We start from the raw sequence: 72,089 nt of genomic DNA, 5'->3' as shown, positions 1-72,089 counted from the left end.
ATGTTTTGGAAGCATAAGCTATGACATATGGGATCTTACCCTCGCGTTGTGCTAACGCGGCTCCTATCGCATAATTCGAAGCATCACACATGATTTCAAAGGGTTGAATCCAATTGGGTCCTCGTACAATAGGGGCTTGTGTCAATGCTACCTTGAGTGTGTCATATGCTTCCATACATTCCTTACTCATCTCAAATTCGGTGTCTTTTTGTAGTAATCGAGAGAGAGGTAAGGCCACCTTGCTAAAGTCCTTGATGAATCTCCGGTAGAATCCTGCATGTCCAAGAAAAGAACGGACTTCCCTCTCGGAGGAGGGGTAAGGTAAACTGGATATGACATTTATCTTTGCCGGATCTACGGAGATGCCTTCCTTTGATACTATGTGTCCCAAAACAATGCCTTGTTTGACCATGAAATGACATTTTTCAAAATTTAAGACAAGGTTTGTTTTGGTGCATCTTTCTAAGACTTTTTCAAGGTTACCTAAGCAATGCTCAAATGACTCACCATACACACTAAAATCATCCATGAAAACTTCCATCGATTGCTCTAGAAAGTCCGCAAATAGGCTCATCATGCATCTTTGAAACGTTGCCGGTGCATTGCATAGGCCAAATGGCATACGCTTGTAAGCATACGTTCCAAAGGGGCAAGTAAATGTGGTTTTTTTTTTGTCTTCTAGAGCAATATGAATTTGGAAGTATCCGGAGTAGCCATCAAGAAAACAATAATATGATTTACCGGCTAACCGATCAAGCATTTGATCAATAAATGGTAGTGGAAAGTGATCTTTTCTTGTGGCCGCATTCAATCTTCGGTAGTCTATGCATACTCTCCAAGAATTTTGCACTCTTGTTGCTATAAGTTCGCCACTTTCGTTCTTGATTGTTGTCACTCCGGACTTCTTTGGCACTACTTGGACCGGGCTTACCCATTCGCTATCCGAGATAGGATAGATGATGTCCGCTTCAAGTAGCTTAGTGACTTCTTTCTTCACCACCTCAAGAATGGTTGGGTTAAGTCTCCTTTGAGGTTGTCGGACCGGTCTTGCTCCTTCTTCAAGAAATATGCGGTGCTCGCATACTTGGGGGCTTATTCCCACTAGATCCGCCAAACTCCACCCAATTGCCCTTTTGTTTTTCCTTAATACATTCAGCAATTTTTCTTCTTGTTGAGGAGTTAACTCTTGTGCAATTATCACGGGTAGCTTTTGGGCTTCATCAAGGTATGAATACCTTAAGTGAGGTGGTAGTGGCTTCAATTCCATCTTCTTGTCATTCCTTGAAGTTTGAGTCTCCGGATGGCTTGTATGATGTGTGGTATTTAGTTCGCTTGACTCTTCATTTGCTTCTTTGACCATGCACTTCTCATCTAATCTTGCAAGATGCACTTCGGCTACTATGTTATCGATTGGGTCACACCGAAATAGAGAGTGGTTCTCCGGTGGATGCTTCATTGCTTCCTCTAGGCTAAAGCTTACAATTCTTCCATCAATTTCAAATGAGTAGTTCCCCGAGTAAGCATCAAGCTTAAATCTAGAAGTTCTCAAGAAGGGCCTTCCAAGTAGGATAGAGGATGCTCTCTCGGTTTCGCTTGACGGCATTTCAAGGACATAGAAGTCAATCGGAAACACCAACCCCTTTATATTCACCAATACATCTTCCGCAACACCTGCTACGGTTATTATGCTTTTATCCGCTAGGACAAATCTTGCCGTCGACCTTTTTAGTGGTGGCAACTTCAATACCCGGTAAACGGAGAGCGGCATGATGCTAACACATGCTCCGAGGTCACACATACAATCTCTAAATTGAACTCCATTGACGGTGCAAGTGACCATACAAGGGCCCGGGTCGTCACACTTCTCTGGCAATGTTCCCATTAAAGCGGAAATAGAACTCCCCAATGGGATGGTTTCCAATTCAAGAATTCTATCCTTGTTTATGCATAAATCTTTGAGGAATTTGGCATATCTAGGAACTTTATGGATGGCATCAAAGAGGGGGATGGTTACCTCAACTTTCTTGAACATTTCTACCATTTTGGGGTCGAGTTCTATGCGCTTTTTTGCTTTCTTTGCAAGTGTTGGAAATGGAAGTGGTTGAGCAATTTCTTCTTCCAAGGTTCTTTTGGCCTTGGTTGTCTCCCTTGTTGGTTGGGCTTCATCCTCAACTATGGCTTGTGGTGTCTCCTCTTCTACTACCTCTTCTATATCTATTCTCTCTTCCTCTTGGGTGGTTGTGATAGGACTTGGGTCCTTTGCTTCCTTTTCTTTTAATTGTGTACCGGATCTAAGGGTGATGGCATTGATGCCCCCTTTTGGGTTTGGTTGAGGTTGAGAGGGAATGACACTTTGGATTGGGGGTTGAGGAGTGGGGGTCGATGGTGTGTCCATGCGTGCAAGAAGAGCTTGTAGTTTAGAGGTGAGGCCGGTGAGGCCGGAAGCAAGTGTGTTCTGTAATTCCTTTTGGCCTTGGATGATGGTCCGGAGTGTTTCGTCTTGATTGGAGGGGGTGGTTGCATATGTGAGTTGAGGAGCTTGTGATTGGTTGGGTGGTGGTCTTTGATGTTGTGGTTGATATGTTTGGTAGTTTCTTTGTGGGTTTTGTTGATTGTATGGTTGATTTTGTAAGTTGTATGGTCGGTTTTGTGAGAAATTTTGCGAGTTGTTATTCCATCTTTGACCTCCTCCATTGTTGTTGTTGTCCCTATTCCCTTGTTGATGATTGTCTTTCCAATTTTGATTATTGTGTCCACTTCCTTGGTTGTAGCCTCCTCCTTGATAAGGGTGCCCTTGGTTAGGATTACCTCCTTGGTAGTACCCTTGATTAGGGCGGTCATAGAAATTATGGGTGGCCGCCAAGGTGTTGTCTTCTTGAAGGTTTGGGCACTCATCCGTGTAGTAAGAGTAGCAAGAGCAAATGCCACATACTCTTTGAGGGACCAATTGTTGTTGGTTGTTTTGTTGAGGTGGTGGAGGGTGTTGTTGATATGATTGAGGTTGTTGTGGTTGTTGTTGGTTCAATTGGAGTTGCCTCAAGACGGATGTCATCTCATTCAAGGATTGAGTTAGAGCGGTGGCTTCACTACTAGTTGATACCTCGTTCACGGTCCTTGGACGGTTGACTCTTCGCCTCATATGTTGATTGGATTCGGCTAAGTCAATAATAAGTTGCCATGCCTCCTCCGCGGTTTTATATTTGGACAAAGAACCATTGCTAGAAGTGTCCAAGAGGGTTCTATCTTGCTCTCGCATCCCTTGACATATGTATCCAAGCAATACTTGAGTGTCGATCATGTGATTAGGGCACGCATCTAGTAATTTGCGAAACCGTTCCCAATACTCATAGAGTGGTTCCGTCTCACCTTGCACAATACAAGACATTTCCTTTCTTAGCCTATCCATCTTTTCCGGGGGCAAGAATTTATCCAAGAACCCCCTTCTAAGTAGGTCCCAATCGGAGGTAACTTTACTAGAGAGAGTGTAGAACCATTCTTTGGCCTTGTCCTCAAGAGAGAAAGGGAAAGCAAACAACCATATAGCAACTTCATCGGACCCTTCCCGTCTAGTAGTCGAGCATATGCGATGGAAGTCCTTGAGATGTCGAATAGGGTCTTGTGCGGGAAGCCCGTGAAACTTGGGTAGGAGATTGATCAAAGCGGTCTTCAATTCAAAGTTCGCATTCAGATTGGGGTGAGTTACATGAAGGGGTTGAAGGACATAATCCGGTGCGCCCGCTTCCTTGATGGTAACTCTCCTTGGAGCGTCCATGGTATTAGTGCCTAAAACAAAAGAAGAATTGTTAGTGAGATTCATGGGAGTATGATTAATGCCTTCTTTGAGTGACGGTTCAATGTTCACTTCTAGTAAGGTGGTTGAGGTGGTGAAAACCTCTTCACCTTTTCCAAATCTTAGCCGCCTCCGAGCTTGTCTAATATGAAACAAAGTTCGTTCTATTTCCGGATCAAAAGGGGCTAAGCTCGGATTCGGTTGTGAACGCGTCATGCAATGAAGGGGAAATGGAATTCATTGTAACGATGAGGAGTTATTCAATTGAGCAATTTACAATGAAGTGCAACTATGTACATATATACACGCTTAATCCAAAACAATAACATGGCACACTAAGCAAAATCCCCGGCAACGGCGCCATTTTGACAAATGAATTTTTGCCGGTATAGAAATTATCAAATGATCAATCGTAGTATAGTCTAAACCGACGCAAAATCCTTCATCAAACAATTCTACAATCTATATCTGAGAGTACTAGTCTCCCGAGTCGTTCTCCCTTGGAATTGCCAAAGTGTGCATCTTATTAATTTAGTAAGCCTTGTTGGGATTCTTCGAAGGTTTTAGCAAAATAATGAGAAACAAACAATCAATTATCAAAAGACTTGGCTTAGGGTTGGCATTGGAAATTCTATCCTTATAGTCCATTCAATGTTGATACAATTAGGCCTTGCTTCATTTAGTTATCCCCTAGGTATAGAGGGAGGTCAAATGAAAGCAATCAACTTGAGTCACAAGTCCTAGCTTCACCTTATGGGAATCTAGCTTTAGTGCACTCCAAGCCAACTAGCAATCCCTAATTCCAAATCAACTATTGATACAACTATTCAACTTCTTCCAAGGACCAAACCCTATGCCAAGTGTGATAATTCTACTCCATAGCTAGTGTTGTCATTTTATCAAACATGTGATGAGCAAGAAGGAAAGTCATAGTAAAATGAGAAGAAAAGTCAAATTGAAAGTATTGCAACACAAAGATCTAACAACAAGTCATAGTAAAATGAGAAGAAAAGTCAAATTGAAAGTATTGCAACACAAAGATCTAACAACAAGTCTCAAAGAGTAGCAATGAAAATCCAAAATAGAAATGAAATCCAAAATTACAAAGTTGAATTCTAGATCTACGAGAATTGATCAATTGTATCTACTACTTGAAATTGGAGAAGAAAATCTATGACATGAACAAAGTGGAGTGAGAATTGTAATGGATCTCACCAAAAAGTCATTGAAAATTCAGAAATTAGATGAGGATGAACCCTAGTGAAGCTTGGAATCTCCCTCTTCTTCTTCCCCAAAAGTGTAACTAACTCTCCTCTCCCCAAAAAAATCTAGATCTAGAAAAATGAACTAACTAAGTGTCCTTAACCTTTGTTCCTTTGGTCTTCTTAAGCTTTTCCCGCCAAGGTGTTTCTCTAAGAGTGGGATCCTTAACTGCCTCCACGCCTAAGTCACGTGACTTCTTAAAAATCATATTCGCAAATCGGCGCGCACGCGCAAGGTACGCGCACGCGCCGTTGAGACGTCTTGAAATGTGCGCGGAGGCGTGATGTACGCGTGCGCGCCCATGAAGATCCTGGCTTAGCCGCTTCTCAAGCCGGCTCTTGGCTTTGGCTCCACGTTGCCCTATCCGCGCGGGCGCGCAAGGTGCGCGCACGCGCCCATGCGGAAATCTCCAAAGCTTAATCCTCATGCTTCCTTCCTTTGTACCCGTCTTCCTTCTCTCTTTCGGTCCATTCCTACTCTATATCCTGAAACCACTTAACACACAAGTCACGGCATCGAATGGCATCAAGAGAAGATTAGAAATGTATCTATTTTAGTGCGAAATAAGCATGTTTTCATTCATGAGGCGAAACTAGGAAAGGAATGCAAAATCTTGTATTTTCATATAGAAAGTGTGTGGAATCATTGATAAAACCCCTGAAATCATCACAAGATAAACCCTCAAATTGGGGTTTGTCAACCTCCCCACACTTAGATCCTAGCATGTCCTCATGCTTAGAGAAATGCAAAGAAACACAGAAGACCGAGGGATTGCAAAAGTATAAGACTCATGAAGTGCAACCTACTTATATGCATGCAACTATGACTAGTGCCACTATCCACTTGGTTGGGAGCAAATTAGCCTTCTTAGGACATATGCGAGCACATGGGGTACAATGATGGTCAAAGCATAGGACTTGCCACTTTCTAAGCATCAAATGCAATATGTGCAACCTTGCATGAGGAATGCTCGCGAGAGCCGGGAATCAAAGGATTGAGCATCGAACCCTCGGCGGAAGTGTTTGCACTCTAATCACTCGGTGTTTGGGGTTTATTCTCTCAATTCTCCCCTAATCATGCTTTCCAAGGTTTGTTTTTCATCTAACAGTCAACAATTATTCAATGCATGCATACAATTATCATGAGGTCTTTTCCTAGGTCATAATGGGGTTAGGGTCAAGGTAGGGTCATATATGGCTAGTGGACTTAGGATTTGAATCTTTGATTAACTTAAACTTTTCCCACCTAACCTATATAATGACCTATACAATTAAGTACTAACCTAACTACCCATTCCTCACTTTTCCACATACTTATGCATTTTCTTTTCGTTTCACAATACTCATGCATTGATTCCTCTTGAGCTTCACTTCGGGGCATTTTGTCCCCTTTTTATTATTTTTCTTCTCTCTCTTTTTTTTTTCTTTTCTTTCTTTTCCTATTTTTTTTCTTTTCCATATTGTTTTTTTTTCTTTTCTTTTTCTTTTTTGTTCTTTTGTTTTTTCTCATTCTCTTTTTTTTTTATATACAAGAGTGTCAATGCATAAGGTTTTACATTTGATCAATACATGAGTATGTACCCAATTCCCAATATTTTCAATAATAATACAAAATACCCTTTTATCCACCCAATGCCCCAAGGTTCCCACACTTGAATGATACTCACACACACTAGCCTAAGCTAATCAAAGATCCAAATAAGGACTTTTATTGTTTTCCGCTTTAAGGCTTGTAATGTGCTAAATTAAGAACAAAGTGGGTTAATCGTAGGCTCAAATTTGGCTAACAAAGGAAGATAGAAGGTAAGGCCGTTTGGGTGAGTGAGCTAATAAAATGATGGCCTCAATCATATAAATGCATGAATACACCAAATAATGGACATAAAGAGTCAAACAAATCAAAGATCACAATCATAGAAGGAGAATAATGCACACAAGAAGGAAAAATAAGTGGTTATAAGATGTAACCATACCATTAGGCTCAAATCTCACAAGCTTGTGTTCTTAGCTCAAAACCATGTTCCAAAATATAATTCTTCATGCAACTTTGGCATCAAAGCATTTAAAATTTGCAATGCCATGGTTGCCCCAAAGTGTTGGTTTCCTAAGAGAGAATTTCATTGTTCCAACCAAGCAGGCTTATCATGCGAATGGTGCCAACTAAGACCTAATCATGCAACCTATCCTACTAAAACCTAATCATGCAACCTATCCTAATTTCTTCAGATTTATTCAGATGTTACCTACGGAGATCGGTCGGCCGACCTCCCCACACTTAAAACTTAGCACGGTCCTCCGTGCTAGAGGTTAGGCGCGCTGGTTGATTGAGCTCCGAGTGTGCCACATCTCCAATGCCATTGCTATCACCGCTTGAAGTTGCGGTGGAGGTGGAGATATCGGGTTCCTCCATAGGTGGGGTGATTATGCTTAGAAGCCTCTTCACATGAGCATAGCGGCGTTGGTTACGCCTCTCATAACGGTCTAATTTGTTGTGAAGGTCCTCAAGGCGTTGGGCGGCCGATTTTTGTGATGTAGATGAAGTGGTAGCGTGGCCAGTTGGTGTGGGCAGTTCAATGTCCTTGGTGACTTCCGGAGGCTTGAGGCATCTCTTGGTTGGGATGATATCACCATCAACCGGTATTGAGGTTCGCCTATCTTTAGTCTCCCGGTTGACGCCGGCTTTCGCAACTAATGCCGTCACTAAAGCCGGGAATGGTAGATTTCCCTTGGCATGAATGCGCCCCATGGATTGGCGGATGACATGCGGAACGTTGACCGGTTTCTCGGTCAAGATGCACCATATCAATAAGGTAAGCTCGGCGGTGATGGATGACCCATGTGTGCTCGGGAGCACGTAGTGAGCTAGAATTTGGGCCCATGCCGTGGCTTCTTGAGTAAGGTGGCGAACATCTAAACCCTTGGGTCTTCGCTTTATGGTCCCCCGAATCCAATATGCGTCGGGTAAAGCAATGACGCGAAGGATCGCGCCCCAATCGAATGCGCGGTCAACGCATGTAGCCAAGACTTCTTGGTAGGCGTCATATGCATCCGTTGACGGTGCAATCCCAAGGACTTCTCGGATGGTTTCCACTGTGACCGACACTTGTTTTCGGTGCACAAATATTGATGTGAGATGAGGTGAGTGGAAGTTGGAGTAGAATTCTACCACCCAAGAGAGATTGGCCTCCGTTGATTGCCTCAAGAGGAACCTCCAATGCCTCCGGTCAATGTGTGGCATCACAATCGGACTGAGGTGAGCCGGTAAGACTAGGAGGGGTTCCGGATGGTAATTCCTTTCAATCATTCTGGAATAGACAAGTTTGCAGTAACGGTTGGGAAACTTGTTTGAATCCTTAGGAGGGTTGTCCTTCTCTAGAACGTCAACGGGGCCCTTGGTCTTCTTCAGGAGGGGCCTGGCCGTTAGTTCTTGGCGCACTTTATTGGAAGCGGGCTTCTTGGGGCCTTTCCCGTTGTCCTTTTTGATGACCATCCTGTGGAAGCAAGAAGGGAAAAATATCAAACCCAAAGAAGTAGAGATACATGAGCTCTATGTAATGAAAGTTATGCCATAGAATATGGGTATCTTCGTTACATGATAGCTGCAACATGTAACTAGGATAATGTGTGAAGAGCAAGGCAAATAATTTTCATGTGGTGCAAGGGTAGTTTAAGCATGCAAGGAAGAGGCATGAGAAGCACACACCCTTAGGGACCATAAATGGAAGGCAAGCTAAGAAAATGGGAATGAATGGTTTGTGGAAAGTGGGGATGCACTCAAAAGTGATTGGCTGAGAGGCAAGGTAGTCACAATGAGTCCAAAATTCAAGTGTGCCTTTCATCGAACACTTGGCATGCATCCTTGAAGTAGTATGTGATTATGTGAAAATGAGAGTAATGTAGCATTCCACAAACCATTATTAATGATTATAGTGCATATTGATTGCAAGAAAATTTAGCAACACCATTCATCTATTCATGTAAGTGAGTTCGAAACCCAAATGCCCATGAAGAATTGGATTGAAAGAGAGGAGAGAGCAAAGACATCCCAAGGAAGTAACTAGAGAAAGAAGGAAGAGAAAAAAAAGAAAAAAGAAGCTACCTAAAAGATGGTGCAACTAAATGAATTAAGAATCACAAGAGATTATTGGACTAAGAGGGAGCTTAGTATAATACCTTGTGAGATGGAGAAGGATATGGGAGAAGAAGAGAAGTGGAATGAGAATGAAGGGGTAAGTGTGCTCTTTTTTAAATGATGGCGTCGATCACCGGCGCGTGCGCACACGGTGCGCGCTCGCGCAGGGAGCGGGGTGGACTAGGGACGCGCGCGCGCACATTCCGCGTGCGCGTCCATGCGCTTGGGCTGGCGGCACAAGAGAGGCATAGGGGTGGCATGAGTCTCTGGACGAAGTACCAGAGATTTCTTCAGCGCTTTTTGGCGCACGCGCGCACAGTGCGCGCGCGTGTCCTCGTGGTTGTGCCTCAGGCATGAGAGGGGCCTGGAGGGGGCTCAACTCTCTGTCAATTGGCCCAGAGAGGGGTGTAGAGTAAAAGGGTGCGTGCGCGGCTGCGGCGCGCGCGCATTTCGTGCTTGCCTTATATGGACGCGTGCGCGCCAGGTGCGCGCACGCGGCAAAGGTGCTGGGCTGGTGGCTTAGTGTAGGCTTGAGAGTGGCTTAACTCTCTGGAGGATGTACTAGGAGGGCAGCAAGGCAATCGGCGCGGACGCGCACAGTGCGCTTGCGCGTCGATTGGCAGATTTCGCCCATGTGCGCGGACGCGCCAAGTGCGCGCACGCGCAGAGGGGTGGGTTTTTCTAAATTTGCAAGTGTTTACAGCATTTTTTTTTTTTGACATTTCCAACCCCCCCTCCATACAGCCACTTAAGCACTATAGCAAATGAAGTCAACAAATGAAGGGGAGTTGTCATAAAAATCTAGCTAACAAACATGAAGTCAAGTGTCTATGTACAAGTCTCAAAGGAAGATCTTACCATGGTGGGGTGTCTCCCACCTAGCACTTTTGTTTAACGTCCTTAAGTTGGACTTTCAGTAGCTTATAGTGTTTATTCAAGAGTTGCATCCCTCAAGAGGAACACTTCAATTTCCTTGGCGTTCTTTCTTTGCTCACCATGATACAATTTGAGACGGTGCCCGTTTACCTTGAAGATGTTCGGGCTCGATGGGTGGCGCAAGTGGTAGACTCCATAAGGTTCTACTTTCTCCACTTGGTAGGGCCCATCCCACCTTGATCTGAGCTTTCCGGGTAGTAATCTCAACCTTGAATTGTAGAGAAGGACTAGGTCACCGGGTCCGAATTCCCTTCTCCTAATGTTCTTGTCATGGATGGCTTTCAACTTTTCCTTATAAAGTCTGGAGTTGTCGTAAGCTTCCAATCTCATACATTCTAATTCCGCCAATTGAAGCTTTCTCTCTACTCCGGCCCCACCCAAGCTCATATTACACTCCTTTACGGCCCAATAAGCTTTGTGTTCAATTTCCACCGGTAGGTGACATGCTTTGCCATATACAAGCCGGAAGGGGCTCATGCCAATGGGTGTCTTGTAAGCCGTTCGATAGGCCCATAGTGCATCGGGGAGTTTGATGCTCCAATCTTTCCTATTCGGCTTTACAATCCTTTCTAACACATGCTTGATTTCCCGGTTAGAGACTTCGGCTTGGCCGTTTGTCTGAGGGTGGTAAGCCGTGGCGACTTTGTGGATGATGCCATATTTTCTCATGAGGCCGTCTATTCTTTTGTTACAAAAGTGGGATCCTTGGTCACTTATGATTGCTCTTGGGGCGCCAAAGCGACAAATGATATTGTTCCTCACAAAAGAATACACAACATTAGCGTCATCCGTTCGGGTGGGGATTGCCTCCACCCATTTTGACACATAATCGACGGCTAACAAGATGTAGAGAAAGCCATTGGAGTTTGGAAATGGTCCCATGAAGTCGATTCCCCATACGTCAAAGATTTCGCAAAAAAGCATATTTTGTTGGGGAATTTCGTCCTTCTTGGAAATATCTCCAAACCTAATACATTGGGGGCAAGATTTGCAGTAGAGAGAAGCATCTTTGAGAAGAGTTGGCCACCAAAATCCGCAATCAAGGATTTTTCTTGCCGTTCTTTGGGGTCCGTAGTGACCACCTCCTTCGGAAGCATGGCAAGCGTCCAAGATTGCTTGGAATTCGGTTTGAGGTATGCATCTTCGCATTATTTGGTCCGCTCCACACCTCCACAAATAGGGATCATCCCAAATATAGTATTTGGATTCGCTTTTCAGCTTATCCTTTTTGTTTTTGTCGAGATTGGGAGGGAAAGTGCGTGAAACCAAATAGTTTGCTATTGGGGCATACCAAGGAACCACTTCCGAGATTGCATGCAAAGCATCTAAAGGAAAGGAATCATTGATAGGAGTGGTGTCGCCTTTTGTGTGTTCGAGGCGACTTAAATGGTCCGCCACTAGGTTTTGGGCACCGCTTCTATCTTTGATTTCCAAGTCAAATTCTTGTAATAAGAGCACCCAACGAATTAATCTCGGTTTGGATTCCTTTTTTGCCAATAAGTACTTTAGTGCCGCGTGATCCGAGTACACTACTACCTTGGAACCAAGAAGATAGGCTCGGAACTTGTCCAAAGCAAAAACAATAGCTAGGAGTTCCTTTTCGGTAGTAGTGTAGTTGGATTGGGCTCCGTCTAATGTTTTGGAAGCATAAGCTATGACATATGGGATCTTACCCTCGCGTTGTGCTAACGCGGCTCCTATCGCATAATTCGAAGCATCACACATGATTTCAAAGGGTTGAATCCAATTGGGTCCTCGTACAATAGGGGCTTGTGTCAATGCTACCTTGAGTGTGTCATATGCTTCCATACATTCCTTACTCATCTCAAATTCGGTGTCTTTTTGTAGTAATCGAGAGAGAGGTAAGGCCACCTTGCTAAAGTCCTTGATGAATCTCCGGTAGAATCCTGCATGTCCAAGAAAAGAACGGACTTCCCTCTCGGAGGAGGGGTAAGGTAAACTGGATATGACATTTATCTTTGCCGGATCTACGGAGATGCCTTCCTTTGATACTATGTGTCCCAAAACAATGCCTTGTTTGACCATGAAATGACATTTTTCAAAATTTAAGACAAGGTTTGTTTTGGTGCATCTTTCTAAGACTTTTTCAAGGTTACCTAAGCAATGCTCAAATGACTCACCATACACACTAAAATCATCCATGAAAACTTCCATCGATTGCTCTAGAAAGTCCGCAAATAGGCTCATCATGCATCTTTGAAACGTTGCCGGTGCATTGCATAGGCCAAATGGCATACGCTTGTAAGCATACGTTCCAAAGGGGCAAGTAAATGTGGTTTTTTTTTTGTCTTCTAGAGCAATATGAATTTGGAAGTATCCGGAGTAGCCATCAAGAAAACAATAATATGATTTACCGGCTAACCGATCAAGCATTTGATCAATAAATGGTAGTGGAAAGTGATCTTTTCTTGTGGCCGCATTCAATCTTCGGTAGTCTATGCATACTCTCCAAGAATTTTGCACTCTTGTTGCTATAAGTTCGCCACTTTCGTTCTTGATTGTTGTCACTCCGGACTTCTTTGGCACTACTTGGACCGGGCTTACCCATTCGCTATCCGAGATAGGATAGATGATGTCCGCTTCAAGTAGCTTAGTGACTTCTTTCTTCACCACCTCAAGAATGGTTGGGTTAAGTCTCCTTTGAGGTTGTCGGACCGGTCTTGCTCCTTCTTCAAGAAATATGTGGTGCTCGCATACTTGGGGGCTTATTCCCACTAGATCCGCCAAACTCCACCCAATTGCCCTTTTGTTTTTCCTTAATACATTCAGCAATTTTTCTTCTTGTTGAGGAGTTAACTCTTGTGCAATTATCACGGGTAGCTTTTGGGCTTCATCAAGGTATGAATACCTTAAGTGAGGTGGTAGTGGCTTCAATTCCATCTTCTTGTCATTCCTTGAAGTTTGAGTCTCCGGATGGCTTGTATGATGTGTGGTATTTAGTTCGCTTGACTCTTCATTTGCTTCTTTGACCATGCACTTCTCATCTAATCTTGCAAGATGCACTTCGGCTACTATGTTATCGATTGGGTCACACCGAAATAGAGAGTGGTTCTCCGGTGGATGCTTCATTGCTTCCTCTAGGCTAAAGCTTACAATTCTTCCATCAATTTCAAATGAGTAGTTCCCCGAGTAAGCATCAAGCTTAAATCTAGAAGTTCTCAAGAAGGGCCTTCCAAGTAGGATAGAGGATGCTCTCTCGGTTTCGCTTGACGGCATTTCAAGGACATAGAAGTCAATCGGAAACACCAACCCCTTTATATTCACCAATACATCTTCCGCAACACCTGCTACGGTTATTATGCTTTTATCCGCTAGGACAAATCTTGCCGTCGACCTTTTTAGTGGTGGCAACTTCAATACCCGGTAAACGGAGAGCGGCATGATGCTAACACATGCTCCGAGGTCACACATACAATCTCTAAATTGAACTCCATTGACGGTGCAAGTGACCATACAAGGGCCCGGGTCGTCACACTTCTCTGGTAATGTTCCCATTAAAGCGGAAATAGAACTCCCCAATGGGATGGTTTCCAATTCAAGAATTCTATCCTTGTTTATGCATAAATCTTTGAGGAATTTGGCATATCTAGGAACTTTATGGATGGCATCAAAGAGGGGGATGGTTACCTCAACTTTCTTGAACATTTCTACCATTTTGGGGTCGAGTTCTATGCGCTTTTTTGCTTTCTTTGCAAGTGTTGGAAATGGAAGTGGTTGAGCAATTTCTTCTTCCAAGGTTCTTTTGGCCTTGGTTGTCTCCCTTGTTGGTTGGGCTTCATCCTCAACTATGGCTTGTGGTGTCTCCTCTTCTACTACCTCTTCTATATCTATTCTCTCTTCCTCTTGGGTGGTTGTGATAGGACTTGGGTCCTTTGCTTCCTTTTCTTTTAATTGTGTACCGGATCTAAGGGTGATGGCATTGATGCCCCCTTTTGGGTTTGGTTGAGGTTGAGAGGGAATGACACTTTGGATTGGGGGTTGAGGAGTGGGGGTCGATGGTGTGTCCATGCGTGCAAGAAGAGCTTGTAGTTTAGAGGTGAGGCCGGTGAGGCCGGAAGCAAGTGTGTTCTGTAATTCCTTTTGGCCTTGGATGATGGTCCGGAGTGTTTCGTCTTGATTGGAGGGGGTGGTTGCATATGTGAGTTGAGGAGCTTGTGATTGGTTGGGTGGTGGTCTTTGATGTTGTGGTTGATATGTTTGGTAGTTTCTTTGTGGGTTTTGTTGATTGTATGGTTGATTTTGTAAGTTGTATGGTCGGTTTTGTGAGAAATTTTGCGAGTTGTTATTCCATCTTTGACCTCCTCCATTGTTGTTGTTGTCCCTATTCCCTTGTTGATGATTGTCTTTCCAATTTTGATTATTGTGTCCACTTCCTTGGTTGTAGCCTCCTCCTTGATAAGGGTGCCCTTGGTTAGGATTACCTCCTTGGTAGTACCCTTGATTAGGGCGGTCATAGAAATTATGGGTGGCCGCCAAGGTGTTGTCTTCTTGAAGGTTTGGGCACTCATCCGTGTAGTAAGAGTAGCAAGAGCAAATGCCACATACTCTTTGAGGGACCAATTGTTGTTGGTTGTTTTGTTGAGGTGGTGGAGGGTGTTGTTGATATGATTGAGGTTGTTGTGGTTGTTGTTGGTTCAATTGGAGTTGCCTCAAGACGGATGTCATCTCATTCAAGGATTGAGTTAGAGCGGTGGCTTCACTACTAGTTGATACCTCGTTCACGGTCCTTGGACGGTTGACTCTTCGCCTCATATGTTGATTGGATTCGGCTAAGTCAATAATAAGTTGCCATGCCTCCTCCGCGGTTTTATATTTGGACAAAGAACCATTGCTAGAAGTGTCCAAGAGGGTTCTATCTTGCTCTCGCATCCCTTGACATATGTATCCAAGCAATACTTGAGTGTCGATCATGTGATTAGGGCACGCATCTAGTAATTTGCGAAACCGTTCCCAATACTCATAGAGTGGTTCCGTCTCACCTTGCACAATACAAGACATTTCCTTTCTTAGCCTATCCATCTTTTCCGGGGGCAAGAATTTATCCAAGAACCCCCTTCTAAGTAGGTCCCAATCGGAGGTAACTTTACTAGAGAGAGTGTAGAACCATTCTTTGGCCTTGTCCTCAAGAGAGAAAGGGAAAGCAAACAACCATATAGCAACTTCATCGGACCCTTCCCGTCTAGTAGTCGAGCATATGCGATGGAAGTCCTTGAGATGTCGAATAGGGTCTTGTGCGGGAAGCCCGTGAAACTTGGGTAGGAGATTGATCAAAGCGGTCTTCAATTCAAAGTTCGCATTCAGATTGGGGTGAGTTACATGAAGGGGTTGAAGGACATAATCCGGTGCGCCCGCTTCCTTGATGGTAACTCTCCTTGGAGCGTCCATGGTATTAGTGCCTAAAACAAAAGAAGAATTGTTAGTGAGATTCATGGGAGTATGATTAATGCCTTCTTTGAGTGACGGTTCAATGTTCACTTCTAGTAAGGTGGTTGAGGTGGTGAAAACCTCTTCACCTTTTCCAAATCTTAGCCGCCTCCGAGCTTGTCTAATATGAAACAAAGTTCGTTCTATTTCCGGATCAAAAGGGGCTAAGCTCGGATTCGGTTGTGAACGCGTCATGCAATGAAGGGGAAATGGAATTCATTGTAACGATGAGGAGTTATTCAATTGAGCAATTTACAATGAAGTGCAACTATGTACATATATACACGCTTAATCCAAAACAATAACATGGCACACTAAGCAAAATCCCCGGCAACGGCGCCATTTTGACAAATGAATTTTTGCCGGTATAGAAATTATCAAATGATCAATCGTAGTATAGTCTAAATCGACGCAAAATCCTTCATCAAATAATTCTACAATCTATATCTGAGAGTACTAGTCTCCCGAGTCGTTCTCCCTTGGAATTGCCAAAGTGTGCATCTTATTAATTTAGTAAGCCTTGTTGGGATTCTTCGAAGGTTTTAGCAAAATAATGAGAAACAAACAATCAATTATCAAAAGACTTGGCTTAGGGTTGGCATTGGAAATTCTATCCTTATAGTCCATTCAATGTTGATACAATTAGGCCTTGCTTCATTTAGTTATCCCCTAGGTATAGAGGGAGGTCAAATGAAAGCAATCAACTTGAGTCACAAGTCCTAGCTTCACCTTATGGGAATCTAGCTTTAGTGCACTCCAAGCCAACTAGCAATCCCTAATTCCAAATCAACTATTGATACAACTATTCAACTTCTTCCAAGGACCAAACCCTATGCCAAGTGTGATAATTCTACTCCATAGCTAGTGTTGTCATTTTATCAAACATGTGATGAGCAAGAAGGAAAGTCATAGTAAAATGAGAAGAAAAGTCAAATTGAAAGTATTGCAACACAAAGATCTAACAACAAGTCATAGTAAAATGAGAAGAAAAGTCAAATTGAAAGTATTGCAACACAAAGATCTAACAACAAGTCTCAAAGAGTAGCAATGAAAATCCAAAATAGAAATGAAATCCAAAATTACAAAGTTGAATTCTAGATCTACGAGAATTGATCAATTGTATCTACTACTTGAAATTGGAGAAGAAAATCTATGACATGAACAAAGTGGAGTGAGAATTGTAATGGATCTCACCAAAAAGTCATTGAAAATTCAGAAATTAGATGAGGATGAACCCTAGTGAAGCTTGGAATCTCCCTCTTCTTCTTCCCCAAAAGTGTAACTAACTCTCCTCTCCCCAAAAAAATCTAGATCTAGAAAAATGAACTAACTAAGTGTCCTTAACCTTTGTTCCTTTGGTCTTCTTAAGCTTTTCCCGCCAAGGTGTTTCTCTAAGAGTGGGATCCTTAACTGCCTCCACGCCTAAGTCACGTGACTTCTTAAAAATCATATTCGCAAATCGGCGCGCACGCGCAAGGTACGCGCACGCGCCGTTGAGACGTCTTGAAATGTGCGCGGAGGCGTGATGTACGCGTGCGCGCCCATGAAGATCCTGGCTTAGCCGCTTCTCAAGCCGGCTCTTGGCTTTGGCTCCACGTTGCCCTATCCGCGCGGGCGCGCAAGGTGCGCGCACGCGCCCATGCGGAAATCTCCAAAGCTTAATCCTCATGCTTCCTTCCTTTGTACCCGTCTTCCTTCTCTCTTTCGGTCCATTCCTACTCTATATCCTGAAACCACTTAACACACAAGTCACGGCATCGAATGGCATCAAGAGAAGATTAGAAATGTATCTATTTTAGTGCGAAATAAGCATGTTTTCATTCATGAGGCGAAACTAGGAAAGGAATGCAAAATCTTGTATTTTCATATAGAAAGTGTGTGGAATCATTGATAAAACCCCTGAAATCATCACAAGATAAACCCTCAAATTGGGGTTTGTCACTAATCTAGCCTTGTTACGAACAACTTGTCCATCCTCACCAAGTTTATTTTTAAATACCCACTTAGTACCCGTTACCTTCTTACCATCCGGATAAGGTACTAATGTCCAAACCTCATTCTTGTCAAATTGAGCTAGCTCCTCTTGCATGGCCTTGACCCATGATGGATCTTCAAGAGCTTGTTTGACATTGTTGGGCTCCATTTGTGACAAGAAAGCAAAGTTGCTAGGTTCGGTTTGCCTTTTGGTGGAGGATCTTGTTGTTACACCATGAGAGGGATCACCAATGATGAAGTCATGAGGATAACCCCTCATAGACTTCCATTCTCTAGGCTTTCGAACAGATGTAGAGCTTTGATGAACTTCTGGTGGTCTCACTGTTTCAGTTGCTCGTGCCTGCTCAGGAGACAAAATGGAAGTGTCTCCTCCAATCTGACGAGACAGAACCGGGTTGACAGATTCTTCATTTTGCACAGATTTGGGATTTTTTTTATTTGTTCCAGCCTCTTCACAATCTGAATCAATATCCTTCACAATACTGGGAATTAAGTTAGAATCACAAAAAGTAACATGTATGGATTCCTCTATTGTCCTATGCTCCTTGAGATAAACTCTATAGGCCTTGCTTGTGGTGGAATATCCAACAAACATTCCTTCATATGATTTTGGATCAAATTTTCCAAGGTTTTCCTTATTGTTAAGCACAAAGCATTTGCATCCAAAAACATGAAAATACTTAAGATTTGGAGGGGTTCCTTTCCATAGCTCATAAGGTGTTTTCTTTAACCCTTTTCTAATGATTGTTCTATTCAAAATATAACATGCTGTGTTCACAGCCTCAGCCCATAAGAATTTAGGAATTTCACTCTCACATAACATAGCCCTAGTCATTTCTTGAAGGCTTCTATTCCTTCTTTCAACCACCCCATTTTGTTGGGGGGTTCTAGGGCATGAAAAATTATGAGAAATCCCTAAGTCATCACAGAATTTTTCAAAATCTTGATTTTCAAATTCTCTTCCATGATCACTTCTCAAATGGGCAATTTTCAAATCCTTTTCATTTTGAATTTTCTTACAAAGGGTGGAAAAAGCATGAAAGGCATCATTCTTATGAGCAAGGAAAAGTACCCAACCAAATCTAGAGTAATCATCTACCACCACAAGACCATAGTGTTTACCTCCTAAACTTTGAGTTCTAGTAGGACCAAAAAGATCAATATGTAACATCTCTAATGGCCTTTTGGTTGAGATTCCGTCTTTTGATTTAAAAGAGGATTTTACTTGTTTGCCCAATTGGCAAGCATCACAAGTAAGATCCTTATCAAACTTGATGTTTGGAATTCCTCTAACCAAATTTCTTTTGACTAGCTTAGAAATTTGATACATGCTAGCATGTACCAACTTTCTATGCCAAAGTCATTTTTCAGATTCAAAAGATGTGAAGCATGTTACATTTTGTTCCTTTAAATCTTCAAGAGTTAATCCATACACATTATTGCATCTTTTAGCTTCAAGGAGAACATTCCCAGTTTTCTCACAAACAACTAAACAAACAAACTTCTTAAAAATAACTTCAAAACCCAAATCACATAGTTGACTAACACTAAGTAAATTATGTTTCAAGCCATGTACAAGGAGAACATCATTTATACAAGATGAGAAATTTTTACCCACTTTCCCAACAGCCACAATTTTTCCTTTTGCATCATCACCGAAAGTGACAAGCCCTCCATCATATTCATCAAGCTTTATGAAGAAGGTTGTCTTTCTGGTCATATGCCTAGAGCATCCGCTGTCCATATACCACATATTTTCATTCCTTTTGGATGCTAGGCACACCTACAAAAACAAGCTTAAGTAACCTTAGGTATCCAAATCTTTTTGGATCCTTTTACGTTAAACCATCTTCTATGTCCTAAGCCATTGTAATAAAAAATAATTTTATAAACCTTGTCACCGACCATTCTTTCACCGAAAAAGCATTGAATGGGAAAGTGTCCATTCCGATTGCATAGTCTACAAAATCTTGGAGTTGATGTTTTGTTAAAGTAGGTGGGATCTTGAAATCTTGTATCATTAGAAGATGAAGCAATATTTTCAAAATGTGATTTTTCAGATTTATAGAACCCCAACCCAGCCTTATCATAAAGAGGTTTTTGACTAGCCAAGATGTGATTCAGACTTTCGGAACTTTGTGTGAACTTGGCTAAGTCTTCCTTAAGTCTTTTAACCTCTTTAAGCAACTCTTCATTTTGCTTAAAACAATCCACATATGCAAGAACAGAATGGTTACTTTCACAGCTTCTAATTTGGGCTCTTAACTGCTTATTTTCTTCAACAAGATCACAAGCAGTTTCAGCCTCTCTTACTTTTTCTTTTAGAAAACTATTTTCAGCCTTAAGAATGGTAATTTGTTGTTCAAGTTCTTGATTTTCTAGCAGAAAACATCTTATTTTTTCAGAAAGGTGGTCTATCAAAAGATGAAGATCTTCAGTATTAGGGTTATGAAAGAATACCTGATCTATGTGGTCTGTCATGAGACATGTTTGTGACTTGGTCTCGGTTTCTTCATCATCATCATCGGAGTCATTCTCCAAGTCTTCCCATGAGGCCATCAGTCCTTTCTTCTTTCCTCTTTTCGGCTTTTCCTCTTTCTTCAACTTGGGACAATCAGATTTGAAATGCCCCATTTCCTTGCAATTGTAGCAAGTTACTTTGCTGAGGTCTTTCTTCACTCTCCTTGAGCTGCTGCCTTTGCCTTTGAGCTTTGCCATTTTCCTAAATTTTTTTGCAAACAACACAAACTCATTTTCAGAAGAGTTATCACTGGATTCATCATCCAGAGGGTTAGTCATAGAAGAAAAAGCAATTCCTTTCTTTTTTGTATCCTTTTTCAAATAGGTATTTTCAAAAGCAAGAAGATTTCCTCTCAAATCATTAACTGTCATGGAATCTAAGCTACTACTCTCAGAAATAATTAAGGCTTTTGTTTCCCACTCTTTTGTGAGACATCTCAACACTCTTCTCACTAGCACAGATTCAGAATGTGTAATTCCCAGAGCATCTAAGCCAACAATGATGGCATTGAACCGTTCGAACAGTTCATTAATGGACTCTCCTTCCTTCATTGCAAACATTTCATACTCTCTATTCAACATGTCTGTCCGAGTCTTCTTTACAATGGTGGTTCCTTCATGGGTGATTTGCAATTTGTCCCAGATTTCCTTTGCCGTTGTGCATCTTGATACCCGTTGGTACTCCTCGAAGCTGATAGCACAATTGAGTAGGTTTACTGCCTTGGCATTTAACTCCACCTTCTTCCTATCTTCCTCAGTCCAGCTTGCTTCTGGTTTGAGAGAAACCACTCCTTCGGCACTTGTAACAGTTGGATATTGAGGTCCTTCCAAGATGATTTTCCACAGTCTGTAATCTACTGCTTGCATGAATATCTTCATCCTCTCCTTCCAATAGGTATAATTTTTCCCATTGAAAAGAGGTGGTCTGTTGCTTGATTGACCTTCAGTCAGATTATAGGATACCACATTTGCACCACTGTTTTCCACCATAAGGATCTTTACTCTAAGCTGCAAAGCTTGATCTCTTTGAGACCAAGCTCTGATACCAATTGATGGTTTCAGTGGCTAAGAGAAGGGGGGGTTGAATCTTAGCCCCTTTTTTTTGCTAACACTTGCTGAACTCAGAGGAGACTTTTCTGTTTTGGCTCGTCTCTGGACACGAGACTTTTTCTTTTATCTCGTCCCTAGCCACGAGACTTTTTGTTTTGTCTCGTCACTTGGCACGAGACATTTTAGTTTTTGCTCCTGTGCAGTAGAAAACAGAAATGGAGTAGGAGAGAAGAAAGATTACACACAGATATATCCTGGTTCAGCTGCTAAGTGCAGTGCAGCCTACATCCAGTCTCCATCACAACAATGATGGAATTTCACTATAATCAACCTGATTACAAACTGTAAAGTGCTAACCCAACTTACAAGGGGATTCCCACAGAATCATGAAACACAACATAGATGAACAAAGGAATTCTAAGACATCTATGGCTTTTTCTTTTAATTTTGCACTCTCTGCCTTTTTCCGCTCTATGGGTTTTTCATACAAACCTCATTGTTTGCCTTTTTCCATGAGACTCAAGACATGACAAAATTAAACAGAAAAATACAAAACAGAATACATTGAAGGAGAAGAGAAAACTGTTAGCTCAGGTAGCTCTGAGAACACTGTACCTTGCACTCTCAAATTTTCTCCTTGCTCCAAACAGTGGCTGTTCTCTCTTTTTAAAGAAGAGGGAAGCCTCCACACTTGAAGCCAACACCCAAACCAACTTCTTCCTCCTTCAACAAACAGAACCGGTTTGGCCACATAGAGAGAGAAGAGATAACCATACAAAACCCAACATACAATTACCTCTGGTCCTTTCTTGATCATCACCCTTCATCAATCCGAGCTCTCCATCCTTGGCTTGCTCTCCAAGATGGATTTCTGGCCCTTGATGCTTCATGATGAAAATGACTTCATCTGCTTCAATCTCTGCCTCAACCATCACTTCGCCACTCTAGTTACTTCCTGTGGTGGTTGAGCAGAATCAAAGACAAGCCATCCTTCAAGAATCTCCCTTGCTGGCCGAATCTTCATCTTCCCTTTTTGAGCATGAAGAGCTCAAGATAACCTCACCAAATCTAACCACATTTGGCGAGTATCTTAGCCACAGCTCATTTTTATTTTAGTATGTTTCTTGTCATCATTAGCTTGATGGTCTTGATGCATGCAACTTCTTCTTTTTCTTTGTAGATGAACATAGCTTCCATTGTTTCCTGGACAATGACCGAAAAGAAGAGAAGCAAATAGAGAGAAGAAAGAGAAAAGAAAAGCTATGAGTGTTATGATAGATAAATTAATTTAGGTGCATTTCTCCATGCTTGTGTAGTAGCGTGTAAGCTACCATTAATTGCCATCATATCACTTGACTTTTTCTCTTTCATATTCCCAAAGACTGCATTAACTTTTCTTTATAAAATTTGAATTCCATAATAAGTTAATGTGTGAAGTCCGTTGGAAGCATGCAACCAAAATTCAACGAGTTGGGTTTTCATCATTGTGCCCCAAATCCATTTTTTTCTTTCGGACCATGCATGCAAAACAAATTGGGCTTATGATACTATTTAAATTCTGGCCCAATAGTAACATTTGCTTTCCTGATGAATTTTTGGATCAAGCAATGAACAGATAGGAAAGCTTTCTTTGGGCCTGCTGTATTTCATTTATTTTCGGCCCAATAAAACCTGCACAACAAAATTAATTTAATTAACACATTAATCAAGATTAGCTTAATAATTTTGCTGTTAATAATGTTTGATCATCATCAATTTAGTTTAGAGTTTTCCAAACTCATCATATAGAATGCACAATTTTTGGTTCATTTGTTATACACAATGGTGTTGTTACAATAATATTTTAGTTCATTTGCAGTTTAGGTCGATGAATAATTTGTCCCAATGATTGGGATGATTTTCAAGACAAATTGAATGGAATGGAATGGAATCTAATATGATTGAATAAATTAATAATGAATAATTTCATTTTTCTTTGATAAAAAAAAAGACTCAATCATCAACAAAAACACATCGAATTCATTTTTGGACCAAAATGAATCTCAATTAAACTAAAAAATAAATCAAAATTACTTAAAAAATAAAAAAATTTTATCAGTACTTGTCAGTAGCATCAAGTGAACCTCAATTAACACATAAATAAACTGAAATTAGTTCAGATTTGAACAAATAGTAAAAAAAATCAATCATCAATAAAAACACATCAAATTTATTTCCGAATCCAAATGAACCTCAATTAAACTAAGAAATAAATTGAAATTACTTAAAAAATAAAAAATTTGGTCAAATCTAAACAATACTCATGTGAGTACAACAATTTGTCAAAACTTCCATTTGGCATAAACTCCATCACCAAGGATTTGAAATCATCATTTGAACAACTGCTAATAATCATAACAAGATTTCGATGGCGTAGATTTAGCATTTTCATTGCATTGCATTGCACTTCAAAACTATTTGATGTTGCTTCTGAATCCAAATCAAGCACTTTGATTGCAACAATCAACCCACCAGAGGGCTTCCCTTGATATACAGATCCAAATCCACCCTTTCCAATTAAATTACTCTTGCTAAATCCATTAGTTGCTCGTACAAGTTCATAGTAGGAAAGGCTTCTTGTTTCCAAAGTTGACGAATTTCTCTCACGACGAGTTTTAACATTTTTTCTCTTACATTGCAGAACTACTATGAATGCAACAACCAAAATGATTGACACAACTATAGGTGGAATAATGCATTTGACCAAAAGCAACATTGTCCATTCTAAAGAATTTATTTTTTATCCAAATGAACCTTAATTAAACTAAAGAATGAATCTAAATTATTTAAAAAATAAAAAATTTGATCAATACTTATCAGCGGTATCAAGTTAACTTCAATAATTCACAAATGAATCGAAATTAATTCTGTCATGACCCGAACCAAGCCATGATTGGTGCTCAAGGGACAAGTCCCTCAGCAAGCCAAACGACCAAATTTTTAGAAAAACGGACAGAATCTCCTCTTTTTCTAGGACCTTACCAACATAAATATTAACTCACTGTATCAATAATAAACATCCATTTCCAAAGACAACAACAGCAGCATATTCCAACTATATCCACAACCACATATATCCAAAATACGCATCATATATATATATATATATATATATATATATATCAAGTTGATAACTAGAGTATATAGTTAAGTCCATAAGTCTTACATAACTAACTTATAATTATTATCTAAACAATTCAAGATTCAAAATAACATAACTCACATGAGGATCCTGCCTGTGACATATGGAGCATTGACATAATCTAAATTTTGAGCAAAGGTTCCATTACATAATTACTTAGCCCTTGGAAAGAAGAAGGGCTCACCAAAATGACTAAGATCTACTGAGGGGCAGGTGGAATGGAACCTGGAATGACTCCTGTATCTGAAAAACATGGGAATATAATAGGATGAGTTTTGCAACTCAGTGAGCAAACATTACATCTATAACCCACACGAAACAATAGAGAGTTTACCTTGAAAATTATATTTCCTTTCAAAGATGAGAAATTTATATTAATTAATTATGCAAACAAATAGATAAGTAGTTAAGCGGATGAACTGAAATGGGAGTTTTCATTTCAGAAGTCAAATCAAATCAAATATTACACACCTAGGGCGGCTCCACCTCTAAGGGTAGCCTTTTCCTCTAGTGTGCCCGTACGGTATAACAGATCCAACGTGTGGCCTACACGTTGGGCTAGCAACGCCCCTGCTAGCTGAGGTCTGAGTTAGATGCATCTAAATTAACGTCATAACCGTCGTTAACTACGGTTTTCTAGTCAGAGTCTGCCAAACCAATCCAAACCAAATCATTTATAACAAATCTCTAATAATTATAACATATTACTAAATTTTCATAGTAAATCAAAAAAATATATATATAAGAATGCATACTAAAATTTAATTAAAATTTAATAAAGTCAAATAAGAAAACATGTATGCTTTACAAAATATATAATATCGTCTCGTGTGTATTTTTATAAAATTGTAAGTCTCACAAATCAATATTTATTTCAAAAATTCAAAAATCACAATAATAAAATATTTTCAAATTCCAAAATTAATGATTCAACAAAAATATTGATAATAATATATTTAAAAACAATTATAGATATAATATCCACTCACAACTTGATTTCAAAGAACCGGAAGCAACTCTGAGCGCGCCAACGAGCTACCAAATGATGTCCAATAACCCTACAACTCTAAAAATATGACAATAATGATGTTTGTGAGCTACTAACATTGTCAATTAACATAATCTTACTCATCTTGACCAAAAGCCCCAAATTTCCTAATCCTAATAACCCTAATTCGGATTTATACATACCCATAAATATAGAGATGAAAAAAGTTAGGAATATGGCTAATTATTGAGTCAAAGAGTTACCTTAAAGCCTCAATAAAAATTGGAACTCAAAGGTTGAATACCTTCCTCACTAATCAAGTTGAAACTCCATGATTTAGGGTTGTGATAAATGAAATTTGAATGAATAAAATAGAGAAGAGAAGGAGAAGGAAGTAAAATGAAAGAAGTGGTTTTAATGATAGTGTATGATTTTAAGAAGAAGATGTGAGAAGATGGAAAGGAAGAAGAAATGAAATTGAAAAGAAAGGGAAGGGTTTCGGGAGAAATAACTGGGGTTGGGGAGGGGGGTGAGTCACGTGACTTACTCCCTCTTCCTTTTTTTTTTTTTGCTCTCTCTCTCTTCGGTTATAACATTCTTTCTCCCCTAAGAAATTCAGTCCCCGAATTTCGAACTTATATACGGTGATAAGTGTGATAATTACCTTCTGACTCAAACAAATACGGATATTTATCGCGCATAGCGTCCTCCACTTCCCAAGTTGCTTCTTCTATCGAATGATTCTTCCAAACCACTTTCATAGATGCTATCTCTTTAGAACGTAGTTTCTTTACTTGGCGATTAACTATAGCCACTGGTTCCTCTTCAAATGATAAATCCTCCTTTAGCTCTATGGCTTGTGGTGCAAGCACATGAGATGGGTCGGAAAGGTATTTACGCATCATTGATACATGAAAAACTGGATGAATCATAGACAACTCAGACAGTAGTGCCAAGCGATAAGCAACTGCACCTATTCTGTCCAAAATCTCAAATGGACCAATGTAACGAGGATTAAGCTTGCCTCTTTTCCCAAACCTCATCACTCCTTTCATAGGCGACACTCGAAAAAATACCTGATCACCCACTGAAAACTCTAAGTTACGCTTTCTGTTATCAACATAAGCCTTCTGCCTACTCTGAGCTGCTAATAAACGTTCTCTTATTATACGAACCTTCTCAACTGCATCTTGTACCAAATTTGGCCCCAAAAGCTTAACCTCACCAACTTCAAACCACCCAATAGGTGACCTGCATCTTCTCCCATAAAGAGCCTCAAATGGTGCCATTTGAATGCTGGCTTGATAACTATTATTATAAGAGAATTCGATTAAAGGTAGGTAACTGTCCCAATTTTCACCAAAATCTAGAACACAACACCTTAACATGTCTTCCAATGTCTGGATCGTCCTCTCTGATTGCCCATCAGTTTGAGGGTGAAAAGCTGTGCTAAGATCTAGACGAGTTCCTAACACTTTTTGAAAAGATTTCCAAAAATGAGAGGTAAACTGGGGCCTGCGATCTGAAATAATGGACTCTGGAATTCCATGTAGTTTAACTATCTCATCAACATAAAGTTGAGCATACCGAGCTACACTGAAAGTTGTTTTCACCGGAAGAAAGTGAGCTGACTTTGTCATTCTATCCACAATTACCCAAACTGAATCAAAACCTTTAAAACTATGAGGTAAACCTGTTACAAAATCCATCGTAATCCTTTCCCACTTCTATTTAGGTATCTTAATTTGTTGCAATAACCCAGCAGGTCTTTGATGTTCAGCTTTAACCTGTTGGCAGGCTAAGCAATGAGAAACAAAAACTCCTATGTCTTTCTTCATGCCTTCCCACCAAAATAATTGTTTCAAATCTTGATACATTTTATTGGAGCCTGGATGAACGGTATACTTAGAATTGTGAGCCTCCTCCAAAATAGCTTTCTTCAAGTCGTGGTTATCTGGCACACATAAGCGTTGACCACAACGCAAAACATCTTGATCAATAGAAAAGTTTGAGTTCCTCCCATTGCGAACATCTTCTATAAGCTTCCTTAGTTTTGGGTCATCACGTTGTGCAGCCTTGATCTGCTCTATTAGGGAAGATTGGGCTCGAACATGTGCTAAGAAAACTCCTGATTCTCCAAGGTCAAATTGAATTCCACCGGCCTCCAATTGATGGACTTCTTCAATAATTGGCCTCCTTGCAAGAGTGATATGGGCTAAGCTACCCATAGATTTTCTACTGAGGGCATCTGCTACAACATTTGCCTTTCCAGGATGATACAAAATAGTACAATCGTAATCTTTTAGCAACTCCATCCATCTCCGTTGCCTCACCATAAAGGTAGTGTCTCCAAATCTTTAAAGAAAAAACGACTGCTGCCATCTCCAGGTCATGAATTGGATAATTCTGCTCATGCTTCTTGAGTTGTCACGAGGCATAGGCAATAACGCGGCCATGCTGCATCAATACACAACCAAGTCCTATCCGAGATGCATCACAAAAGACTGAAAATCCCCTAGACCCAGAAGGTAAAACAAGAATTGGTGCTGAGGTTAGACAAGCCTTAAGTGCCTGAAAACTTTCCTCACAAGCTTCTGACTATTGAAACTTCACATTCTTATAAGTTAACTTGGTTAATGGTGCTGAAATTCTCGAGAAGTCCTTGATGAATCGCCGATAGTAGCCGGCCAACCCTAGAAAGCTACGAATTTCTGTCACTGTAGTAGGCCTTGGCCACTTCTGAACGGCTCCAACCTTCTTTGGATCCACCATGATTCCATCTTTTGATACCATATGCCACAAAAATGTCACTTGATCAAGTCAAAACTCACATTTAGAAAACTTAGCATAAAGCTTGTGATCCCTTAAAGTTTGTAACACAATCCTCAAATGATACTCATGCTCCGTATCACTTTTCGAATACACCAAGATATCATCGATGAAAATGATAACAAATCAATCTAAGAAAGGTTTGAAGACTCGATTCATTAAGTTCATGAAAGCTGCAGGTGCATTCGTCAGACCAAAGGACATTACTAAGAACTCATAGTGCCCATAACGAGTACAAAAAGCAGTTTTTGGAATGTCTTCCTCTTTTACCTTCAATTGATGGTACCCTGAACGCAAGTCAATTTTTGAGAAACAGGTAGCTCCTTGAAGTTGATCAAACAAATCATCAATCCTTGGCAATGAATACTTGTTGCGAACAGTTATCTTATTGAGTTGACGATAATCCACACATAGTCGCATCGTTCCATCTTTCTTATTTACGAATAGAACAGGAGCTCCCCACGGAGAAGTGCTAGGACGAATGAATCCTTTCTTTAGCATATCTTTCAATTGAACTTTTAATTCTCGTAACTCAGTTGGAGCCATACGATAGGGAGGAATGGACACAGGTTGGACTCCCGGAGCTAAATCTATGGAAAACTCAACTTCACGGTCAGGCGGCATCCCCAGTAGCTCATCAGGGAACACGTCAAGGAATTCTCTAACAATAGGAACCTGATCAAGACTAGGCACTTCGGCATCAACATCTCTAACAACTGCCAGAAATCCTTGATTTCCCTTATCCATCAATTGCATAGCACTCATAGATGAGATGATGCTAGCTAAAATGGGACAATCATCACCCTTAAAAACAAAAGGTGAGATACTCGGTATGTCAAACTTCACAGTTTTGGAGTAACAGCCCACATCAGCATGACAAGCTGCTAACCAATCCATGCCTAGGATGACATCAATATCTTCCATTGGTTCTAAAAGGATCAAATCAGCTAAAGTTTCAACCGTATTAATTCTAACAACACAAGACCGAAACACGACTCGAACCACCATGGAGACTCCAAGTGGAGTGCCAACATGAAATGGGTGGGATAACAGTTCATGTTGTTTATCGAAACGAGATGCAAGATGTGGAGATACATATGAATAATGAAAACCCATATCAAATAACATCCGAGCATCTAAAGAACAAACTTGTAAAGTACCTGCTACAACAGCATTAGAAGCTTGAGCATCTTGACGTGTTAAAGCATACACACGCGTCTGACCTCTTCCTCTTTGGCTCCCTCCTCTGTTATAAGTCTGACCCCTGCCACCAGCTCCTCTGCCACTAGGACCAAAAGAATTTCTAATAGACATGGCTGAAGATGATGGCATTGGTGTTGTAGGACGTGCAATACCTGGAGCAAAGCCTCCTCTAGGATTTGGACAATCCCTCCTAAGATGACCAGATTGACCACAACCAAAACATGCACCAGTAGCCTTGAAACATATACCGGAATGGTAGATCCCACACTGTTGGCAGTAAGATTTAGTTGGTCTTGTCTGATTAGAACCATGTCTGCTAGATTGAGGGGTGCCCCCAACAAAAGGTCTTGGACTCGAAACACTCATAGGAACAGATCCAGAAGAAGAAACCCCACCGAAAGATGTTTGAGGACGAGCTCGATAACCCGAATAACCTTGCTGATTAGTCTGAGCATGATGAGACTAAAATCCTCCTGAACTAGCTCCACCAGAAAATTGTCCCTTCATCTTAAGCTTCTTACCAACATCCTTAAAAGCATTTCTCTCCGCTATCCCAGCTTCAATTCCATAGGCAGAGTTTAGGACATCTTTAAAAGACATGCGTCTGACCTCAGGCATAAGAGTAGTGAACATAGGTTTTGCGAATCCAAGAACAAAACGACGAACTTTCATCTCTTCTGAATTCACCAAGTACGGAGCACTCTTAGAAAGTTTAGTAAACTCCTTAGCATACTCAGTCACTGTCATATTCTCTTGCCTTAATCTTTCAAAGGCAATTGCATCTTCTGCTTGCTTGTTAGCTGGATAAAATCAAACGAGAAAATCTTCAATGAACTCTTCCTAAGAAGGAGGAGGAAGTCCAGCAGCTTCTTTGCTCTCAAGAAGAGATTCATACCAATATCTTGCTGAACCACGCAAGTTGTAGGATACTAACTCAACAGCCCATTCCTTGGTGCACTTGAGAGCTCGAATAGCTTTCTTTGCATCCTCTAGATATTGTTGTGGATCTTCATCTAATGAATCTCCATTGAAAGTGGACGAATTCAACTTTAAATACTTTTCAATTGGCGACTCTTGATCCCCAAACAATTGATGAACTCTATGAGGCTGAGGATTTGGCATACTAGGAATTTCTGCTCCGCCCCTATTTTGATTTGTTAGGACCTGTAATACCGCATAAAGGGTTTGATTCATTCCCCTTAATTTAGCCGCTAAGTCCGGTTGAGCCTCTCTTACTGCGGGGTTCTCTCCTTCGCGCCTATCAGCTATCCTTTGGCTCCTTGGCCTTTGTCGAAGCGCTCCAAGTGGCGGAGAAACTGCCCTATTGGATTCAGCAGTATCAAGAGCATTAACAGCTCCACCACGTCTTTTCTTAGGTGGCATCTTTCACCTATTGAGTAAATAAGCGATTGGATTACCAACTAAATACGTATATGGTGTTCAAAGATAATAGGACAGACAGAAAGAATTTTCAGACCAAAAGATTGAGGACAACTTCCTATAGGCCTCTAGTAACATCACACTTTGTGAAAATGGGCCAGCTTCCATTTGCACAATTGTGATCTTACTAAAGAACACTTGCTCCATATTACACAGGAAAACTTAAAGCTCTGATACCGCTTTGTCATGACCCGAACCAAGCCATGACTGGCGCTCAAGGGACAAGTCCCTCAGCAAGCCAAACGACCAAATTTTCAGAAAAACGGACAGAATCTCCTCTGTTTCTATGACCTTACCAACATAAATATTAACTCCCTGTATCAATAATAAACATCCATTTCCAAAGACAACAACAGCAGCATATTCCAACTATATCCACAACCACATATATCCAAAATACGCATCATATATATATATATATATATATATATATATATATATATATATATATATATATATATATATATATATATATATATATATCAAGTTGATAACTAGAGTATATAGTTAAGTCCATAAGTCTTATATAACTAACTTATAATTACTATCTAAACAGTTCAAGATTCAAAATAACATAACCCACATGAGGATCCTGCCTGTGACATATGGAGCATTGACATAATCTAAATTTTGAGCAAAGGTTCCATTACATAATTACTTAGCCCTTGAAAAGAAGAAGGGCTCACCAAAATGACTAAGATCTACTGAGGGGCAGGTGGAATGGAACCTGGAATGACTCTTGTATCTGAAAAACATGGGAATATAATAGGGTGAGTTTTGCAACTCAGTGAGCAAACATTACATCTATAACTAACAAACCCCATTTGTAGGGTTTATCTTGTATTGATTTTTGGGGATTTTATCACCTTTTACCCATATTTATTCAAGAAATAGCATGGTTTTGTATATTCTCCTTTAATTGTGCTTGAATGTGAAAACATGCTTTTTAGGACTCAAAATAGCTAAATTTAATTCACCTTGATTCTATTAGATGCCTTGATATGTTTGTTAAGTGATTTAAGGTTTAGGAGGCAAAGATTGGATCAAGGGAATGAAGAAAGAAAGCATGAAAAGTTGGAGAACTCATGAAGAAATGGAAGAACCGGAAAGTTGTCAAGCCGACCTCTTCGCACTTAATCGGCCATAACTTGAGCTACAGAGGTCCAAATGATGCGGTTCCAGTTGGGTTGGAAAGCTAACATCTGGGGCTTCGAAACGATATAAGATTTGCCATAGTTGCTACACGTATGGTGGCGCGCACGCGCAAAGTACGCGCACGCGCCGTTGCTGCCACCTAGTTCACTTAAAGCAAAACGTGGCCAACGAATTCTAAAGCCTTGTGGGCCCAATCCAACTCATTTCTGATGCTATTTAACCCAAGGAGTGAAGAGGGAAACAGATGTTAGTTACCAATTAGTTTAGTTTAGTAGTGAGAGTTAGTTTCTAGAGAGAGAAGCTCTCACTTCTCTCTAGAATTAGGATTAGGTTTAGTTCTTAGATCTAGATTTTAATTCATGCTTTCATCTCCTTCTATCTCTCAATTCCTTGTTGTTACATTCATTCTTCTTCTATTCTTTTGTTGTAATTTCCTTTATGTTGTTCTTGTATTTTGTTGTAGATCTATTATTGTTCCTTCCATTTTCTTTCAATTCAATAAGAGGTAATTCATAATAATTGTGTTCCTTTTGATTGTTGTTGTTAATTCATTGCCATAATTGTTGTTAGATTCTATTTTTGTTATCAATTTACTTTGCTTTTCTTTTATGCCTTCCAAGTGTTTGATGAAATGCTTGGTTGGATTTTAGTATAGATTTTGTTCCTCTTGGCTATGGTAGAGTAATTAGTGACGCTTGAGTTATCTAATGTCTTTGTTGATTAATAATTAGAAGTTGCTAATTGATTTAGATACCACTAAAGCTAGTCTTTCCCTTGGGAGTTGGCTAGGACTTGTGGAATCAAGTTGATTCATCCACTTGACTTTCCTCCATTATTAGAGGTTAACTAAGTGGTAGCAATGGACAATTGTGGTCACAATCGAGGAGGATAACTAGGATAGGACTTCTAATTCTCACAACCTTGCCAAGTGCTTTTTAGTTGTTAGTTTATTTTCATTGTCATTTACATTTCATGTCTCTTATCCCAAAACCCCAAAATACAATCCATGACCAATAACAAGACACTTTATTGTAATTCCTAGGGAGAACGACCCGAGGTTTAAATACTTCGGTTTATAGAATTTAGGGGTTTGTTACTTGTGACAAACAAATTTTTGTATGAAAGGATTATTGTTGGTTTAGAAGCTATACTTTACAACGAGATTTCAATTGTGAATTTCTATACCATCAAAAATCCAATCGTCAAAATGGCGCCGTTGCCGGGGATTGATCATATGCATATCATATTATCCAAGAGGAACAAGAGTCAAGGGATCGTCTCAAGGAAGCATTGGATCAATTTCAAGCAACCATGGAATGTGTTGTGCAACAAGTGGAAAGAGTGGAAAACATAGAACCACCACAACTCTACCAAGAAGAACCACCTTCCTACTATGAACCCTTCCCCCAAATTGATGAACCCTTCCATCCACCCCAACCTCCAATGGATGACATCCTTGATGTTCTTGTTCAAGGACAAGAGGAAATGAAAAGGGATGTGCAACAATTCACGGCCGCCTTGGATGAGGTGGTAAACCGGTTAGCATCCCAATGCTTGAACTCTCAAGGAACTCCCATGGCTACATGTGGGGAATCAAATGAAGAGCATAACATAAAAGAGAGATTGGTGGAGAATGAGGGAAGTTGCTTTGTATTGGAACAATTGGAGGAAGCTATGATTATTGAAGAAAGGGAAGAATTGGTTGAAGACTTAGGAGATGCGGAGCCTCCATGGGAATCTAGAATTGAAGAAAACCCCTCCAAGATGATTGAAATTGATGCTAGGAAGGAAAGTGCACACCTTCCAAGACATATTCCATATGAAGATTTGGATGGGATAGAGCAAGAAGTGAGTTCCCTTGGTGATGAAGATCAAGCATCAAACCTTAGTGGTGAAGAAAGCGTTGAGGAGGTAAATTTTTCTCACCTTCCCTATTATGATTTGAGTAAAGGAAAAGGTTTAGATAAAATTGTTGAACAAAGGATTGAGATTAAGAGATCTTGTGAAGAGGTGGAAGTCCCTAGAAATAGAAGAACGAGGGTTGGTTATGCTTTGTCAAGATCTTTGGAAGCATCTTTGCCTAGGTTGTCATCTACCCCTTCACTTGAGTGGGTAAAATTCATTTCTATTAGCTTTATTGTCCCACTTGAGTATGGCTTGCTTGAAACGGATGGTCAACTTAGGATGCTTTGTGGGATGAAGCGTAAGCGAAAGATATTTCGTGGTTGGCGTTGCAAATCAAGGCTCATTTTGGTTGATACTTCAAGAGTTGAATACAAAGGTGGGAATAGTGCTCAAATAGATGGGTCTAGGAGGATTGTTGGCCACTATATAGAGAATTCACCTTACTCACCACCCGGTTGGACTAATAATGATGACCAACCTCAAGACGGGTGTGAAAACAAAGTGTGGGATCTCGGATTACAAGAAGAGGATCAACTTTGGGAGCCCCAAGCTTGTGAAGAACTCCATCAAGACTTGGCTCAATCCATGAAGAATCTTGGGGCACAATGGAGAACCAAGCATTGGTGGGAGTTCCAAGATGAATACAAGCACAAACCACCTTGATGAGGAGCTCCCCATAAGTCCAACTTAAGGACAATAAACAAAAGTGCTAGGTGGGAGACAACCCACCATGGTAAAATCCTTTCATTTTCTCTTTTGTATATATTGGTAGAATTAGCTTAATTTCATGTTTTGTTTAGTTAGTTGAGTATGTTTGGTAGTTTAAGTATGTTAAATAAGGTTTTATGGTATTTTGGTAGCTGTTTGGAGGTTTAGAATGCTTGGATTGGTGCAAAAACATAGAAAAAAAAAATTTTTGAAAAACAGAGCACCATCCACGCGTATGCGCACCATGCGCGTACGCGTGCATCAAGTGTTTTCGACCATCCACGCGCGTGCGCCATGTACGCGTACGCGTGGATTGCAAAATTTCATTCCTCCATACATTGACCCGAGAGTTATGCCTCAGCTGCGCTAGCACTGTGCCTTTCGCACAAACCAACTCGCGCGTACGCGCACATGACGCGTACGCGTCACTCTCGAAATAAGCCATTGATGCCGACGCACCATGTACGCGTATGCGTCGCATCCATTGCACCACCATCCGTGCGCGCGCGCCATGCGTGCGTACGCGCCGATGACCTTCCTTCAACACATTTCTTTTCTTCTCCTCTTTCTATTTCTTTCCTTCCCCTTTCTTCTTCCCTTCTTCTACCCCTCATCCAACACTTCCAAACACCATCGATAACCATTTATTTTAGTTGGTTGTTAGTTAGTTAGTTAGTTAATTAGTTAGTTGGTTAGTTGATTAGCTAGTTTTAGTTTAGTTTTCATTTTATTTTCTCTCTTTTCATTATAAGTGTTGGAGTATTGACTTTGTTTACTATACATTGCTATATCCCTTATTGCCTAAATGCTATTTTAGCATGAATGTTTTTAGATAATCTTTGTTGGATTCTATGATTGAGGTTATATTTTGTTACTTGGTTTTGAGTTCTTCATGCTTACCTTTTGAAAAATACCAAGTGATGAGAATTGTCTTCGACCTTATAACTCTTTTGAATTGCATGTTGTAGCTAGCCACCATGTGATTTGGATCCTTTTCCCTCGATTAGGAAACCTCTTGATGGATGATGTTGTGCATTTACCTTAATGCATTGTGTTCATGATTATATCCATCCATATGTTTGACTTGAATGCTTTCATGCTTCTCTAATGCTTGTCTTACCTTACAAGCTTACTTAAAGCATCTCAAGCACACTAGAATGAGTACAGTGCATGCTTCTTTTGTGACATAGCTCTTTATACTAATGTGTGTTCTAAACCGCGCAATTTAGAATTCACACACTTATTTGTCATTCATGTCACACTAATTCACTCACTCATTTCTAGTGATTTACCTCATTCCAACAATGTATGCTTCCTTGCTTTTATATCTTCTCATCTTATGGTGTTATATTTTTGTTTTTCATAACGAATGCACCACAAGCAACCATGGAAGCGGACGAAAGAACACATAGCAATCCGGAGAGTCGCCGTACCCCCTTGCTCATCTTTGAGTGCACCGAGGACGGTGCAAACTTTTAAGTGTGGGGAGGTCGTCCGACCGATCGGCGATCTTGGGTGACAAATTTCTAATTCCAATACTTTTGCATTTCATTCTAGGATTTTAGGATTTTTACTTGTATTTTCTTATTTTTGCATATGTATACACAATAAGCTTAGTCAAAATAATGAGAATTTTTCAAGATTTCTATCTATAGGGCATGTCAATTGATTTGAGTGAAAACTTTTCATAGAACTTGCTTGAATTATATATATTGTGGAACATGTTTTGAGCTAAGAACACAAGCTTGTGAGATTTGAGCCTAACGGTGTGGTTATATCTTATAATCACTTATTTTTCCTTCTTGTGTGCATTATTCTCTTTCTATGAGTGTAATCTTTGATTTGTTTGATTCTCTATGTCCATTATTTTGTGTATTCATGCATTTATATGATTGAGGCCATCATTTCATTTAGCTCACTTACCCAAATAGCCTTACCTTCTATCTTCCTTTGTTAGCCAAATTTGAGCCTACGCTTAACCCACTTATTCTTATTTTAGCACATTACAAGCCTTAAAGCGAAAAACAATAATTGTCCCTTAATTTGGATCTTTGATTAGCTTAGGCTAGTGTGTGTGAGTATCATTCAAGTGTGGGAACCTTGGGACATTGGGTGAATAAAAGGGTATTTTGTATTGTTATTGAAAATATTGGGAATTGGGTACATACTCATGTATTGATCAAATGTAAAACCTTATGCATTGATGCTCTTGTATATAGAAAGAAAAAAAATGAGAAAAACAAAAGAAAAAAGAAAAGAAAAATAATATGGAAAAGAAAAAAAGAAATAGAAAAAAAAAAGAAGAAAAAAATAATAGAAAGGGGACAAAATGTCCCAAGGCAAGGTCCAATAAAATCAATGCATAAGTGTTGAGAAATGAAAAAGAAAATGCATGAGTATGTGAAAAAGTGAAGAATGGGTAGCTAGATTAGAACTTAATTGTATAGGATGTCATAGGTTAGGTGGGAAGTTTAAGCTTATCAAAGATTCAAATTTCAAGCTCACTTGACCAAATATGCATCCTACCTTGACCCTAGCCCCATTACAACCAATGAAAAGACCTCATGATACTTGTATGCATGCATGAAATAAATGTTGATTGTTAGAAGAAAAACAAATCTTGGAAAGCATGAAATAGAGGAGAATTGAGTGAATCAACCCTAAACACTTGAGCGAATAGAGTGCAAACACATCTGGTGAGGGTTTGATGCTCAATTACATGTTTTCACCTATGATCATCATTCTTCATGCAAGTTTGTAAAAATATTTAATAACTCAATTCAATTGTGGATTAGACTTGCTAGTCCTTAGCCCTTGTGCATATATGTTTCTTGGGAATTGATTTATTTTGACCAAGCACTTGCATTCATTTAGATAGTTGCATATAGGTAGATTGCATTTAGTTAGTTTCCATTGAATAAATGCCATACCCTTACTTCATTCTTGGTTTAAGCATGAGGACATGCTTGGTTTAAGTGTGGGGAGGTTGACAAACCCCATTTGTAGGGTTTATCTTGTATTGATTTTTGGGGATTTTATCACCTTTTACCCATATTTATTCAAGAAATAGTATGGTTTTGTATATTCTCCTTTAATTGTGCTTGAATGTGAAAACATGCTTTTTAGGACTCAAAATAGCTAAATTTAATTCACCTTGATTCTATTAGATGCCTTGATATGTTTGTTAAGTGATTTAAGGTTTAGGAGGCAAAGATTGGATCAAGGGAATGAAGAAAGAAAGCATGAAAAGTTGGAGAACTCATGAAGAAATGGAAGAACCGGAAAGCTGTCAAGCCGACCTCTTCGCACTTAATCGGCCATAACTTGAGCTACAGAGATCCAAATGATGCGGTTCCAGTTGGGTTGGAAAGCTAACATCCGGGGCTTCGAAACGATATAAGATTTGCCATAGTTGCTACACGTATGGTGGCGCGCACGCGCCGTTGCTGCCACCTAGTTCACTTAAAGCAAAACGTGGCCAACGAATTCTAAAGCCTTGTGGGCCCAATCCAACTCATTTCTGATGCTATTTAACCCAAGGAGTGAAGAGGGAAACAGATGTTAGTTACCAATTAGTTTAGTTTAGTAGTGAGAGTTAGTTTCTAGAGAGAGAAGCTCTCACTTCTCTCTAGAATTAGGATTAGGTTTAGTTCTTAGATCTAGATTTTAATTCATGCTTTCATCTCCTTCTATCTCTCAATTCCTTGTTGTTACATTCATTCTTCTTCTATTCTTTTGTTGTAATTTCCTTTATGTTGTTCTTGTATTTTGTTGTAGATCTATTATTGTTCCTTCCATTTTCTTTCAATTCAATAAGAGGTAATTCATAATAATTGTGTTCCTTTTGATTGTTGTTGTTAATTCATTGCCATAATTGTTGTTAGATTCTATTTTTGTTATCAATTTACTTTGCTTTTCTTTTATGCCTTCCAAGTGTTTGATGAAATGCTTGGTTGGATTTTAGTATAGATTTTGTTCCTCTTGGCTATGGTAGAGTAATTAGTGACGCTTGAGTTATCTAATGTCTTTGTTGATTGATAATTAGAAGTTGCTAATTGATTTAGATACCACTAAAGCTAGTCTTTCCCTTGGGAGTTGGCTAGGACTTGTGGAATCAAGTTGATTCATCCACTTGACTTTCCTCCATTATTAGAGGTTAACTAAGTGGTAGCAATGGACAATTGTGGTCACAATCGAGGAGGATAACTAGGATAGGACTTCTAATTCTCACAACCTTGCCAAGTGCTTTTTAGTTGTTAGTTTATTTTCATTGTCATTTACATTTCATGTCTCTTATCCCAAAACCCCAAAATACAATCCATGACCAATAACAAGACACTTTATTGTAATTCCTAGGGAGAACGACCCGAGGTTTAAATACTTCGGTTTATAGAATTTAGGGGTTTGTTACTTGTGACAAACAAATTTTTGTATGAAAGGATTATTGTTGGTTTAGAAGCTATACTTTACAACGAGATTTCAATTGTAAATTTCTATACCATCAAAAATCCAATCGTCAATAACCCACACGAGACAATAGAGAGTTTACCTTGAAAATTATATTTCCTTTCAAAGATGAGAAATTTATATTAATTAATTATGCAAACAAATAGATAAGTAGTTAAGCGGATGAACTGAAATGGGTGTTCTCATTCCAGAAGTCAAATCAAATCAAATATTACACACCTAGGGCGGCTCCACCTCTAAGGGTAGCCCTTTCCTCTAGTGTGCCCATACGGTATAACAGATCCAACGTGTGGCCTACACGTTGGGCTAACAATACCCCTGCTAGCTGAGGTCTAAGTTAGATGCATCTAAGTTAACGTCATAACCGTCGTTAACTACGGTTTTCTAGTCAGAGTTTTCCAAACCAATCCAAACCAAATCATTTATAACAAATCTCTAATAATTATAACATATTACTAAATTTTTATAGTAAATAAAAAAAATATATATATATATATATATATATATATAAGAATGCATACTAAAATTTAATTAAAATTTAATAAAGTCAAATAAGAAAACATGTATGTTTTACAAAATATATAATATTGTCTTGCGTGTATTTTTATAAAATTGTAAGTCTCACAAATCAATATTTATTTCAAAAATTCAAAAATCACAATAATAAAATATTTTCAAATTCCAAAATTAATGATTCAACAAAAATATTGATAATAATATATTTAAAAACAATTATAGATATAATATCCACTCACAACTTGATGTCAAAGAACCGGAAGCAACTCTGAGCGCGCCAACAAGCTACCAAATGATGTCCAATAACTCTACAACTCTAAAATTATGACAATAATGATATTTGTGAGCTACTAACATTGTCAATTAACATAATCTTACTCATCTTGACTAAAAGCTCCAAATTTCCTAATCCTAATAGTCCTAATTCGGATTTATACATACCCATAAATATAGAGATGACAAAAGTTAGGGATATGGCTAATTATTGAGTCAAAGAGTTATCTTGAAGTCTCAATAAAAATTGGAACTCAAAGGTTGAATACCTTCCTCACTAATCAAGTTGAAACTTCATGATTTAGGGTTGTGATAAATGAAATTTGAATGAATAAAATAGAGAAGAGAAGGAGAAGGAAGTAAAATGAAAGAAGTGGGTTTAATGATAGTGTATGATTTTAAGAAGAAGATGTGAGAAGATGGAGAAATGAAATTGAAAAGAGAGGGAAGGGTTTCGGGAGAAATAATTGGGGTTGGGGAGGGGGGTGAGTCACGTGACTCACTAAGTCCCTCTTCCTTTTTCTTTTTTTTTTTCTCTCTCTCTCTTCGGTTATAACAAATTCAAATTTAAACTTTAAATAAACTAAAAATTAAACCAAAATTATTTAGTGATGTCACCAGAAAAAATTAAAATTAATAAATATGTTAACAAAATGTTAGTGTAGTTGGTGAGATAACGAAAAAAGAAAAAAAAACGGACGCAGCATCAAGAAAGAAAAAGAAGAAGAAGAACGGTCTTTCATATTAGAGCGCAAAGAGTTATGTTGGAGATTTTGAGCGCGTGTACATGCTTTTTTAATGAGAGTGGTTTTTGTTGGTGTTAGATCTACTTGGTTGAACTTGAATAACAATAAAACTTGGATGTGTAGCATATCTGTAATAATAATAATAATAATAATAATAATAATAATAATAATAATAATAATAATAATAATAATAATAATAATAATAATAATACATACATACATACATACATACATACATACATACATACATACATACATACATACATACACAATGCATACATATAATATTAAAGGCAATTTACGTAAATGAAATAAATGGAGGAAAACTTTACCTAGATACAATAATTGAGAAGTGTTTACTTGCGTGTCCTATTACTACTTTATATAATTCATGGAACTCCTTCCACGCATGTTTTAGGATTAACACATAAACCTACCACGGTTTATGAAGAAAGCAGTATACACATAAACCGTGATACTCCTTTCACAGTTTATGAATAGGAGTCATGCAAACATAAACTGTGATACCCCTTCTACGGTTTATGAAGAATAAAAATTCTATATATACTCGGTGAAAATCAATTGTGATGAAGAGGATCATTTTCACAATGGCAAGTGAGGATGAGAGTTTCCTAGTGCTAGTGCATTGCTCTGGAAAAATTAATAGAAGCAAGAAATACGGTGTGAAGTTCACTAATGGAGAACCCTTGAGTGTTTTTATTATTTTATCAAATACTTTGTCAGATCTAAAGAACAGCATATTGCAGAAGTTTGGGGTATTTAGGAGCAAGTGGTTGAAGAAGTTATTTTATAAGATTCCTATCGCAGTTGTATCAACCGGTGTGAAGTTTGATACGTTTGTGATAGCGGCCGATGAAGATATTCGGGTTCTGTTTCATTGTCGTAGGAATTTTCCAAAGGTCAGAATACACGAGTTGTATGCGAAGTTAGAGGTCTGTAACGATAGTTCTGGGGCATCAGCCCCGGTTCCTGACTCGACAGCCATGGGCGGTGTCTCTAGTTCGATGGCTGCGGCTGCACTAACTGTTCCGTATGTTGCATCTCCTTCCTTTGCTGATTTAGACCATACAGAGGCAGTTGGTTTTGTACCATTCGAGAACCGTGGTGTCCTGCAACAGAATATGATGAGATGGATCATAGTCCTGACATTATTCCTGATGTTCTAGGGTTGGGGGGACCTGATCGAGTTGAGAATGCAATGCGAGACGATGACTCAAACCAGGAGCCTGTTGATATAATTGGGGACAACGATGATGATACAGGTGCCTATCCACGTACACAGTATAACCATTCAAGTTCCGGCACACAGCAGTACCCTCCGCACTTCTCCACTCTAAACTTGGAGGCTATGGGGCAACAGTCAAACGGAGATGCTGTCGTTGGGGGTTCTTCTACAAAAATTTCAGATTGGGCAATCATTCTAGAATAACTTATAATCAGTGATTGTTCAGGACGCCACCTCTCAATGAATGTGCTAAGTAGAGCCTCATCAACCCAGAACCAGTTGCCTAGCCAAGTGATACAAACCCGCAGTCTCCAAATATGGTATAATCCGTTCATACAAAGGCATATTCTGTTGTCTTCGAATGCAAAAAATACACCTAGTGGGTTGCAATATGTGGAAGACAACATTATTTCGACACTCATAAAATTTAAAAAATACAGGGTTCATTAATGAAAAAATTAATTCGACACATGAAATTTAAACAAATTATGGTTTATTAACAAAAAAATTAATTTGACACTTATCAAATTATTAAAATAAAATGGTTCACTAATGAAGAAATTAATTCGTAAAAAATCAAATTTAAAAAAAATATGGCCCTTTAACAAAAAATTAATTCGACACATCAAATTATAAAAAAATATGCTTCACTCACGAAAATATTAATTCGCAAAAAATCAAATTTCAAAAAAATTTGGTTCTTTAGCGAAAAATTAATTCGACACATATCAAATTTTAAAAATATGGCTCACTAACAAAAAATTAATTCACAAAAAATCAATTTTCAACAAAATTTGGTTCTTTAGCGAAAAAATCAATTCTATACGTACTAAATTTTACATAAATACAGTTGATTAACGAAAAGGATAATTTGATACTAATCCAAAATTTAACATACAAATTCATAAATTACTTATGAATTACACAAATCACACGTAACATTCTAACACATAAGTTAACAAAAAAAATTAACTCTTTCTTACGGATGAAATTTTAACATATTCAATACTAACTTATTGGTCGATATTTCCAGCCACGTGCGCAACGCCGTTCAATTGGTACATGCGAATTTGGTTTTCCATGACTCCATCATGCCAGAGTCTTGATGCCCCCGGATTTTCCTCCACTACTCTCACCACCAAAAATTCTAACTCTCCAACAATATAATCCGTCTCTTAATTTTGTGAATTATATATATATAACTACTTATAAATTGTAGAAGGGATACCACAGTTTATGCCCATAATATATTCTTCATAAATCGTAAGAGAAGTACCACGATTTATGTTTATAATACTTCTTTCATAAATTATTGATTATTGAAACATACCACAGTTTATGTGTTAATCTTAAAATATGAAAGGAGTTCTACTAATTATATAAAATAATAATAGGACAAACAAATAACTAATTCTTAATTGTTATATTTGAGTAAATTTTTTTTCATTTATTTTATATAAGTAAATTATCCTAATATTAATGTGTTATAGAGGCAGCATCGCATTCCCAACCCCCAACCCCCAACCCCCAACCGTGACATTGACTTGATTTGCTTCACAAAGAAGGTATGAAGTCTGTTTACTTCTTCTCTAACTTCCTACGAACTGACAAAAGATCTTCCAGCCTCCTCCATAAGCCTCCTAAGCCTCAGCTTGTATATGATTTGAGTCAGAGCATCACTTTTAACCAGTCGCTGCTATGTCTTCCCAAAACCAGGAACCCCAATTCATATATGATGTGTACATTAGTTCCGGATTGCAGTTCCTTCATCCTTTTATTTCAGGTCTCTATGATGCACTCAAAGGTGTTGGACTGCATGTTTTAGCAGACCGCACCGAGCCCAAGACTAATATATCTGACGCAATCGAACGATGCAGAGTTTCTATCATAGTTTTCACAATAGCTTATGCTGAATCAACCTTGTACTTGCAAGAACTCGTGAAAATAATGGAGTGTCATCGGAGGAAAGTTCAGAAGGTTGTGCCCGTGTTCTATTGCTTGGATCCCTCCGAAGTATGCAATCTGAGCGGTCATTTTGGGGAGATTTTGTCGCGAACTCTGCAAGGAATCCCAAGGGATGAAAACAGGATGTTGAGTTATGGGACCGCCCTTCGACAAGCTGCTTCCATTTTACCCAGGTTTCTTCCAGATATCTGGTAATTAAATTCTCCCATGTTTTTTGATGCTTTGATCTTTATTCTTGATGAGCCATGACCTTTTGAGTATCTTTGGCTTGTTGGAGACTAGAGTGGAACGTGATTTTGTCATTCAATTCTTATCATGTTCCTCTGATAAATGTGCATATTGAACAATGTTTGTGAAGGTACCAGAGAGTGAGAGGGTTTGAAGAGAGTTGGGAGAGAAAACAAAGATAGAGAGAACGAGTAAAACGAGCGACTAACAAAATTTATTATTTTTTTTTGTCAACATTTGACTAATTTTAAAGTAAATTCTAAATTCTAATTGAATAAAAAATTAAAAATAAAGTGTTGCTTCCTAACATTTTTCGTAGGGGCTATCAAAATTGAGATCAAAAGATAAATCGATTCTTGACTTTTTGGTCTATAAATTTTTAAGTCTTTGAGAATTTAAAAATATATTTAAGTCATTGAACCTCTTTAAAATATGTACACATTAATTTTTGGATCTAATTTGTTCCATTTTTAAAAACTCTCTCACGTATGTATTCGTATCAACTAGATCATTACAACGAAAGTTATGTTTGATTTTTTGGTTGGGTCTCACGGACCCAAGTGAACATGAAGGATCATGTCTGGGTTTTGAAAAGCTCAGAGACTTAAATGTATTTTCAAACTCTCGAGGACTTAAATGTCCGCTGATCAAAAGGTTAATGACCTATTTGTCATTTTTTCCAAAATTTATTAATTTTGACCATTGCTTAGCCATCAAATCAATTTCTTTAGAGTAATGCTAGGGAAGCAAAAGGGAATTAGCCAAAAACCAGCCAAATACGTTTGGGTGAATTCAAAATTTCTATGAGTTAATATATATCTGCTAAGTATCAGAATGTTTCTTTTTCATACTAAATGGATGTTCTTTTATATATTTTTCGAATTTTTTTGTATTACAAATGTGAATGTCTCTATTTCTTTAAAATTTCATAATTTTTTTTAAATTATAACTGGATATTTCTTTTGTTAAATATTAGGATGTTTTTATTCATATTAAATGGATGTTTTTTTTATATTTATGTAATTATTTAAAAATTCCTTTTGACTAACATCAAGTGTGTAATTTGCGGTCAACACCCTTCTCTTAAACTACCCGTTCATCCTTTCAAAACCACATCTGAAACCAAATCCCGACCCCAACCGAGAGCCCCCCTCCTCTGTCCGTCCACCTCCCTTCATCTCTTATACTTCTTCTTTTGTTTAGTCCAGCTAAAAAAAAAAAGAAACGAAAAAAAGAAAAATTTTTCTTTTATTTAAATTTCTGCATCTCTTTCTTGGTTGCTGGCGGTGCCCGAGGGCACACAGTTGCAGTGCTGGCAGCAAGTTCTATAGGCTCTGCGGTAGAGATTTGAACGAGATGATAACCGGCACCTTGCAGCACATACTCCGTTACAGAGGAGTGAGTTCCAGTGAGGAGGCAGAGAGAACCTGAGAGAGAGGGATTTGTGTGTGTGATTGTTGGAGGTGAGTAGGTTAATATGAGAGAGAAGAGGAAGGTTTTTATAGTTTTAATTAGGTTTTAATTAAATTTTAAATTTTGAATTTAAAAAATTTAAAATTAATTAATTATTAATATAAATTAATGTGGTTTTGTTTAGTTTTTGGCTGGTAACTTTTTGGTTCCATATACTTTTCCATTTCTTTATTCTAGTATCTTTAATTTAGTAATCCAACAACATATCTATTTATAATATATAAAAGCTGATACTAACTTTCTTCGCAATGAATTTAAGCCATCTTTTCTTTGCTAATGATGCCAGTATGCCACATCAGCAATTCTAATGATTTGGCAAAAGATTAAAATCAACCAATCACTATTTAGTAAAATATTTTTAAAAAATTAAAACAAAAAACTTTTATCTATTATTATTCAATTGAAACATCAAGTACTAATTAAATGTAATAAATATACATTAAAAATGCCATAATAATGATAATTATGAAAAAATTCAGTTACAAATATTCAAATTCTACAACTTATACATATTAAGATTCTTACTACTCTTTATTTCTTAATCTCTTATATTAATTGTCAAAAATTTCTTAAATTTAATATAACATTTTTATATGTTTTTCATTCTCATTCATTCATTTTTTTAAATTATTTACAAAAAAAACGCAAGAGGTTGGAAATTAGAATTCCAAGGATTAATGAATGCAAAACACATTACTGTAAAAAATGGTAGGAAATTAAAAAAATATTTTAAGTAAAGATTAAAAAATATCAATTTATGTCCCAAACATCTAAAGAATGAAAATAACATTAATATATGCAAACATATAAATAGAATGCAAACAAAAAAAAATAAAAAAATATTTTTTTATAAACAAATTGATTATATAAAATAAAATATAATTGATGATAAGACATAGTATTTGTATGACATGGTTTTTTTTTTTTCCAAAGATAAATATTATTTTATTAATATAAAATAAAAGTGTTTCCATAAGGAAGTACAAAAGAATTGGGTATTCCCATTTATCATCAGCTGTGACTGAAAGACTAAGAGCTTAAAGGAGAGTAAAGTAAGAGTAAAGAAAAAGTAGCATCTATCAGGTATGGTTCACGAGTTCACGCACTAAATTGCTAGCTTCTTTCACTATCTCTGGTGCTGGGCTTATTACCTTCTCAAAAACACACCGATTCCTCGCTTTCCAAGTGCTCCAACACAACGCCGCTATAAGGAGGGTCTTTTGTCTACCGTCGAATTGAGCCACTGCCCAGGATAAGACTCGTTGCCACCAATTGAAAAAAGTTTCTTCTTCTCTCATCCATAGGTCAGGGGTTATTAAGCTTAGGCTCTATATTATTGAAGACAGGGGGCATTGGAACAAAGCATGAGAAATTGATTCAGCCTTCAACATGCATCTTGGACAAGTGACAGGAGTGGATGCGAACCGGCTGTGAACTTGTTGTAACACCGGAAGCTTTTCATGAAGACTCTTCCATAGAAAAATCTTAATTTTATGTGGTAATTTCAACTCCCAAATGCTATTCCAGACTCTGTTGTGTATGTTCTGGGACCTCAATGAAGTAGGAGAATGAAAGAATCCATAAGCAATTTTGTATCCTGACCCAACTTCATATATACCAGATTTTGTCCAGCACCAATTAACTTCATCCTCCTCCTCTGTTGGTTTGATTGAAAAAATTTTATTGCATATATCAACTGAAAAAATCGACTCAATCAGATTTTTATTCCAACTTCTATCAGGATTTAGTAACGCACTAACGTAATACACTTGCATATTTGGCGGGATTGTGAGTGCATTTTGAGGGACATTAAGGGGCACTGGTGGTGGGAGCCAGGGGTCATGGAAGATGCGAACATTAGTGCCAGAGCCTATTTTCCATAACAAGCCTTTCTCGATCACCTTGCGCCCTTCAAGAACACTTCTCCAACCCCATGACGGTACGCTTCCTATCTCTGCATGTAGGAAATCTGTATATCTGAAATATTTAGCTTTGAGCATTCTTGATATAGTAGAGTTAGGGTATTTCATTAGACGCCAACATTGCTTGCCCAATAAAGCCAAATTTTGCGCCCTTAGATCCTTGATCCCCAGCCCTCCATCTTTCTTTGGTCTCGTCATTGTGTCCCATTTAATCCAAACCATTTTTCGTTCTGCGCCTTTTTGACCCCACCAAAATTGCGAGAGCATGCTATGAATCTCAGTCAACAGCGTGTCCGGGAGCTTGAAACAAGAGAGTGTATAAATAGGAATCGCCTCCCCCACCGCTCTCAATAGCGTGTGCCTGCCACCTGATGACAATATACTTCTTTTTCAACCCATAATCCTCTTCTGAACTTTATCCTTGATAGCTCCAAAGGTTGCTTTCTTTGATTTTTGAACTATAGATGGCAGTCCCAGGTATTTGTCTTGTGCTCCGATATGTTCAATATTTAGTGTCTGAGCAACTGCTAGTCTTGTGTTCTGAGGAGTGTTGTGACTGAAAAAGATAGCCGACTTATTCAAATTGACTTTTTGCCCACTAAAACCCTCATAGGTCTCTAGCAATTCTAGAATGCTTTGGCTTGTATTAGGTGCGCTCTTGCAAAAAAGGATTGAATCATCAGCAAACAAAAGGTGATTAATTGTTTGGCATCTCCGATTAACTTGAACTCCTTGAATTAATCTGTCTTGCTCTGCCTTGTGTAGCAAGAAGGAAAGTCCTTCTGCACAAAAAAGAAAGAGATATGGAGATAGGGGGTCACCCTGTCGGATGCCCCTATTTGGCCTAAAATAGCCAAATGGTTGACCTTCCACAACAACAGAGTAAGAAACAGTCGTTACCAATTTCTTAGTCCAGTTAATCCATTTAGCATCAAACCCCAGCTTATCCATAATATACCATAAAAAATGCCATTCAACCCTATCATAAGCCTTGCTCATGTCTAGTTTAATAGCCATCTCATGCTCTGCCCCACTTCTCTTATTTTTCAAATAGTGCATACATTCGTGGGCAATTAGAATATTATCTGAAATGAGTCTTCTTTTGAGAAACGCACTCTGATTTGGACTTATAATTTTATTCATAATACATTGTAATCGGTGCACCATAACTTTAGAAATAATTTTATACATAACTGAAGACAAACTGATCGGTCATACCTGAGTCATATCACTGGCATCTGGCACCTTTGGAATCAAACAAATTTGAGTATGATTGAAGCTTTTTAAAATTCTGCCACTGTGAAAGAAACTTCTCACTGCCTTAAAAATGTCACCTCCAACTATATCCCAGAAAAAGTGAAAAAACTTAGCTGTAAACCCGTCATCACCAGGAGCACTCTGAGCATGAACACTAAATGTAGCTCTTTTGACCTCGTCCATAGTTACTGGCCTTTGGAGCCTACGGTTCATGGAAGCTGTAACCTTAGACTCCAAATCCTCTAAGTATGGATTCGGATCAGCCGAACAAGAAGAAGTAAAAATATCGCAAAAGTAGTGCTCAGCTACCTTTGCAATATCCTCCGGTTTCGATGCAATCTCATTGTCCCTCCCCACTAATCTCCAAATTCTGTTCCTTCGCATCCTTGATTGAAATTTCTGGTGAAAGAATCTAGTGTTCTGATCTCCTTCTTTTAGCCACTTGATTCTAGATTTTTCTCGCCAATAGCTCTCTTCTTTCAAATATGCCAGCTCCAACTTCTCTTCCAAACTGGTAACCTCCTCTCCCCCATTGATTCCAGCCACCCGCAACTCCTCTAGTTTAGCTTGAAGGTCTTCAATTTCTTTCCGGGAGTTTGCTTTGTGAGTTTTCTACCATTGAACTAGTCTATGTCTACAAACTTTCAACTTTTGGGCCAAGGAGAACATAGCCGAGCCTACAACTTCCATTCTCCACACTTCACTGACAATTCTCTTGACATCCTCTTCTCCACACCAACGTTCCTGGTATTTAAACCGCCTTTTACTATGCCAGGATTGAGGTTCGGTTTCCATCAAAATTGGAGCATGATCCGAGCCTGACTCTGTGAGCCTGTGCACCACTGCATTCGGAAACTTCAACTTCCATTCCATCCCAACTAAATAGCGGTCAAGCCTCTCCTTCACCAAATCCTCCCCTTGTCTTCGATTTGTCCACGTGAAAGGGTGCCCCACCATTCCAATATCCACCAATTCGTTACTGTCAATAAAATTAGTGAATGTTGCAATGGTGGTTGCTGATTTTTGGCCTCCACCCTCCTTTTCCGCTTGGCTTGTTATAGCATTAAAATCGCCTGCTATTACCACTTTTCCTTCCATGTGTTGGCTCATTGTTATAAGCTCCTCAAACTGTAAGGATCGAATTTGTTCTGAACAACTCAAATGGACACCAATGAACGGCCATACCTCACTGCTTCCGACTTCCTTAATTTCGGCTGCCACAAAAAATTCTCCACTGCTAATAATTTGAACACTGATGCTGTCCTTCCAAGCTAGCACAAGTCCTCCTGCCACTCCTGCCGGGTTAACAATATGCCAGTTTTTGTAGCCGCATACCCGAAGTTTTGCTTCCACTTGTCGAGATTGGTTCTTTGTTTCACTTATAAACACAATCTCGGGGGAGTGGGATTTACAGATCCCTTTTACATGGTTGTTGAAATAATAAATAAAAATGACATTACTTCATCATAAAAATATGATTTTTTTAAACTAATATGTATATATATATATATATATATATGGTATTATATATCATTTGAGCTATAACTTATTGGCAAGAAAATACCCTTGTGATTTAAAATTACAACTGAAGTTGCTAAATTAAAACGAGTAATCTATTTTTAAAATATGGGAAATCATTGCTTGTGTGAAGCCAACTCCACAATGAGTGGCGAGTGCATCTAAATCAGAGTACGATGATCCTCCCTTTTCCACAGCGCTCTTAGCCAACTGAGACAACACTTTAGCCTTATTCCTCATTTCCTCTGCTTCTTCTCCTACCATTATTTTCTTCACACCTTTCTCCACTGCCTCCCATTTAACCGTATCCCCTATCAATCTCAACCATTTTTTCGCGCCAATGGGCACTCCGATTTTAAGAATCTCAGTCACCAATTTCTCATTGTAAAACTGCTCTGCCGCAATAGGCCAAGTTACCATTGGCACCCCAGCAGTCACTGCTTCTAAAGTCGAATTCCAACCACAATGAGTAACAAAGGCTCCGATTGCTTGGTGCTCAAGAATCAACACTTGTGGCGCCCAACCTCTTATGATTAGTCCCTTTCCTTCCATTCTCTTCTCAAACCCCTCCGGTAGCCACTCATCTCCATCTTCCTTGCTTTTCTTCACTACCCAAATGAAATGTTGCCCCGACACCTCGAGACCAATAGCAATGTCTCTTAGCTGAGAATCCGGAAAATTCGCAATGCTTCCAAAGCAAACATAAACAATTGAATTGGGCTTCTTTGTGTCAAGCCACTTCAAACACTCATTTTCATCAATAGATGCATCTTTTCTTCTTTGAGCTTTGTCTTGAGTGTCGTCCTTGTTTATAAGAAACAAAGGTCCAATATGCCATGCTTTTCTTCCAAGAACATTCCTGAAATGATCTGCATAATCTTTCTCCAGTTCGTAGAAACTATTAACCATTGTTCCATAGCTCTTCTTATCTGATTCGATTGCTTCCTTCGACAATTTGGCGATGGGGTGCGTGCCTTTTCCTTCGTTGTGCAAAGCGAAAGGCGGCATCTGCATCCTTGTCATTTTAATCTCATCCGGTAGATTAGGAATGACAAAGTATTCCGAATCGGAAGAAACATTCTTGTGAGGCTCATAGAGTCTGGTAGATTCACTAACACACATGAAGAAGAAATTAGTTCCATGAAACATAATCCTAGGAATCCCAAACTTAGCAGCAGAATCAGTAGTCCATGGATAGAACATATCAGAGACAACACAATCAGGATTACGCTGAATCAATAACCGCTCAAATGGTTCTTGTAGAAACCTAGTGGCCTCAAAGAACAGAGGAATCTTATCCGATGAACGAATAAAGTCAACGTTATCGCAACCTTCAGGTAAACCAAAGTCAACTGGGCGAAACTCGACGGTTTTGACGCGGATACTACCTTGAGGTAAACCAAAGTCAACGGTGGGAATCATGTGGCCATGAGCTAAGAAAGGAAAGAAGAATATGTGCAAATTACACTCTTCACTACCCATGTTAAGCAAAAATTGTTTAATTTCGCAGATAAATTGTTGAGTTTAATTTAGAAGTAAGAAAGAAGGTTAAAGTGAAGGGATTGCGATTATGGTTTTGAGTGTGAGGAGTGAATAGGAATGGAGTTTTGTGCAATTATTATAGAGGTCATTCTGCTCATCGAGCTTCTAGATGAATTAGAAAATTGCTATGGTTTTCACCAATCATAAATCCCCGTTTAAATGATGACGGAGAGATTTGAAACTTTTGATCTACGACTTGGTGCCTGCAGATTATTCAAAGTCCTCGCCACTAGATCAAAGTGATTGAAATGATTGGTTTCGGTTTGAAAATAAGCTCTCTTAAATAATAACTATAACTTGAAAACAGAAAGAAAAGGGAAAAAGGTTAAAATTTTATATCAAGATAAATCAATATGAACGATATAAGATAGACTGGAGTAATGTGTGGGTAATAATTTTCACACGCACTGTATTGACCAATTTGAGCCATTTTGGCATAATGTCATGGTATACGTAGAAGCCTTGATCCCCTTTTGCTTCTAGAAGCTTGCTGTCGTTTTCGGATAACCCAATTGGGTGTATTGGACAAATAAGTTGTTAATAAATTTTATTATAAGATAATTATATTCTCAAAAACTATGATTTAAGATAAATTATTTTTTTTAAAATGACACAAAAATTAATTTGTCTAATAAAAATAATTTTTAAAAATTTTTAAAACAATTTTTTATTAAAAATTAAAATGTCTAGTTTTATCTTATAATTTTAAACATTGATAGCTAACTAATGGCCAAAACAATAAATTCTCACGGTCTTCTAACATTCCCCTATCCTTAATAATTTGTATTATTGGTTAATGATTATGCTTTATATTTATATTTTTTCAGTAATAACAGAAAAGTTATGAGCCATATAGTTGGACATGTTACATCCTTGATAGATTCAAAGAAATTATTCATTGCAAAGCATCCGGTGGGAGTAGACTCTCGTGTGCAAGATTTGATTCAACTCTTAAACAATCAGAAAGCAGATGGTGTCCTCATAATAGCAATATGGGGAATGGCGGGAATAGGTAAAACTACAATTGCCAAAGCCCTCTACAATCAAATTAGCCACAATTTCGAGGTGAAGAAATTTGTCCCAGACATCCAGGATAGGGAGGAGGATTATCTAAGGAGGGAGCTTCTTTTGTTTTTTAGAGACCAAGTTAAAAGAAAAGCGCATAACTTTGACTCAACAAGAAAGTTATGGTGGGAAGGAGTTCGTTGCTTAAAGGTACTTCTTATCCTTGATAATGTGAGAAGTGAAAGAGAGCTGGAGGTTTTGCCAGTAACTCGTGAAGGCTTTGGTCCAGGGAGTATAATAATCATCACGACAAGGACTAAACATGATCGACCTCATGCGATTGGAGTTAATCATATATATAGAGTGAAAGAAATGGACTACAACGAATGTGTTGAGCTTTTTAGTTGGAGCGCATTTAACAAAGCCACTCCTGAAAGAAGTTTTTCTGGTCTTATTAATTATGCAATTGAATATTCTGATGGACTGCCACTGGCTCTTGTGTGTGTTGGCTCTGCTGTATCTGAAAAAAGTATAGAAGAGTGGGAGAATATATTGGACAGCTTCAAAAGATTCCCCTTTCAAGATGTATGGCAGGTTTTAAAAGAAAACATAGATTCTGTTGGATCTGAAGAAAAGAAAATATTCCTTGAACTAGCTTATTTGAGACATCTCTTTATTGGAATGAATCGAAATGATATAAGTCAGATATTACAAGAAGCTGGACATTATGCCGCAACAATAGCAATTAAAGGACTTGAAGAGCATAGTCTTGTGTGGTTTGATGAGGACAAGCTTTGCATGAATCGTTTGCTACAAGAAATCGGAAGAGAAATGTATATGAAGGAATCATCCATTGAGCCTCAGGTTTGTACGATGTTATGGTTTATGAGCACATAAATTGATTCATAGTTGCCATTTGTTTTTGAAACTCTTTTTGGAACATAACAAAAAGAAAAACAATTGCAAATCCCTTAATCCTGAAATTTCACTCCTCTCCACCCTATTTTTAATAATTATGTAATGTGCATACTGAAAATCAGCCACTAATCAGCCACCCGTTTTACCAAAATAAATTCATTAACAATAAAAATAAACTTTTTAATATAATAAATTGTTAAAAAACTTTTACTTAAGGTGAATGTATCCTACTAGGGAATAAAAAACTTTTAATTCAGTTTATAGTGTATGCTGCATAGATTTAATACTTGTCCAAAAGTTAGTTCAGTGTGTTTTATTTTAACATTTAAAAACTTATGCAGCAAAGGCCATATGATGTATTCTTGAGCTTTCGAGGCAAAGAAACTCGCTCAAAGTTCATCTCACATCTTTATGCATCTCTTGAAAATGCTGGTATCTATGTTTTCAAGGACGAAAACGGGCTAGCAAGAGGGGAAAATCTCTCAATCTCGCTTCTGAAAGCAATTGGAGAGTCTAAAACTTATATCATTATTTTGTCACCAAATTATGCATTTTCAAGATGGTGTTTGCAAGAGTTGGAAGACATCATGATATTTTGTAAAAATAAAACTCAAAAGGTGCTGCCAGTATTCTACCATATAGATCCCTCGGAAGTGCGAAATCAGACTGGTAAGTTTGGACAAGCTTTTGATAATCTTATGAGAAGATACCCGGACAAAATAAGAGGCAAGGAGCAGAGTTGGAGGAAAGCACTCCGTGAAGTTGGGTGCATTGCAGGGCTTGTCATCCGAAAATCCAAGTAAATTAATTAATATCCTTCATATTTTGCAGGAATCTCTCTATTCTATCTACAGGTGTTTAAATATATAAAGTTTGGACAAATTCTAAATTTAAGAATTGCATACTAAGATTCTTTTTCTTTAAAATTTCTTCCGATATAAAAGCATATGAAATTCTTACTGATACAATTCAACTTAATTTTGTCTAACTTGCGTGTGTTTATTTTCTTTAAGCAACATTATACTTACAATGAAACTAAAACACCTTGAGAAAGTTGTAAATCTTCTCTTACTGTGTGTATAATCTCTAGTGCCTACGGTGCAGGAATGAAAGTAAGGATATTAAGAACATTGTTGAACAAGTTACTCATATGCTGGAAATGAAGGAATTGTTCGTTGCTAATCATCCCGTAGGAATTGAATCTCGTGTTGAAGAGGTGATTCAACTATTAAAAGACCAGCAACAAGAAAATCCTCTACTACTTGGTATATGGGGCATGGGAGGGAGTGGTAAAACAACCATTGCCAAAGCGGTTTATAATAAAATTTTCCGTGGGTTTGAAGGTCGGTGTTTCCTCCTAAATATAAGAGAAGTTTGGGATCAAGATAATGGAATTCTTCATTTACAACAACAACTTCTTTCTGCTATCTACAAGACAACGAAAATAAAGATTGAAAACACTGAATCTGGAAAATCAATATTAGAGAGAAGACTTGGCCAGAAAAGGATACTTGTTGTACTTGATGATGTGGACAAATTGGAGCAGCTAAATTCTTTAGCTGCAAGTCATAAATGGTTCTGTCCTGGGAGCACAATAATCATCACAACAAGAGATGAACATCTTCTTCGTTGTCTTAGAGTTGATAAGTTATATAGTATGAAAGAGTTAAATGACAAAGAATCCATGGAACTTTTTAGCTGGCATGCATTCAAAGAACCATGTCCAAAAGAAGAGTTTGCTTCACTTGCTAATGAAGTTGTTTCATATTGTGAGAGATTGCCACTGGCTCTTGAGGTAATTGGGTCACATCTGTTTAATAGGAAAGTATGTGAATGGAGGAGTGTTTTGAATAAACTCAAAACTATTCCAAACAACTATGTACAGAAGAAGCTTAAAATAAGTTTTGATGGTCTAAGTGATGATAGGGATAGAGAAATATTTCTTGATGTAGCATTTTTCTTTATTGGAATGGACAAAAATGATGTAACTGATATATTAAATGGCTGCGGGCATTCAGCTGACATTGGAATAAATATTCTTATGGAACGATGCCTTATTACTGTGGACACTAAGGGAAAACTTGGCATGCATGGTTTGCTGCGAGACATGGGAAGAGAAATTATTCGCGAGAGTTTGCCAATGAAACCTGAGGAACGTAGTAGGTTGTGGAATCCAGATGAAGTGCTTAATGTATTATCAAAAGACATGGTAAGAATTTCAAGTATGTTTTCAAATTCATACAACAACAATGATATATTGTGAAAACTTTTGTTTCATCCTTTTCAATTATATTTTCAAACAAGGGAGAGGAACTTCAATTATATTCTATTCTCTTGAATTTTTATGATTCTACCTGATTGGAGTTTTAGTTATTTGACTTTTTTTTTCAATTTTTTAGTGCTCTTTTAGCTACCCTTAATCCAATTTTACTTTTTGGTTCCTATAATTTATAGGGAACAAAAGCTATTGAGGGACTTGCTTTGAACCTGCCAAAGTCACTGAATCCAACCCACTTAAAGACAGAAGCATTTAAGGAGATGAAGAGACTCAGATTGCTTCAGTTTGCGAATGTGCAACTTGTTGGAGACTTTAAATATCTTTCAACAGATCTTCGATGGTTGTGCTGGCATGAATGTCCTCCAGAATATACAACTGCAAACTTTTATCTGGGAAATTTAGTTGCCATTGACTTCAAATATAGCAAACTCAACCTAGTATGGAAGAAGGGTCAGGTATAAATTCTGAGTTTTATTTACTTTTGTGGTTGAACATAGCAAACTTCAAACAAAGAAAACTTCAAGAAAAAGTGAGAAAAACAAAGCTCGTGATCTTTTTAGACATGTTGAAAGATTGGAGAGCTTTGCATTTTTATAGGTGTTTGTGTTGTGTTTTGTTTTTTTATATGGGAACTCTATTCCCCCACCTTTTCTGTATTTCTGTTTTCTCATATTAATGAAATTCTTATAAAAAAAAGTATATACCTATTAACAAATTTCTAAAAACAATTCAAGTGAATTTTCATATATTCAAATCTAGTTTTTTTTTTTTAGTTCTTGAATTCATCTCCTTAAAATTCTTGCAGATGATGAAGAATCTAAAAATTCTCAATCTTAGTCATTCTCAACACTTGACACAAACTCCTGACTTTTCAAATATGCCCAATCTTGAAAAGTTAATACTCAAATGTTGCCCATAGTTGACGTCGGTTTCTCATACCATTGAACATCTCAAGCAAGTTCTTCTAATCAATTTGAAAGGGTGTTCAAGGCTTCGTGTACTTCCAAGAAGCATCTACAAGTTGAGATCTCTCAAAACTCTCATTCTCTCAGGATGTTCATTGATTGATAAGCTAGAGGAAGACATAGAACAGATGGAATCATTGGCAACTTTGATGGCAGATAAAACTGCCATAACACAAGTGCCTCATGCACTACTAAGATTAAAGAGCATTGTGTTTATTTCTTTGTGCGACTTTGAAGGATTATCGCGCAATGTGTTTCCTTCAATCATTTGGTCATGGACCTCTCCAACAAATAATTTCTCACCCCAAGTCAAATATTGTTTCCTTAATAGTTCCAAATAGAAATTCTCAAGGCCTATCATCCATCATCAGAGGGCTTCCACAGGTTCAGAATGTTGGGCTGGAGTGTGGCTCACAACTTCAAATAGCAGATGTAGCTTCTGATGATACTTTTAAAGTCACAAACTGCAATGAAATGATAGTAACATCAAGTGCATCAAATGTCTCAAAAAGGAGTACCTCATCATTAGCTGGTTGTTGCAGCAAACATGACATTATTGAAGATGAAATTTCCTTGAATTTAATTTTAATCCAAATGGGAATGAGTTGTTCTGTCACAGAGGTACTTAGAGAGAATATTTTTCAGGTTTGTCTCTATTGTCAACCTATTCACTTGATTCAAACATTAACTGTTTGAGATTTACACCTTACATTTACATTCCAATTCTAAAGTATGTTTTTTTGATTGTGCAGAAATTTAGTCCCAGAGTACCTGGAGATTGTTTGCTTCCTGGCAACAAGAATCCTGATTGGTTAGCATACAGTAGCGAAGATTCTTCTGTAACTTTCCATGTCCCTCAAGTGAATGGGCGTAGGTTAAAGACAGTGTTGTTGTGTATAGTCTATTCTTCTTCCCCAAAAAATGTACCGTCAGAAGCCCATATTGTCAAAAATCTGTTTATCATAAATCACACAAAAACCACCCCTTATGTCTATGATGGAGATACACTGGCTTCACTTAAAGATGAGGAGTGGCAGAAGGTAACATCAAACCTTGAAGCTGGTGACAAAGTGCAGATTGTTGTTGTTGCGGGGTTAGGATTCACAGTGAAGAAGATAGCAGTTTATCTCGTATATGCAGATCAACAAGCTGAAGGTATTGTTTGTGCTGACGATATGGTAGCATATGCAAATTTCACTGTTCATGGTGGCGATAACAATGTAAGTGCTAATTGTCTAAGTATCTACGAACATTATTTTAAAGTATAAAATTTATTTCGTCCATGTTATGTTGCAGGCTAAATTTGATAGAGTTTTTAAAGCAAAATTGCACTTTAAGGACTTGGTTGATATTTGCATTTTTATTTGACTCCTATATTTTATGTTACTACCTTTAAGTTTATCTTGGGAGTGCTGATATTATTTTGAACTTCAAATTAACTGCTGCTGAAATGATCAACTTGTAGAAAGTCTTTTCTGCTGTCATTAAAAATGTAAAAGTACATTTATTCATTTTGCCACCTTATATAATATGCTCACACTCGCCTATACTATAAAGAAGTATGTAATTGTTGAAACTTCATATTCAATTACACATTAGTTCTCTCCGCTTTTACTTTCTCTATGTTTTTGTACTTATTTTGTTCATTTTCTCTGCTGATTCTGTGTAAAACTAATGCTCATATCTTATTTTCAGAAAAATTTGAAGTCACTTGGAAAACGAAAATTCCAGAGAGTATGATTATCAAGGAGTATTGTCACTTGTCAATTTAAGTTGAAGTTGTAAGTGTAGGCTAAGAAAGATAAAATTTAATTTGTGGCCTAGATCTAAAATTATATGTTTTCCTTCTAACCTCGGGATCATTTTTTAAAAAAAATTTCTGCACATACTTTTCCCAAAACAACATTTCAATGCACGATGCTCGTAAAGGTTTTAGTTAAATTTTCTGCTTATTGCTTTCTATTAAATCTAACTCATTATATGGTTTTAGTTTATCACTTGTGATACCAACTTAAATTTAAGTCTATCAGTTTTTCTAATACCCAACTTTACACAAGCTGTTTATATAATGTGAAATTGATGACAGGGATGTAAGTATTGGTTCCAGATAAGTTGCAACAAGAGGTGCACTTAACTTTTAGGATGCTATTAAGTAGTACGCTTTAATGGGAGAATAAAAAAATGTTGCTCAAGCCATCTCTGATTAATAGTCTAAACTTTTCCACTCTGAAGATTAAGTTCTACATAATAAGGAGTATAAAGGAGACTCTGCTGATCTCTGATATTTATAGCGTTTTACTATTCTACGTTTAGATTATGTTCGACGCTCTCTATATATAATGTATGAAGAATTAACACCACATTTGTCGTCGTGCTCACCAACATCATACTCTGTTCAGCTGCCCCTTTACTCTTTGCATTCCAAAAATGCCGTACATCCTTTCAATGCTTATTACATCCATTCACCAGCCTTTTTCATGATGCCAATGTCAACCTAAATACAAGTGCAGAAAAAAAAAAGTTCATGGTTTAGAAAATAAAATGCAGCAATCAAATAGTTAAATAAGCACAAACCCACATTAAGTCTTTTCTGAATTAGATTCATGAAGGCCAAGATACAAGTAACGAGCTCCATCTGGATAGAGAAGGTGGAGATATAGTTTCTTGTGCAGATAAGACACCTGAAATCATCATTATCGTTCTCATTTTAAACTACAGCTTGTTTATTTACTTCTTGTGAGATTCATAGCAAAAATCCATGACACAAGAACCGCGCTGTACGCGCAGCAGGGCTGAGGCAAGGAGCCCGAGGAAAACCCAGACTAGATTACAATTTTGCCTAACTGGGAAGTAAAGCAGCATAGGAAGGCCATCATATCATACCTTGAAAATTAGATCTTAAGTTGTTACAATTTTGCTCTGTTGCAGTTGAAGCAATTCAATTTGTCCAACAACTTGAACTACAAGAACCAAAATGACAACAATTATGTTTATGTCAAAATATAGAACGTAACAAACTTACATCCATCACACTTACTTTTTTATCTGTGCCGGAAACAGGAATCTTATTACTGATTGCAGGTGTAGCATCAACAGCAGGGACACTGAAATTCTTATCTCTCATATCATCAACATTAGAAGCATCTTCTTTCTTACCAACAACCATGCTATTCACAATGACATCTTCTTGGCATTCATCAATGTTTTGGTCGATCGACTCATCATGAATGAGGTAAACTGCAGTGTTCTTCGCAACGATTCCATCCCCCAAAACAACAACCTCCTGAACTTTGTCACCAGCTTCAAGATTTGATATGACATTCTGCCAATCTTCATCTCTAAGTGAAAGCAAGGTATCTCCCTCATATAGATAAGGAGTGGTCTTTGTGTGATTAATGATCAACAGATTTTTAAGAATTAGGCCTTCATATGTCATGATATCTGGGGAGGAATAAACAATGCACAATGTCACTGCCTTCAAATTATGCCCTTTCACTTTAGGGACTTCGAAAATCACAGAAGAACCTTCACCATTGAAACTTAACCAATCAGTATTGTTGTCACCAGGGAGCAAACATTCTCCCACATCACTGGTACTGGCAGCCAGTTTCTGAATGATTAATGATTCAAAATAACATATGCTTGGTTAAGAATACAAATTTCACTTGTTCAAGTAATAAGTGTATAAGATATGACAGAGTATATTTTAATGATTTGCAAATCTAAGTGTTAATTTCTCTTTGCAGTTGATCATATAAACAATTCATTGGTTAGTTTTCTGCAAATAATATTTGTGCCTAAGGTCTTTTGTTTGCTCTTGTTTTCTCTCTTTCTAAATACTCTCTAGATTAATTCCAGTTTTACTAACCTAATTCCAAGAGTTAGTTTAAGAGTTGAGAAATGCCTTATAAATATCTTGTAATACTACTTTTGCTAAAATTATTTTTAAAAAATAGAAAGAATCTATCTATATATATAGTAAACGAAATAAATTAGAAGAAAATAAAATTTGATAGTATGAAGACAGATATAACAAACCTGTGAAATGCTTTCTCTGAGTATTTTTGTGACCGGACAGTTCGTTACCATTTGAATTAAAATGAAACTGATGGTAGCTTTTGATATAGACATGTCACCTTGACTGCGACAATCAACTAAGGCTGAGGTATCCATTTTTAAAACATGTGATATGGCTGGTGGTGCTTCCAGTTCCTTACAATTTTTTATATTGATGGCATCCAAGGTAAAATCTCCGGTTGTTTGTATTTGTGAACCGCTTTCTAACCTGATACCCTGAATATTTGGGAGCTCTCCGATAATGGATGATGTACCATGGAAGCTATTATTTGGCACAGTTAAAGAAACAAGACATGAAACATTTGCATATGTTTGCATTTGGGGTGAGAGGTTATTTGTTGGGGAGGTCCATGACCAAATGATTGAAGGAAACACATCACGGGACAATCCTTCAAAGCCACACAAAGAAACATATACAATGCTTTTCAATCTTATCAATGCATTTGGCACTTGTGTTATAGCAGTTTTATTGGCCATCAAAGTTGTCAAAGATTCCATCTGTTCTAAATCCTCTTCCAACTTGTTAATTTCTGAACATCCAGAAAGAATGAGAGTTTTCAGAGATTTCAACTTGTAGATGCTTCTTGGAAGTATACGAAGGCTTGTGCAACCTTTCAGATTGACTAGAAGAATTTTTTTAAGATCTCCAATGGTATGGGAAACCAAAGATAGCCTTGAACAATGTTTGAGTATTAACTTTTTAAGATTAGGAATGTTTGAAAAGTCAGGAGTTTCTGTCAAATATTGAGAATGACTAAGATTGAGAATTTCCAACTTCATTAGCATCTGCAAAAAATTCAATAAAAAAAAATAAATAAATGAAGAAGCTACCTGCTCTATACTATATTGATGAAATTTACAATTTAAAAAATTTTAACCATTTTATGATATAATATTAAAGGATTATCTTAGGTAACTAATAACTTTTTTGAATAACATGAACAACCACCAATCAAATCAAAACACACTACACCTCCAAATTACCCACCTAAATCTTAATATTAGAATAACCATTCGCACACCTAGTAAAATAAACATCCGATATATCCATTGTTCACATTGTTTAATATTTTCATTGTCTACCTATATCCATTGTTCACATTGTTTAGTATTTTCATTGTTTACATATACTTTTCCTTTTAAAATACACCTAGCATAGTTGTTTATTGTTACATCATAAATAATCGTACCTGCCTCTTCTTCCATACTAGCTGGAGATTGCTATATTTGAAGTCAATGGCAACTAAATTTCCCTGATCAAAACCTATAGTTGTATATTCTGAAGAACATCCATGCCAGGACAACCATCGAAGATCGGTTGAGAGGTATTTAAAGTCTCCATCGAGTTGTACACCACCAAGTTGAAGCAATCTTAGTCTCTTCATCTTCCTAAAAGCATTGGTCTTCAAATGAATTGGTTTCATCCTTGACAACTTCAAAGCAAGTCCCTGAATAGCTTTTGTTCCCTTTAAAATAAAATAAACAGAAAAACAAAATGCCATGGTTAGATAATTATTTGTAGCCTCTAGTGAGTTTAAATGATATTTGAAACCCAATTTCTTATTAGGATCCAAGAAACAATATATAACTCAAAAATCAAATAAAAATCCATGAGATTCATACCATGTCTTTTGATAAGACATCAAGAACTTCTTCTGGATTCCATAATCTACTGCGTTCTTCGGGTAAAGGTAGATTCTCACGAATGATTTCTCTTTCCATATCTCGCAACAAATAATGCATTCTAAGTTTGTTCTTAGAGTCAATTGTTACAAGAGATCGTTCCCTGAGAACACTGATCCCAATTTCAGTAGAATATCCACAGCCATTCAAAGCTTATTTTCAGCTTCTTTTGTATTTGCTCATTGGGAATGTTTTTGAGTTTCTCCAAAACACTTATCCACTCTTGTATTCCCCTTTTAAACAAATGTGATCCAAGAACCTCAAGTGCTAACGGTAATCTCCCACAGTAGGAGACCACTTTACCTGTAAACCCGACAAATTCTTCAATAGGAAATGGTTCCTTAAATGCATGCCAACTAAAAAGTTCAACAGATTCTCTGTCACTCAACTTTTCCAGCCTATATACCTTGTCAATTCCAAGCCAATTAAGAAGACGTTGATCCCTTGTTGTGATGATTATTACACTCCCTGGGCAGAACCATTTACGATTTGCAGCCAAAGCATTTAGTTGCTCCAATTTGTCTACGTCATCAAGTACAACAGGTATCTTCTTTTGGCCAATTCTTTCCTCTAATATCACTTTTCTAGATTCCACGTTTTGTATCTTTAGTATCGGGTTAATAGTCAAATTCGTCCTGACAGATCACTTATTCTTCAAATTAGTCTTTAAATAATTTTTTTAGTCATATTAGTCCTTGAAAGATAAAACGTAACTCAAATTAGTCCTGCAGTTAGTTAGATGACGATGTTAAGTGCCACGTGTCACCAGATGATTGGATGACGTATTAGGTCAGTGACACCTAGTACGTCACGTGTCATTTGACATATAAAAAAGTTATTTATAATCAAAATAGTCCTAAAAGCCCAAACGTAAGTCAATTTCATTCCTAAAATTTTAAAAATTAATCAAATTAGTCCTTATATATATTTTTTTATTTTTACATAATATTAAATTTAAAATATTATATGATAGTACTAATTTTAATATTATTTTTAGATCTTAATAAACAAAATTCTCTTCACATAAAATAATAAAAATAATTAAATTACTATAAAATTATTTTGTCATTTATATTTTAAAGTTTTACATTTTTAAATTGTAAGTTTTCTATATAGTGAAATTTTTTTATTTAAATGAGTTTATCAAATTATTGTTGATTATATATTTAAAAATTTAATATTTTAAATCTCACTAAATAATATAGTAGTTATTTTAAAATTTAAATCTTTTAAAATTTTTAAAATTATAATTTATATTATTGTTTAATTTATATGATAGAACTCAATAATTTAAAAACCGATTTGTAGGATCATTTGTTGAATAAAAGATTAAAATATTTAAAATAACTACTATTTTTATTTAGTGAAATCCAAAATATTAAAACTTTTAGTATATACTAGTTATTAAGATTCAACAATAATTTGAGTTCTATTATATAAATTTTTTATATTAAAATATTAAGATTTAAGAAGTGATTCAACAAATTAATTTTTTAATTATTGAGTTTTACCATATAAATTAAACAATAACAAAAATTATAATTTTAAAAATTAAAAAAATTTAAATTTTAAAATAACTACTATATTATTTAGTGAGATTTAAAATATTAAATTTTAAAATATATAATCAACAATAATTTGATAAATTCGTTAAATAAAACAATTTTACTATAAAAAAAATTACAATTTGAAAATATAAAATTTTAAAATATAAATGACAAAACAAATTTATAATAATTTAATTATTTTTATTATTTGATGTAAAGAGAATTTTGTTTATTAAGATCTAAAAATAATATTAAAATTAGTACTATCAAAAAATATTTTAAATTTAATATTATGAAGAAAAAATAAAAAATTATATAAGGACTAATTTGATTAATTTTAAAAATTTTAGAGATAAAAATGACTTACGTCTGAACTTTCAAGGACTATTTTAATTATAAATAACTTTTTTACATATCAAGTGACACGTGGCATGCTAGGTGTCACTGACCTGACACGTCATCATCTAACTAATGGAAGGACCAATTTGACTTACGTTTTATCTTTCAAGGACTAATATGACTAAAAAAATCATTTGAGGACTAATTTAAAGAATGAGTGATCTTTCAGGGACGAATTTGACTATTAACCCCTTTAGTATCATTTATCTATTACTAGCGGCTCAATAGACACATGTGCTTATTTAGCGCTTTTCTATTATTGTGAAGAGATTAATTTTTATGATTTTATTTTTAAAATTATAAATTTAATAAAATAATCAAAACATTAAGAATAAAAAAAATTTAAAAACAAAAATAAAAATTTTATAAATTATTTAACTTTTCTTTGTGACAAATTATTTAACTTTTAGAATGTATAAAATTTATAAATTTAAATTAAATAAGATATTAAACAAATTTATTATGTTGTTATTATGTGTAACAAAATAAAAATAAAGATTTTTAAAAATATTATTTACAATTAACTATTTAAAAATGTTATTAAATTTATTTATTTATTTTTAATAGTATTTAATTTAAAGCTGAGATAAAAATTTATATTCAAAACACTCTTTATCTTTATGTATAATTTCAATTGATAAAAAATATTATTTTAATTTTATATTTAATTCTTTAAACTATGTTTAATTGCATTTTTTTTCAAAATTATTAATTTATATTTTTATTATATCGCCTCACTATATCAAATACTATTTTTTCTTTTACTATATATTATTCTCTATATACATACATGTCATTGTCTCACCGTCACTATTATATTACCTTGTTCTCCTTTCTCATTTTTTTCTTCTCCTTTCACATTCTCTTCTTCCTATCGTTATTAATTATTATCAAGTATCATCATCGCAACTTTTACTCTTATCTATCACTTTAATTTATAACTATTTATTGTGTTAACTTTTATGAGTTGTTGAAGTTTTGCTAAAAGAATTAAGATATAAAGTATTTAAATTATTTTAAAATTATCAAAATTTTATGTCAGTAATCCTAAAAAACAATATCAAAATATATTATTTTCAACCAAAATAATAAAAAAATAGTACGTAATTGTAAATTTTTTAACTAATAATTATAAATTTAAGTCGCAGTTTAATATAGCACCTTAGAACAGAAGGCAACTATTGCTATTCACATTTGACTACTATTTTATAAGTTTCATATTTATTTTATTGTGCACATCAATTAAACTATACTTTATTATTTCATTTTACATGTTTTGAAATAATGTCATCGTATTATAAGGATGGGATTATTTTTCATAATCTAATACAAAATCTTCTTATTATTTTGTTCCTCATTTGAATACTATCCATAAAAAATATTTAGTTAAAGTAAAACACTATATAAAGAGAGATAGAACACTTTTAGATTTGTCCTTCTTGTTTGCTTCTTAAACCTCACTAATAAAGGGTTAGAGATTACACTTTACATTCTCAATTTTTTTAACAATTGAGAGGATCCATTCCCCACTTAATATACTCAATTTTAATAGCTTTGATGGTAGTGATTATTGTAATTAGTTAAAAAGTTTCAACTTTTTCTTTCTCTTTCTAACTCTCCCTACGATTTTGAACAAATTTAATTTTGTTATTAAATAATTTTTTTAAGTTTAGAATATTTTTAACTTCCTATATAATAAGTATTTTTTAAATTATCTAATGCATAAAAGGTTACCTCTTTTCATGTATCTTGAAAGTTAAAAATTAAAGTTAAATGATATTAGTTTTTTTATTAAGTACAAAAATAAACATTAAGTCTAAATGATATTAGTTCTTTTATTAAGGTAGAAAAATTCCATAAAAGGGTAATATTAAGTCCCATGTTCTTATATATGAGAACATGTACCATTTATTATATTATATATAATCTTTGTACCATATAACCAGAGGTGAAAATCTATAAAGTCATTACAAAGAGTTGACTACGACTTTAGTTTCCAATTTTTTTGGACTATATTTACCCTCTAACAAATCATTTCATAAAGTAAATTATAAGGACAAAATAGTCATAAAATTTATTATGAAAATCTAATAACCTCCCACTAAAATAAAAACAGTTTTGTTACTTCTATAACTATGATAACACATCTCCTAACAAAAAATATAGTGTCTGCAAATTGTTAATAAATCAGAAAATGGACTAAGTGAACATAAATGTCTTTACATTTTTTACCATCTTCATGTTTTGTTTAATTCTATGTTAATTTTAGTTTATATATATATATTGTTAGGATTTGGTTGAATTAGTCCCACATTGCTCAGGATAGCAAATGGAGTGGGTGGCCTAGGCTATAAATATGAGGCTAAGTTCTCCATTTGTTTTTTGCACCAGTCAGAAACACTTTAAGCTTGTATCTGATTTTTCTTTTCCTCTGTACTCTTTATTAGAGAGTGTTGTGAGGTGTAGTTAGATATTTGCTTTGAGAGAGTGTGGGTGTACTGGGGTGCCGGTGAGAGAAAGAAGTCTATGTGTTGTAACAATTTTCACATAGTGATATTCTCTGGTTGTCATTTGACAACGGCCGTGGTTTTTTCTCCGGTAATTGGAGTTTCCACGTTAAATTCTTGTGTTGTGATTGTGTCTATTTTATTTCTCTGTCAAAGGTGTTTTCTCAAGGGGGAATGGTGTATTATTCCCAACAAGTGGTATCAGAGCTTCGGTTCGGTAGGATTTATTCTTAGTATGCTCTGTGGTTGCAGCCTAGTCTGACCTTCCACATCAGAAAAGAATTTTGTCCTGTGGCTTGAGGTTGATCTTTGGTTGCTGTTATTGTTGCTGGAAGGCAGTGTGACACTGTGAGAGTGCTGTTTGGAAAGGTTCTGGCTAAGGAAAGACTTGGTATTTAAGTGTGTCCATTGTGACCCACCTCTCTTTCCTGGGGACCCTTCCTAGTGCACGGTTGAGTTATACTATTCCAGTATACGGTTGCAACAATGTCAGGATATTCAAGTGCTGTGAAGCTTGAAATAGAGAAATTTGATGGAAGAATCAATTTTGGCTTGTGGAAAATACAAGTCAAGGATGTGTTGATACAATCAGGTTTGCACAAGGCGTTGAAGGAGAAGATCTCTGGTTGCTCTCTCTACGAGAGAAGATGATGTTCTCTAGAAGACAAGAAGTATCCTCATGGTATTACCGCACTACCATGGATAAGGATAAGTTGTGGCAATCGGGTCCACAATTGCACACGGGCATTGGTTGGCGTTGAGATGCAAGGTGTGTGGCGGAGTTAAGTCGATGGCTGAAGAACTTCCAGGAAAAGCCAATTTGGAAGTTGCACCATGAATTTTCAGCAAGGTTTCGATCTGTACCAAGGTGAAATGCTTGGAGTGGTCTAATTCCAAGTGAGTATACTTTCATGGTGGAGTATGATAGTTCTCTGAACTATGATTGTCGGTATAGACAATGGCAGCAAAGAATTGTCGGTGTTGACAATGGAAGCTGAAGATGTGTGACTATTTCAATCAAGGTGGAGATTGTTAGGATTTGGTTGAATTAGTCCCACATTGCTCAGGATAGCAAATGGAGTGGGTGGCCTAGGCTATAAATATGAGGCTAAGTTCTCCATTTGTTTTTTGCACCAGTCAGAAACACTTTAAGCTTGTATCTGATTTTTCTTTTCCTCTGTACTCTTTATTAGAGAGTGTTGTGAGGTGTAGTTAGATATTTGCTTTGAGAGAGTGTGGGTGTACTGGGGTGCCGGTGAGAGAAAGAAGTCTATGTGTTGTAACAATTTTCACATAGTGATATTCTCTGGTTGTCATTTGACAACGGCCGTGGTTTTTTCTCCGGTAATTGGAGTTTCCACGTTAAATTCTTGTGTTGTGATTGTGTCTATTTTATTTCTCTGTCAAAGGTGTTTTCTCAATGGGGAATGGTGTATTATTCCCAACATATATATGTATATTATTTTATCAATGTCTTTACATTCTTCACCATCTTTATGATTTGTTTAATTCTACGTTAGTTTTAATTTATATCCTTTTATTTAAATATCCCTTGTACTCTCACTAGTAGTTTGATTTCACTCTAATTATTCTATTAGTTTTTTTTTTAATTTTTTTGAAAAATCTACCAATTTTATTCTTCAAGCACATTTTTATGTGTTTCTCTTATTATCGCCCTTCTCCTTCCTTTCAACAGCCTCAATTACATCGGCTTTAGCGTCTTTCATTGCTTTCATCACTGTAGTTGCAAATTTTATTCGGTTTCACGCATAACTTCCACTTACATTTTCTCTTTTCTTTAGTTTATTTATTTAATTTATATTTTCAGTCATTCTTCTATCCTTTTAAAAAATAGTTTTATCTTTTTTTTTTACGTTTAATTACTCTATTAGTCCCTATAGTTTTACCAAATTTTTAATTAAGTCCCTATACTTTTTTTCTTTTTAATTGGGTCCCTACAGTGTTTTTAATTTTGTAATTACGTCCTTTTCATGTTAAAAATATTAAAATTAACATAATATTTTTACCAAAATACATGCAGTCAAAGATTTAATTAAGTTTTTAATTATAAGTACCTTCAATTTACGAAAAAATATTCAGTTAACTCTAATATTTTTTATACTAGGAAGGACTTAATTACAAAATTAAAGCAGTGTAGGGACTCCATTAAAAGGAAAAAAAGTATAGGGACCTAATTAAAAATTTGGTAAAACTATAGGGACCAACAGAGTAATTAAACCTTTTTTTTATCAATTTGATGTAAAAAAAATTTTATCTTATCAATTTGATGTAGAAAGAAATTTTTTTTATCTGATATTTGTTCTTATATTTTTTATTAATTTTTTTATAATTTTTTTATCTAATTAAACAATCTTTTTTTAACATGTCAATAATTAAACTTAACTTCTTTTATAATCAGTAGTTTTTGAATCATCTAATTTATAAAAAAAATTGCATCTTTTTATCTATTCTAAAAATTAAAAAATTAAAATTAATATTAGTACTTTTAGACTAACAGAATTAAAATAAAATACAAAAATAGTTTTTGAATAAACATAATGCAAAATTTTAAATCTCAAAAAATAAAATAATTATAAGATAAAAAATTTATTTAAGCATAATTTTTGTAAAATACTTTATGAATTGACATAAATATAAAATGAACTTTGAAATTATGATGTGAGCACTACTGACCACAAAAATAAAAGATGACATATAAATACACAAATTTTTTTCTTTAAAAAGAATTCCTTAAATATATACTCAATGCTTTTCATTAAGAATAGTTATTTAAATTTAAATCCAGGGCAATTTACTATAATAAATAATATGGAAACTAATTTTACCAGAATGCACAAAATGAAAAATGAATATCACGTGCAACGAGAAATAAGCATATACCGCAACAGGGGTGTTGCGGTTTACGCCTGTTGCGGTTTACGTGTGGGCGTAAAATGTGCATAAACCGCAAGAGGGGTGTAGCGGTTTATGCGTTAGTATACAATTTATATAAACATAAAACAAAGTGTGTGGTTAACAAAAAAACATACATTACATACACCTAATTCAATGGAAATAAACTAAGTACAAACACATATAGTACAAAAGTACATGGTAAATCCGACATACATAGGTATCATCAATGAGAACATAAAATAGTAAGCTACGGCTCCTGCCTGTCCTCATCCTCATCGTCAGAGTCATGTCCAAATGCGCCCAGAAGATGCGACCCTGTACCACATCGAGCGGCCCGTCTCACTCTGGCGGGCCTCTGGCGCTGCTGTGCTGGAGGATCGACCGGCATGCCGACGCCATATGCAGATGCAGGCGTCCCTCCCATGCCCAACCAACTGTCATATGGACTGCCAGCAGGCTCATTCAGGTCTACATGTAGCTGGGACTGGAATCCATGAGGGTCAGACGTCTGCGGCTGGAATCCATGAGGGCCAAATGTCTACTGCGAGCAGGCTCATTCAAAAAATCCATGACTGCAGTAGCTACAGGGGACCTGCCAAGTTTTTCACGTTTCTGTTGGCCACCCGACACATGCAACGATATAGCCAGGCCAACGCTGCTGACCCCTAGCTATAACTGCCCATATCATCAAGCCTCACCACAAAGGGCAACCACCGTATATGAACCCGGTTTCCACTCTTGTCACCGAACAACTGAGTGGAAAGCAGCATCATAATATAAGACCGTGCATATATGCGTACGGTCTCCTCCGTAGTATCATCTGGCAGCACCCTGAACCTCTCATGAAACTAGGTGAAGTGGACTGTATACTGCTTCACCTTATTATGTGGTGGAAGCTCGCTAAATAGTTTCTCAAACCACTCCCACGTCGGTCTGCCTACTTCTATAAACTTCTCAAAATCAGTAAGGCACCCGGATACAGGTAAACCATCCACGGGCAGCCCCAACTGGTATGCTACATCCTGCAGCGTGATAGTGCACTCTCCAAAGGGCATATGAAAGGTATGCGTCTCAGGACGCCACCTCTCAATGAAAGCACTGACTAAGGGCTCGTCCAACCAGAACCACCTAGTGTTGAGCCTCGCCAGGTGGTACAAACTGACCCTCTTCGAATATGGAGAGATCCTATCATGCAGAGGCATGCTCTGCTGCCTCCGGACACTATATATATGTAAGAACCGCAACTAATCAACTGATTAATTAAGTGATTATATTGCCTAGTTTAGACTCCGAAAAGTTAGAGAGAGAATTAGAGGATTTAAAGGTGATTTTTGGACTCAGTAGGTCTTTCTGAGTCAGAAAATGTGTTTTCTGCGAAAAATCGTGAAAAACCGCAAATCAGCAGTTGAACCGGTTGAACAGGTTTAAGTCTACCCGGTACTGCACGAGAAAAAGTAAAAATTGTCAAAAACCTTAGAAAAATATTAGAAGTTGAAAATCGGGCGTTAATTTTAAAATTTTGGCCCGAAATTGGACCAAACGGACTAAAAACGCTAACGGATTGGACCGGGGCCAAGTTGGGCCCAAGTCCAACATATATAAGGTTCATTTAATGAACTCTCATCTCATAAACACACACACACTTCAGATTTGAAAGAGGGAAAGAGAGGAAGAAGAGAATACTATTCACACCTATCTTCTCTTTGCGATATCTCGAGCTACGGTGCTCCGATTTGCGTGCCGTCAGCGCTATGCGTTCCTTGTGAAGAGCTCTACAAAACTCATCCAAGAAAGTAGTAAGGTAACTACGAAATCTTCTCAGTTATTCTCTCCAAAATTTCGGGTTATTAGGGCTTTGGGTTAAGTGAGTTTTTGTGATTTTGAATGTTTAGGTTCACTTTAATCCTTGCTTAGCATTGGGTTTTGGCTTCCAAAGCTATTGGGAAAGGTAAGAGCTCTTGAATCTTTGTGATATTATGTTTATGTTGAACCCTAGGTTGATTTGTGGTGATTTATATGTATATAGCTTGATTATTGTGAGTTTGAGAGCTATTGAAACATATTGATGCTTGTTGAAGTGGAATTGAAAGCTTGGTTTGGAG

General features: G+C 37.0%; 1 protein-coding gene, 1 non-coding gene and 2 pseudogenes across 3 annotated transcripts; 1 reads left to right on the top strand and 3 right to left on the bottom strand.

The window, feature by feature from the left end:
- Positions 1-29,793: 29,793 nt before the first annotated feature.
- Positions 29,794-30,714, bottom strand: LOC148575136 (uncharacterized; annotated as a pseudogene).
- A 12,612-nt stretch (positions 30,715-43,326) lies between these two features.
- LOC107627613 (disease resistance protein RPP2A) lies at positions 43,327-59,033 on the top strand. The gene is made up of 8 exons (XR_015904833.1): positions 43,327-43,943; positions 52,520-53,561; positions 53,957-54,414; positions 54,720-55,824; positions 56,070-56,348; positions 56,699-57,503; positions 57,611-58,078; positions 58,554-59,033. It is a non-coding gene; the product is annotated as a disease resistance protein RPP2A (transcript).
- On the bottom strand, positions 50,129-51,916 carry LOC107625685 (putative UDP-glucosyl transferase 73B6). Its single transcript, XM_016328378.3, has one exon. It carries the CDS (start codon positions 51,630-51,632, stop codon positions 50,232-50,234), a length of 1,401 nt encoding a protein of 466 aa, XP_016183864.1. The 5' UTR covers positions 51,633-51,916; the 3' UTR covers positions 50,129-50,231.
- Positions 59,034-59,064: 31 nt separating the features above from the next.
- Positions 59,065-70,411, bottom strand: LOC148575135 (uncharacterized; annotated as a pseudogene). The gene is made up of 7 exons (XR_015905398.1): positions 70,239-70,411; positions 62,559-63,253; positions 62,126-62,401; positions 60,897-61,721; positions 59,896-60,468; positions 59,742-59,818; positions 59,065-59,539 (listed from the first exon to the last, which is right to left on the bottom strand). The product of XR_015905398.1 is annotated as an uncharacterized LOC148575135 (transcript).
- Positions 70,412-72,089: the final 1,678 nt, after the last annotated feature.

This window comes from Arachis ipaensis, chromosome B2 (genome assembly GCF_059453495.1).
Source record: "Arachis ipaensis isolate K30076 ecotype BB chromosome B2, ASM5945349v1, whole genome shotgun sequence".
Classification (NCBI taxonomy): Eukaryota; Viridiplantae; Streptophyta; class Magnoliopsida; order Fabales; family Fabaceae; genus Arachis; species Arachis ipaensis.
The sequence above is the reverse complement of the archived record's forward strand: the minus strand, read 5'-3'. Positions and strand labels throughout refer to the sequence as shown.

Bases quoted from the DNA above. Each gene is read 5' to 3' on its own strand.
- LOC107625685 (XM_016328378.3), bottom strand. From the start codon at position 51,632: ATGGGTAGTGAAGAGTGTAATTTGCACATATTCTTCTTTCCTTTCTTA.